Genomic DNA, 71,189 nt, shown 5'->3' on the forward strand with positions numbered 1-71,189 from the left:
GCGGAGGCCGGGCGGTGCCCTTTTGAGTCCCTTGCCTTAGGCGTCCAGTCCGCGCCGCAACAGTCGGCAAGGGTCAAAGTGGCAGCGACCCAGGGTCCTTAGCGACCGAATCCGAGCCTCAGAATGGACCCCAGGGGACAGGGAGGCGGGGTGGGGGGGAAGATGGGGGATGGGGAGGGCCAGCGGGAGGGCGGGGAGGGGAGCGGGAGGGGGACAGGGCGGGGCCTCTGGGCTGAGGCTAGCACCTCTGGGCTGAATGCCCAGGCCACCTCCTGTCCAAGCCACCCTGGGACTGCTGGCCGTGTCCTGAGGGACAGCCTTTATCTGGCCTTTTCTGAGGTGAGAAGGAAATTTCTCACTCGGCTTCCTGTTGCCCCTGGGACCTGGCATGTCCCAAACAAAGCCAACTTCCCCTTCAGAGCAGTTTCCTGTCCTCTTCCTCCCAGTGGGGGGGGCGGGGGCGGGGCCTCAGCCCACTCAGTGCCGCCCACCTGGCTCTGCTCCTCCTGGCTTTGCTTACCCGAAGCCCGCTCTCCCTCCCATTTCCTTGGTGACCCAGTCCTGTGTCCCTGCCTCCCAAGTGCCTGATGAGAATAAATGCTCCTCTTTCTGTCCCCACTGCTACTGGCTGACTTCAGGCCTCATGACCTAGGCCCGGTGCTGTCACCTGAGTCTCCCCACCGGCCGGGACGCCTCCTGTCTCTCCTCCCCCAGTGGGTGCCCCACAGGCCATCGGTTCCGTGTCACACCGCACATCTGTCCTCGTCAACCCCGGACTGAAAACCCTGCCAAGCACTCTCCTGGTTAAGCCCCAACACCTCCTTGGTGCCCTGGGAGGGCCTTCGAGTGGCCCCAGCTCTCCGTCCTTGTCGCCCAACATCCTGGGTGCCTGTGCTGTCCCTGCACGCTGCGCGCACGCGCTCTGCGGGTCTCTACCCTTCGGCACGCGCGGTTCCCGCTCCTGGACCCCTGGTTCCTCTTGTCCTGGCAAGCTCCTGTCCTCCTCCCAGGCACAAGTGTAACGTCCCCTTCTCCACCTGCCGCGAGCGTCAGGAGCTCCCGTCCGGGGTTCTGGCAGCGCCCTGTGCCTTCCTGCTGCCTTCCTTCGCTGGGCTCTTCTTCCTGCGCTGGAGCTGCTCTCCAGGAGTCCTGGGAAGACAAGGACAGGCTCTTACTCGTTCCTGGAAGCCCGGCGCCTGACACAGCTGCTGCTGAGGGGACGTTGGCTCGACAGCGCACTGCTTTCTCTTGCAGCGAGCTGGCCTCCTGTCTCCTTGCAGAAGCCCGAGGAAACAGGACTGCCGGCCCCGAGGTGAGGAGCGGAGGGTGCCTTCGTGGATTTGAGGCCTCGGGCCTGCGGGGGACCTGAGCGATCAGCAGATCCAGCTCCCTCCATGCCCCTCCTCCCCTCCTCGGCTCCTCGCCCTAAGAGTGGTTACCAGCTGCGTCCAGACACCCCAGAACCTCGTTGGAGTGGTTTCAAATCATGAGGGAGGGTCCCGTGAATGGTGGGTGGGCTGCTGGTGTTCCAGAACTAGAAGAACTAGAACTTGCCTGGTGAGCTAGAGGCACGTGATAGGTGGCTGCTGGTTGGGGGACAGCTGTGATGGCCCTCCCTAAGGACTCCCTTCTCTGACCCTCCCCTGAGTGCTGAGAGGCGGGGAGCCCCAGGGCCCCCGGGGCGGGGGAGGTCTGGGGTAGTGGCTGCCAGGCCAGTTTGCTGCCGGATGGGCGGGCCCAGGAGGAATGGCCTGGCCGTGTTGCAGGTGGGCATGGGACGGTGTTTGGCTGCCCCTGTGAGACGGACCCCTTTGCAACTCAGCCTTGATCTTCAGTACAGGTAAGTCAGCGCCGAGCCTTAAAACCATCTGATTTCTGACTTCCCGGTGACGGTTTCTCCACCTGCTGCTTCCCACACCCTCCAGGAGCAAGGTCCCGGCAGGAACAGGCCTTCTCTCCCTTCTGTCTGCTCATCAGGGTGTCAGCCGTGGCCTCCAGCCTGGCTGCTCCTGCCTTCCGCTGCTCGGGCTCCTGCTTCCTCCCAGCCCCTGTGACTGGGCCGCAGCCCACATCCCAGAAGGGAGTCTCCTCTTCAAGCTCCGCTTCTTCCCCAGACACGCTTCTGTCCCCGTGAGGCACCCCGTCTTCCTTCTAGGAAGTCCTCGTCGTTTGCGCCACTGCTCTTTGGGGGACGGTGCCCCGAGGACATCGCCTCCTCTCGGAGCCCAGGGCACCTGCTCTGAGTCCACTTCCCTTTCTGACCCCCTGCCCGTGGCACCAGCAGACCTCACTGTCCCTGCGACCCATCTGGGCACTTGCCTTTGCGGCTGCATCCCCTTCTGGTCCCCGGTGGCCTGGGTCCCTCCAGCCCCGCACCCCAACTGTGTCTTTGAGGCCCGGAGAGGGTTCCAGTTTGCTCCTGCTGCTCGTTTGGGGGGCACCACCGGTGTGGGACGGGCTCGACCCAGAGTCTCGGTTTCACTAGTGTCCTCCTTGGTAGGGCTGGTTTCCTCTCTGAAACGCCTTTGGCCCATCTTTCCACCGAGCTGCGTGTCTGTCCTTTTTGTGCCGAGTCGTGGGAGCTCCTTTCGGGGTCCGGGTACTAATCCCGCCCTGGTTGTTGGTGTTGCAGATGCCTCCTCTTGCCCCGTGGGGGCTGGTTTCCTCCTCTCTTTAAAGGCCAGCTTTGGACTCCGCATGCACCTACACCTTCTCCGACTTGTAAGTGCCCCACACGTCAGAGCGTGTCCCGCCGGCCCTCCAGCTGGAGGCTGCCGTCCACTCCCAGGCCCGCCCCCTGGGGCTAGTGGTCCCCGCGGAGACGGTGCCCTGGCGTCCAGCGCTCTGCCCGTGAGAAGGGGCTCCTTCTTGACTGGGTAAGTCACTCGGTCCCCGCCTGGCTTTAGTTCCGTGCCCTGGACTCACGCAGGCAGCCGTGCGGCTGCAGGAAGACGGCCGGCCTTGTTTTCTCTGCCCCAGCTCCCGGTTTACCTCCTGCCGCCTCACATCTGGCCTGTTTCTAAGACGTGCTCCCCTGCCCCCACCTTCCCCTCTGTCCCCTGGGCAGCTCCTGTTGGCCATGTCCCTCTCCACACGGCCCAGATCGAGGGGTCCAGCCTGAGAACCGCAGGTGTTTCTGATTCTGTCTTAGTGACTGGCGCTGCAGGACCTCGGGAAGAAGTTGCACACAGGGGACCCGCAGACGTGAGGAGCCACTTTGCCACCACTGCTCTGGGTGGTACCTGCGTAGGGAACGTGGCACAGCACAGGGGGACTCCTGTGCACTTCTGGCGATGCCCCCACGTGCATTCACGTTACAGACCGTTACATCACCTTTGGCTGGGGGCAGGAGACGCTCGTCTCCACGTCTGCGGCTCCTGAGCTCTTGGGGCTACGTGCTCTTGAGCGTCCTCAGTCTCTGGGCCGATCAGCAACGACCCGAGCCCCTGGCCCTCTGCAGCTGGAGGGGGCCTTCCCGACATCAGGCCGTGGCCCAGTGAATGGGTCCAGCTTACTTGTTTGAGAGATTCAGGAGTGGGGCCGGGGTGTGGGGGTGGGGGTCTGGAGCGAGTGTTGCCATCCCGTAACCGTGGTTACAGCGCTTGGATGGCAGGACTGATGTGCTCTGCATGTGGGGCCCGTTCAGCCGCCTCTTGAGTATCTGTGTGCTCTCGGTGGCGACTTTACAAAGTATGGAGAGGATGTGAAGAGGCAGGAGCGAGGGACGCCCATGAGGCGTCACCTGGAGGCAAGATGGTTCGTGGGTTCACGCCTGGGGCGTGTTTCCCCTGCTCCTTTTCTACACGTTTCTCCTTCACTCACTGCAGTGCGTGCAGGGTTACCATGGGGCCTTAACATCTTCTCACTCCCGTTAAGTGTTACCTGGGTTCTGAAGGATTCCTCGGCAGACAGCTCACTAAGCCCTGCACCTGGTTCTGGAGGATATTGGATTGCAGCCTCTCCCTGCTCAAGACCAACTGACAAATCCTCGGGAACGGCCCAGTGACAGCCTCTGCTCAGAAATCCCAGCCCAGGGGTCCTCCTGAAGCGGCTGCAGAGACAGAGTTTATTGCGTCTCCCACATCAGGGTCAAGCTGGGCCCAGTGTCCAATAGCCTCCAACTGTCTGGTTGTCCCGCTTCCCGGTGTTGGGTCACCCAGCACGGAGCCCGAGGTCCCTTTGGGAGGGGCTGGGGGGTCATTCCAGTGCCTGCTTGCCTTGGTGCTGCAGCGTCCTTCCCCCTGGGGACCCGCCAAGTCCCTGGTCTGCGGTTCCACGTCTGAGAACTGGCTCAGGGGCAGAACCTGGGCGAGGGATCATGACCTGTTCACTGGGGCGGCTGCCCTCGGCCTCCTGCCGTCTGTCCTTGCTCTTTTGAGTGTCCGTTTTAGACTGTATCTCGGTTGGTTGCCCATCCAACGAGCCCCCGGGAAGCCATGTTGTACTGATCACCTGCCCCCCTCGGTGGGTCAGGCCTCCTGGTCAGTGGCGGTCATCGTCATAGCCCCTGGTTTCTGGCTGCTCAGTGGCACCCCACGACCTCTGCTGCAGTCCCTGGGCGGCGGGGGAGGGCAGGGGCTCGTCTGTTTCCTCCCTCACCAGGCCTGGTGCGCCTGGCCTGTGTTGTGAGGTGGCTTCGCTCTGTTTGGGGGCCTGGCAGTGGGCTGCCCACCTCTCCCCATTTTTCCTGCTCTCTCCTGCTTGTAGCGCTTCAGGTCCCACAGCAAATCGTGTTGGGCAGGGGACGTGCTTCCAGGGCGCTGGCTAACTGGCCATCTGTTAGCATCGTCGGTGTCAGCGCAGCTTGATGGGAGAGGGCAGATCTGGATACCAGACATCATAAGGCAAAGCCCATTTAAGTCCACAGACGTCCGTCCTGTGAGAGGGTCCTGGCCTGTGCAGGGACACAGGTGTCCACTCACCCTTGGGTTCCTCAGGGCTGGTGGGGGTGGGGCATCTTCCAGGCAGACATGTAAGGCACAGAGTCTGAAGCGAGGCGGAAGGAGGGGAACGTGAGGAGCGGGGAACCCCTGACTCAGAGCAAGGGCTGCGGAGGGCTTCAGAGAGGAGCGCCATCTGGGCTGGGTCTTGAAGTGAGAAGGGTCTCCTTAGCTAGGAGATGGGGGACAGGCCCCCTGGAAGGGCCAGGCACATTCAGGGGACTGAGACCAGGTGTGTGGCTGGAGTAGATGAGTTTATGGAGGGCCCCAGCCTGACACCCATCAATTCAGGTCCTCTGAGCGATTGTTGGCACAGAAGTTTTAGAGATTTTGATGTGCTGTGAAGTTTCATTCATTGCCTGTAGAGGGAAGTGTGTGTGCAGAGCTACCCAGGTAGGCTGGGCAGGCTCCTGTCGTCCACAGGGAGCAGCGTGCGAGGAAGCACAAGCTCTGCTCTGCCATTACAAACCTGGGATTGATCCCCGGCACCACCACTGCTGGAGTGTGAGTCTAAGCAAATCACTTTACCTCTGTGAGTCTCGATTTCCTCGTCTGAAGGATGGGCATAATGTGCAAGTCTCCCCATAAGGACTAGCTTTTTTTATTCTGTCTGGTGGGGGTGAGGATGACACGGGATGATTCACATGAGAGCAGTCTGTAAACCCGAAAGCACCTCCTACGAATAATGTTTGAAGAGGCGTCTCTGTTTTCCCAAAAAGGATTTGCCAGGCTAGAAAGAGTATGGGAAAGCAAGCCTGTGCCTTGAAGCCTGCAGCTTGGAGACAGGCAGACACTGAGAAGCCTCCAGCTTGGAAAGGAGAAAGAGAACAGTGACACTATCGGACCCCAGTCCCAAAGGTCCTACAGGATATGGCCTGGGGACTTGGGGGCCATGGGTAGGTTTAGACCAAAGATGTATAGTGGCCCCTGGACACAATAGGAGGCAGCGTGAACTGAGTCAATCCGACAGGGTTTGAGAATTAGGGGCTGTAGCAGTGCCGGGAATCGCTGAAGCTAGGAGCTTCCCTGAACTGTGTGGGAGTTGATGTCAGCCTGCTGCCTCCGGTAATACGGGTCTGTGATCTGCTCTCCACGATTCCATCAGCCATGATGTTTTGGCAACCAAAAGTGTTTTCAGCAGCTTGACCTAAACCCGTTTGGTGGTAAAACCAAAAATGGATGATGGCACAAAGCTATTTATAGCATCCTGAATTTTTTTTATTTATCCCATTTGGTGTTAAGAGTCATGTGGTTCACTGCAGAGAAGTCAGCATGTTTGCTAGACCCTGCCAGGGTGTCACTGATACATGCTCTGTGTCCCCGTCATCTTTATGAATCCTGAAACTCACGTGGCCCCCAAGGCTTTTGGACAAAGCATTGTGCGCATGTGATATTAACACCAGTAAGAGCCAACATTTTGACAGAGGCCCAGGGTTCCTGGGTGTGTGACCTTCCTCCAGCCTTCGGCCAGCAGGGATGCCCTTCCTGGGACAGGCAGGACTGAGGCCCAAGCCCCAGGTCAACTTAGATGACTAGACACCCCACCATCTGTCAAACTGCATCAGGATGTGGAATCTCGTTTGGTACCAACCACGGTCTTCCGTGGTAGAAATGGGATGAACCTAGAGCTAAAAGGAGGAAGGGCTCTTGGAAAGCGTGAATGTCCACTGTCTATATCTCTCAAAACCTGTCCACTGTCTTGTTTCAGGAAATCCCGAGCCCTGTGCCATCTCCCAGTGCCGCCCCACAAAGCCTGGGTCCCGCACACAATTCTGCCGTGTTTTGTGATTTAGGAGTCTCTGATTTTGAGAGCTCGGTGATGACACAGGAAGCTTGGCAGCGTCAGGCTCACCCGCTTGCCTTGCTTTCATAGCACACTTCACAAGGGCCCAGTGGGAAATGCAGCTGGAGGAGATGAGCTGAATGGGCGCTGTGCTGCCACAGGTGCTAGTTGCTCTGCTGGGCAGCCCCCCTCTGTCCTTGAAGCCTGTCTGTTAACTTTGGACAGGATGGAAAGATGCCTTCAGGGAGTAGCACCGACATCTCACTTGCTCTATGCTTAGTAACTAATTATATTATTAGGATTAACCTGGACCCTAAATTGCAAAGTCCATGTTTTCCCTGAGCAAAATTGGGGTTTTCTGCCAGCCAATGATCTGGAAGCTCTCTCTTGCCTGCCCACCCCTGCTTCTGTGCCTTGGTGACTCTCCATGTACCCTGGTTGCCCATGAGGATGCATGGTGATCAGCCTCACATACAGGGCTGAGCGGCCCAGACCAGTGCCCTGGGCTGGGTTTGTCCTTGGCATTGTGGCCGTCATGGCTCAGAGGCTAGGGTTTAAGTTCCAGCTCTGCTGGCGGTGAGATCTTGAGCCAGTGCTGACCCTTCTCCAGCCTCAGTTTGCACATCTGTATGCTGGGCGTAGTAACTGTGCACAGTTCCTGGGGCAGCAGGGAGGATTCCGTGAGTTGAAAGGCTGGAATGAATTTGGTGCACAAAGATGTTATGGGGAAGAGAAGCAGGAAAATTATGTTGGGGTCTTTTGCCTGCCTTTGGGCCCCACCACCGGCTGACAATTGCAGAAAAAGTGCTCAATGCTACCTTGCCTCCAGCCTGTTGTCGTGTGCCTCTGGGGTTCTGAGGACTGGTTCTTTAAGCAGCTTGTTGACGTAGAAGACAAGTTACACTGGAAATGCGAAACCAGAGTCGCTCTGCTCATAGTGCCAGGAACAAGGCACCAGGAAGATGCCCCATTGCTCCCTGGAGCCTGTCAGGCAAGTGGGTGGGCATCACCTGAGTAAGGCTGAAGTCCCCTGTGCCACAGGCTGCGGCTTCAGAACTGGAAGCATTTCACTGGCCCAGCTGGCATTACTCTGAAGTTCATGAGCCATGGTGTGGGACTCAGGAGAGCCAGCAATCGCTGAGGCTATGCGCCAGTGAGGCTAGAGCTGGGGCAGGCCAGGTAGGGCAGGATCTGGAACTCCATTGGCAGGACCTGCTACCCACAGCCCCAGATTATTGAGTACCTGCTGGACACTGGGAACAGACCCCTAGGTAGTCTCGTTGTGGGAATTCACATTTCCTGATGCGGCCAAGGGAGGTTTAGCAGTGGGTCAGGACCACCCTGTGGAGCTAAGATTGAAAGTGCATCTGTCTGAAGGCAGAGCCCATGCTCATTGAATTGCCCCATCATGTGACCACTCCACGTGCCATCACTCAGAGAGGTGGGGGCCACATGGCCAGCTGGAGGCCAGCAAGCTGTTGGGGGCAGTGACATTGGGCAGCTGGTGGTTTCTGCCGGGGTACAAGGTGAAGGCTAGGACTGGGAGTTTCAAGCTTTTGCTCCTACCCGGGGTTCAAAGGCAGCACTTGGGCTCCAAAATTCAATGGAGAGAAATCCCAGCTTTAAGGACTTTTGCAAGCTGTGTTTTGCCTGTGAACACATGTCGTTTAGCAAGAATCCCCTCTGGTATGCCTTCCACCCAAGTGTTTTTATTGGTCCCTTAGAGACTCTTACAAAAGTTTCCCATATTGATAGACTTTTAAATGATGTTACAGAAATATCACATCACACTGATTACGTAAAGGGTGACGTCCACTGCTTCCCAAATGCCACATTTCTTCAAGTAAAACGCAGATGACAGCCTGCAGTATATAAGGAAATCACATCCTAGTAAAGACAGAATTGAAATTCTCATCCCTTTTACTTATTTTAAAATTATTAGTGCCATATAAAATGAGGGCTTCCTTTTCCTCACCAAGCCCGTGCTCCCCTTGCTACCTTTCTGGCGTAAACTACTAACTGCATGAAGACATCTGTCTGATGAGGCACATGCTAATTCACCGTACCACCGAAGATTCCTTCCACACTTCTGTTCCTCCCCGCCCCTGAAAAGGGCCCCGTTTCGGGCTGTCTTTAGCTATTCCTTCTGTAGATGGACCCATTCGCGCCTGAGGTGTGTTTCATGGCACAAGTATGAGAGGGGCCCCAGAGGAATGTCACCCAAGCCTCACGCTGTCTCCCAGCTCCACTTGTCCCCTGGCTTTGACTGCAGAAGTGCAGAGGAAGAGGGGGTTGCCCTGGCCATCCAGCTGTGGGCTCCCATTCGCAAGAAACACCCAATTGTCAAGAGTCTAAGAGCACAGGTGTGCAATGCCAGACAGGCCTGGGGCTGGCTCGCAGCCCATCCCCTCACACAGGAAGCCCCCCAACTGTGAGAGTCCTCCTTGAGGTCTCATTATTCCCCTTCCCTGAGGCTCTTAAATCTGGGGGAGTAAGCCGAAATCCTCCCTAGATGGAAGAGGAACGGGAAAACCAGGAGGAAGGGGGTGACCAAATGTAACCTCCTCAATTCGGGTGCATGCAGCGCAAATGGGAAAAAAAAAGATCTGACTAGGCATTTGTAGTTTGTTTTAAGTGTGTGCTTCGTCTCTATATTATTTTAAGGACATGAATCACTAATGAAGTAGTGCCAGCGAACACCAGCGCTTGGGCGGCCCCTGCTGGAGGCTTTTAGAAATTCTCCACTTCCTGGCTCTGACAGCCCTAGAGTTGCCTGCTCCAAGCTAGAGGCCTGTCATCCCACCCAGAGCCATGCTCGGGGAATCAATGAATGGCAGGATGGAAAAGTCTGGGCTTGAAGAGAAAATGAAGGAAAAAGAGAGTAGAGAGAAGGGAAAGGAAAGATTGTTCACAGAATGATGCAAGATGTCCAGAGACAAATGGGCCTGGGACCAACCTCTTCCACAATGAGAGAATCATCTCACCTTACAAAGTCCTTGACTTAGGGCCAGAGCTCAGCAAACGTCAATGCTGCAGTGATGCCCAGTCCCTCTTCTGCCCCCTCATGTTCCATAACGCTTTACTTCAACAGAATCAGATTCTGGTTGTGATCCAATTCACCTTCACTCCCCCGGGAGTTCCCAGCTAGACACCAGGCTATCCCTGCTGTATCATCAACCTTGGGGCAGCCCAGACCCAGCTCCATCCACCTGGCACTCCCCAGGCAGTTAGAGAACAATCCAGCACATCTTGAGACAGCCATTTCCGGGAACAGGGCCCTCGGTATCCGGCACATGTGGTGGCAATCGCAGCCCACATCAGGTTCCTTCTCAGATTCAGTTCACATGCCCACAGACACAAGGGCGCTGCCTGCCTCTCTGTGCAGAGTGAGCTCTGCCTTCTCATCCAAGTAATTCTGGTCATGCTTGTCATCCCAGTGATCCCTCGAAACCCAACAAATAGTGCCAGCCCTGCGGATACAGCAGTGAATGGAAGGAGCAGAGCCTGCCCTCGAGGAGTGCCCGTCCGAGGATGCCAGATCTGGAATGAAACAAGCCTTGAATTCTCCCCCGAGTCCTCATCCTTCTGCTGCGGCAGGGGATTGTGGAATATTGACCAATACACCAATATATTCTGCCCTCGCCCCCTGAGAGTGCCTGTGAGAGGGCCATCTGGCAAGGAACTGCAAATGGTCTCTAGGAGCTGAGAGCGGCCCTGGCTGATGGCCAGCAAGAAAATGGGGACCTCAGCCTACAGCCACAAGAAACTGAATTCTGCCAACAACCTGAATAAGTTGGAAGAAGACACAGAGCCTCAGATGAGAACATAGCCCTGGCTAACATCGATTGCAGCTTTGTGAAACCCTGAGCAGAAGACCCAGTTAAGCTGCACGCAGACTTCTGACCCAAGGAAACTATGAGGTGATAAATGAGTGCTGCTTACAGCCACTAAGATTGTGGTTACACAGCACTGATTGGTCCCTCTCCCTCACTCATTGAAGACTCGGGCACCTGACTCACTGGTTTCCTTGGCATCCTAAGTCCTGCCATCATCCTGGGTGACTTCAGTGTCTACCTGGACAGCTTGTGCTACTCACAGCCCCTTGACTTCTTCCTTGCCTTTGACAATCTCTCTTCCTCTCCACCTCAGCACCCCCATCTTCAAGACCACATCCTAGACCTTTTCATCATCAGGATCTGCTCCACCTCAAACATCTTAAACTTCAGGATCCCACTCACTGACTGAAACCAGTTCTCTCACACCCTCCCTCTTAACCACTGTCACCCAAACTGCTCCCTCACGGGCCCTCTCCATTCACTCTCACTCTTGTCCTGCTGTTGCTACTGCCCAGCAAAAGAATAATAATAACAAAAACAATATAATTATGCCAACTGCTACATGTAATTTTCTATCTCAGCTTACATTCTGCACAGCCCAGCAATCTCATTACATTTTGAAATGTTTTTAAGTTGTATTTCTCTGCTAGGGCTGATGTGACGTACCACAAACTGGGTGGCTTAGAACAACAAAAATTTATTCTCTTACAATTCTGGAAGCAGCAAGTCCGAAATGAAGGTATTAGCAGAGGTATGTTCCCTCTGAAACCAGTACCAGAAGGATCCTTCCTTGCCTCTTCCAGCTTCTGGTGGTTTACTGGCAATTTTTGCCATTCGTTGGCTTGTAGATGCATCACGCCAATCTTCCATCTTCACGTGGGCATCTTCCTTCTGTGTGTGTGTGTGCCTTCTGTGTCCAAATTTCCCCTTTTTATAAGGACATCAGTCACATTAGATTAGGTCCCATCTTAATGACCTGATATTTTTAAAGGTATTTTTAAAAATTTATTTATTTTATTTATTTATTTTTTGGCTGCGTTGGGTGTTTGTTGTTGTGCGCGGGCTTTCTCTAGTTGCGGTGAGCAGGCTTCTCATTGCGGTGGCTTCTCTTGTTGCAGAGCACAGGCTCTAGGTGCCCGGGCTTCAGAAGTTGTGGCTCGCGGGCTCTGGAGCGCAGGCCCGGTAGTTGTGGCGCATGGGCTTAGTCGCTTCGCGGCATGTGGGATCTTCCCGGACCAGGGCTCGAACCCATGTCCCCTGCATTGGCAGGTGGATTCTTAACCACTGCGCCACCAGGGAAGCCCTAATGACCTGATTTCAACTTAATTACCACTGTAAAGACCCTATTTCCAAATAAGGTCACATGCTGAGGTACTGGGGGTTAGGACTCCAACGAATCTTTTTCTTTTTCTGGGGGGTGGGGTGGGCAGACACAATTCAACCCATAACGGAAGTCAAAGAGAACAAAAGGCATATAATACAAAGCAAAGGTCCTGTGCTCTGCCCCTCAGCACCCCATTCTCATTTTAAATGTTTCTAGTTTCAGTTCGTCTGATAGTTTGCCTCTACCTTTGTAACTACTATGCTTATATCTATATCAACTTTTTTACGTTGTCAATTTTAGACATTATCTGCTGACTTCCTGCTATGCTAGATGAGATTATAGTTCAGTCATCCTTTCATCTTTTTGCCTATATTTTTAACTTTTGATTATGGTAATTGATCAAACATATACAAAAGTACAGAAAATAGTATAATAAAACTCACATGCTCATCACTGAAGTTCATCAACTCATGACCAATTTCCTTTCATCTCTCCCTACCATTATCCCTTTTCCTCATAATATATAGATATATCACTATTTTCAGGTCTTCTATTGGCTACTTTTATACCTTTAAATAATATCCCTATACCTCTATTTCTCTTTCCCTCAACTAGGGACAATAACTATTGATTTTCTACTTTGTAATGATATTAATGTGCCTCCATTTCCCTCCACTTCTCTTCCTCCCTTCCTCTTCCCAACTTTCTGTCAATTGTTGTTGCAGGTTGGATTCCCACAGAAGCAGGCTCTAAGGTGAGATTAATATGCAGGAGTTTCTTTGGGAGTTCTCTCAGGATCAACACCTGTGGAAGGTAAGGAAGGGAAGAGAAAGGAAGGGAAGGAATCAGGATTGGGTAGATGGAGAAGGTGGGCTGTAATGCAGTCTCAAAAAAGGCTTCAGCCAAGCCTACAGGGATTTCTGAAGCTGGGACGGTCTTTCAGAGATAATTTGGTTTTATATTATATTAATTATATTAATAGATATAATTTCCTAATATATATGAATATATTATATAAGTTATGGTGGGGATAGCAATGGTGGTGTTCTTCCATACTTCCTTTGGTTGCTAGAGTACATCCTTAAGTAACCTCCTAAGAAAGGGTCGAACAGGAAGTAAGTTTTTGAATTCTTGCATGTCTGAAAAAGTCTTTATTCTATTCTCATAGTTATTTGACAGTTTGGCTATGTATAAAACTTCACTCTGAAATTTTGTATAATTTTTTAATCTCTGCAAGCTTTTAGAATCTTTCCTTATCCTTGGCGTTCTGAACTTTCACAAAACTATGCATAAGCTTGGGTATGTGTTCATTCATTGTGCTAGGTACTCAATAAACCTTTTCAGTATGAACTATTTTTTCTTTAGCTCTAAAGTTATTTTTCTAATATACCTTTAATTTCCTCCCCTCCATGTTTTCTCTTCCATTTCTATAACTTAGGAAGGTGTTAGTCTTCCTAATTGTCTCATATTTTGTTTCATACTGCCGAAATTTTGTTTGCCTATGTTATTGAGTAATAACTTACATACACTAAAGTGCACAAATCTTAAGTGTAGAGCTTCATTTTTTTTCATATATACTCACTCATATAATCACTAATCAGATAAAATACTAGAACATTTCCAGCACCCGTGAAGACTTCCTCATGCCCCACTCCTGTTCCATACCTTCCCCCAAAGGTAACCACTATTCTGATCTTACCACCACAGATCTCTTTTGCTGTTCTAGAACTTCCTATAAACGTCATCGCACACTATGTACTCTTTGATGTCTGGCTTCTTGCAATTAACGTTATGTTTTTTTGAATTTAACTATGTTGTTGCATGTATCAGTAGTTTGTTCTTTTTACTGCTGCATTGTATTCCATTCTGTGATTATATCACAGTTTATCTATCCAACTTATTGGATACAATTGAAGGACCTTTGGGTTGCTTCCAGTTGGGGGCTATTACGAATAATACCATATGAACGTTCTTGTCCATGTCTTTTGGTGGCTAGAAGCCTCACATCTGTTGGGCATATGCCTTGGAGTAGAGTTGCCAGTTCTTGGGGTAGGCACGTGTTTAACTTTAGCTTTGGCAAATTCTCCCACAGAGTTTTCCAAAATGGCTGTATCAATGAATGCTCCTACAAGCAATGTGAGAGAGTTTGAATCGTTCCACATTCTTGCCAGCCCTTGGTGGTGTTCTTTGCTATATTTCTGTTCAACATTTTAAAAGTTTCTCTCAACTTGACTTTTCAATTCTTTTATTGAATGTTGAACTTTACAACCATAGTTTTAATTTCCAAGTGGTCTTTAATGTTCTGTTGGAATATTTCCATAGCAATCTATTCTTGTTTCATATATTCAATCGCTTCTCAAGTCTTTCTGATGATCTTAATAAAGGGTATTTTTGTTTGTCCTTTAAAAATTATTCTTTTCGGTGCCTTAGTCATCTCTTTCCTTTAGGGCCAGCTTTGCTATTTGTTTTTCTTGATATTTCTCTGTCATCTTGTATGCCACCTTCAAATGTTTGGCCTTTCTTTGTTGTCCGATTACACTTAAGAACGAGGCTGACTGGCAGCTCTGAGTACATGGGCGGGAGTTATTGATATGCAGACTTTGTTTTAAGATGAAGAGGCAGTGTGCTGATAGTTTTTTGGGGGGTCCTCAAAAATGCCATAATATGGAGAAATTTTTTTGGTGGTGGTGGTTTCAATATTGACTCCAGTTTTCCTAGCCCTCCCCCAGACAAATTATTCAATTTCTTTAGAGAAGAACCCTTCTTTTTTTCATTCTTGTGTTAAAGACTGGCTTTGGGGCCTTCTGGGGGACGTTAACAGCCATATAGAAACCTTCAGTTAATCTGTCTGGGTTAAGTCCCATGTCTTACTCTGCCCACTGTCATACCTGCTGTCTCAGAATTGGGAGACTGTCTAAGCTAAGTTTGTCCCCTCCTTAGCTGAAGTCCCTTTGTAGGTATTCTAGGCTGTGGCTTCATCAGTCTTCACTGTGGCAGCTTCCAGGAATTTGGGGACGTTTTTAAGCCATTGTAGGTCCCCCTCCCCTTTTTTTTTTACTTTTTAAAAATTGTGATAAAATTCACATAATGTAAAATTAACCATTTTAAAGTAAGTAATTCAGTGGCATTTAGTGCATTCACAGTGTTGTTCAACCACCACCTCTATCTAGTTCCAAAACATTTTTATCATCCCCAAAGGAAACCCCATACACATTAAGCAGTTGCTCCCCATCCCCTCTCCCCCAACCCCTGGCAGCCACCAAGTAGTGTTCTGTCTCTACAGATTTATCTCCTGTGACTATTTCAGATAAATGGAATCATACAATATGTGACCCTTTGTATCTGGATTCTTTCAATTAGCAGGATGCTTTCAAATTCATCCATGGTGTAGCATCATCCATGGTGTAGCATGCATCAGTACTCCATTCCTTTTATATGGCTGTGTGATATTCCATTGTATGTATCTACCACGATTCATTTATCCAGTCACCTGTTGATGGACATTTCAGCTTGTTCTACTCTTGGCTATTGTGACGTGCTGCTATGAACATGCATGTACATATATTTGTTTGGGTACCAATTTTCAAATCTTCAAATCTTCTACCTAAGAGTAGAACCACTGAGTCAAATGGTCATTCTATGTTTAATTTTTGAGGAACTGAAAACTGTTTTCCACAGTAACTGAATCATTTTACATTCCTAAGAGTAAGGTATAAGGGTTCCGATTTCTCCACATCCTCACCCATGCTTGTTATTTTTAGTTTTTTTTTTTTTGTTGTTGTTGTTGTTTTTGCTGTACGCGGGCCTCTCACTGCTGTGGCCTCTCCCGCTGCGGAGCACAGGCTCCGGACACACAGGCTCCGCGGCCATGGCCCGCGGGCCCAGCCGCTCCGCGGCATGCGGGATCCTCCGGGACCGGGGCACGAACCCGTGTCCCCTGCACCGGCAGGCGGACTCTCAACCACTGCGCCACCAGGGAAGCCCTATTTTTAGTTTTTTGATATTAATCAGTCTAGTGGATGTAAAGTGCTACTTCACTGTGGTTTTGATGTACAGTTCCCTAATAACAATTGAATTTGAGCATCTTCTCCCATCCTATCTTGCTGTCAGGTTATATTACTTTTGTTCCTTCATGATGATTTCAAAGGGCAGAAGAGATGTGAACACAGAGATGGGCCACTTAAGCCCCCTCTCAATGAAGGCCTTCTTGCCCCAGTGGCTGAGAGGGCAGCCCTTTAGGGCCACCTACCGCTTCAGGGCTTGCCTCAGCTTCAGAGAGCCACTTTGCCCAAGATCACAGCCCTCCAAGGGTAGCCACATTCAGTGACTTATCCAGGTGATGTACAAATACCTGGCCATCTCGGCCTAACTCGAGACAACTCTGAAGGCCTATTCTAGCTCTACACTGCCCTGTGGGGTTAGCCAAGGCCTGTAGCACTGCTCGACTGCTCTTTCTGTCCATTCTTACGCCCTTCCCACCCTTTCCACAGGTATTTCTCCTAAAGGCACTCCCTAATAAACATCCTGCACACTTAACTCTGTTTTAGAGTCAGCTTTCTGATGAACCCAACCCATAAGAGACAATAAATGCATGTGTTTTGTTAGTCAATTTGAGCTGGAAGTGGAACCAATTATTATTTCTTTAATATTCCAGAAGTATAGTTAAGATTGGCTTGTATAAACTACTTTATATTGAAAGATTGGGACTCTGTGCTCTGGATACCCCTATTAAATCTCACGCAGGCATTGAGCTACAAAGTGGTGACAGTCTTGAGACATCCAAGGCCTGATTTTATGATGTTTCCAGCTAAATATTTTATTTTTTAGTGAAACTAGGTTACTCCCTTAACTGCTCAATGAATTGGAGCCACTGTATGAACGCAGCTGATATTGAAGAGGGCATTCACATTCTGGTCTGTTGGGATGTTTAAGTACTTTTTTAAAACTCAGCTTTGAAATTTCAATCGTGGGAGTCATTAAAGTCCAGGGTATCTAGAGCAATCAGGGCTGCTTTGTGTTCCTGAAATTGGACTATGTGTCCAACAAAGTCAGTCTTCAGTGTTTGTTTTCACTTCTCCTCCACCATGATCTCCCTCTACTTCTGCATTTCATCTTTCAAGCCTCGCCAGTTGCCCTCCAAGTTCAATCTCAGCTGTGCCTGTGGCCTCTTGGCCTTTGTTGGAACATTGAAGGCCTCCCCTCTTCCCTCAGTCTTTTTTTAAATTAATTAATTAATCTATTTATTAATCTGTTTGTTTGTTTATGGCTGTGTTGGGTCTTCATTGCTGCACACGGGCTTTCTCTAGTTGCGGCGAGGGGGGGCTACTCTTCATTGTGGTGCATGGGCTTCTCATTGTGGTGGCTTCTCTTGTTGTGCAGCATGGGCTCTAGAGCGCAGGCTCAGTAGTTGTGGTGCATGGGCTTAGTTGCTCCGCGGCATGTGGGATCTTCCCGGACCAGGGATCAAACCCGTGTCCCCTGCATTGGCAGGCAGATTCTTAACCACTGTGCCACTAGGGAAGTCCCCCCTCAGTCTTTTCTTTGATGATGGCCATAGCAAGGTTGAGGACAGAGAGGCCATGTTTTCTGTCCAGAATTGTGTTGCCTTCACACACCCTGGCGGAGCTGGTGGATTGGTGTTAATCGGCACGGTTTCTGTGGAACCATTCCAACCTGCTCTCATGGACTCTTATGGCATCAATGCTTTCATAACCATAAGAACACTCCCTAGGAAGGGATCTGACCTTGCAGTCAATGGTCTATTCATTTTGTGAATGAGCAATGTTGTATTCACCTTGTATTGCTTCATAATAAGTTACCACAAATTTAGTGGCTTAAAAAAACACATTTGTTAGTTCACAGTTTCTGTGGGTCAGGAGTCCAGGCACAGCTTAGCTGGATCCTCTGCTCAGGGTCTCACAAGGCTGTGTTCCCTTGTGGAGTTCAGAGTCCTCTATCAGGCTCTTGTAGTTGTTGGCCAAATCCATTTCTTTGTGGTTCTAGGACTCAGTTCTCTTGGCTTCTCAATGACTGTTGGCTGGAGGCCACTCTCAGGTCCTAAAAACCGCCCACAGTTCCCTGCCATGTGGCTCTCTCTAGGGGCAGTTACAATACGGTTTTTCCAAGACCAGCAGGATATCTCTCTGTGCTAGCAAGATGGACCCTTATACACATCATAATGTAGTCACAGGTGTGACATCCTGTCTCGCCTTTGCCAGATTCTATTGGCTAGAAGCACAGGTTACACTCACACCCAATGGGAGGGGATTATACACGGGCATGACACATTGATGCTCACCTTAGGGGTGTGTACACCACGTCTGTCAATGGATGCTAGCTGTGCACCTTTATTCAAATTTAAACTCTTCCAGAAAGATGCAGCTGAGACTGCATGCTCAAATGCTCATAGGCCTCATGTCTGGTCTCTCATATCTGTCATTAGAGGCCCGGCTGTTGTCTAGACAGGCTCTCCAGCTGCTCCTTCTTGGTGTACCCCAACACCTTGGCAACAAGTCAGAGGCTGCTTAGATCAGTGTTGGACAGGGTGAATTTGTCTTCACATCTGATTGCTTCCTCTGGAGAAACTCTCTTTTTGACAAATCAGAAGGCTACCTCTGTGATGGTGATCAGGTCGTGCTGCTGTCCCTCCTCCCCACAGGTTGTACGTGCCTGGGGGGCTGCAGGCAAGGACCCGTCTGCCTCCTGATTCCTCATGCATCCTTCTCACCTCCCACCCCAGGGCCTGGACGGGATGATGCTCCGGAAACGTTTGCTGACTTGAACCGAGTCCACAAGAGAACTACAGACATTTTTAGAGGTGGGAACTGTGTGTGACTTTTGCCTCATTCCCCTCCTTGGCCAACCCTGGGGTTTACTGAATGATTTTTTGTTAATGGCTTTTTGATAATGACAAGTATGATATCATTTGCTCCTTAGTTCACAAGCTCTCAGGAGACACCTGTTGCTATGAGACAGTATCACAGATGCCAAGGAAAGAGGAAGTAAGGATGAGAGTAATTTTCTAAATAGACACTGGAGTCCTTGTTGAGGTTGGGCTCAGAGTTTCCTGAAACATTAGGGGCCATACTTTTGGGAGGGAAAAGGCAGCCACCAATACAAGGGAAGTGTCAGGATGAGGAGGGACAGCTGAGGTGCCTCCTGAAGCCTGGCAGCTTGGGCACTTGGCTGGGGCTGGCCCACCCTGAGGGACTCGTCCTATGCTCTGGTCTGGGGAGTGCAGGTGGAAGGTGGCCCTTCCTAGGGAAGGGGGCGTTACCAGCCAGGCTGCAGTGTGAACAGCCAACCTGCTGGGACCCCAGGATACAGCAAATGAGGTGCAGCGGCAATGGCAGCAAGCCTCCTGTGGTGACTGCGCTCTGGCTACCAACCGAGGAGGTTCCCTCTCACAGAAAGCCACCCTGCACCTCCACTTCCTGGCTGTGTGCCAGGTCAAGCGATTTGGCCTCTTTGAGATTTAATTTCTGGATCTGTAAAATGGGAATGTTAGTAGCATCTAGCTCACAGTGTTGGTGTGAGGAGAAAATTAGCATGTTGCCTGGGTATAGGAAACCCTCAATAACTATACTAATATTTATGTATTCCTGTATGCAAAAAAAGATCTCCAATCTGCCTGGCATTGTGTTAGGTTATTTCGCTAGGAGTTGGAAGTGAGTCAGAGACAGAGAGAGGATTGTGATGTCCTGCCTAAGCCTCAGCCCCAGGCACGCAGTGAATGATTCTTGCCACTGAAGAGTTATGACCCTCACTCCTCCCATCTCCTACCTGCTCCCCATCTCCTGTTTCCCCGCCAGCCCCACTAGCCTCTGTGCCATCAGCTAACACTGTCAAGCATGCTCTCCACAATGCCTGCTCCCCCACCTCCTTCAAGTTTTTATTCACATATCACTTTACTAGTGAGGCTTTGCCTGGCCACCCCATAGAAAATAACATGAAACTCCCCATGTGCCACCCACGCCCCCATATTATTTTTTTCCAGACCGCGCATGCCCACTGCTATTCAATGTTTATTTGGTCATTTATTGTCCACAAGCTCCACAGGGGAAGGGACTTAGAACTCCCAAGCCGCCAGAACTCCCAAGCTGCCAACAGTGCTCGGTATACATATCTGGTGTACTTAATAAGTATTTGTTGAACAAATGCATAGGAGAGGGGTCCCTTTAGATGGAGGAAGGCGAGTTCTCAGAGGGCCTCATGCAAGGAGAACGGCATTTGGGCTGGTCTGCAAGGAAAAGTATGACTTTTATAGAGAGAAGAGGGAAGGGAAGGGCCTCCAGGTGAAACGCATAGCACGAGCAAAGGCAAAGTGGCAGGAAACTGCTGGTTGAGGACAGTGGTTGCAACGCAAATCTTTGGAGACACCTGGAAAGACTTCCCAAGTACCTGCCCGACGGGGGAGGTGCGCCCCAACCAGTGAGTCGGCCCGGTGGGCGGGGCAGGCGCTGCGCTAGAGCCGCGGCTCCGCCCCCTGTGGCCCGGATCTCGCGCAGGCGCACTCGCGCTCGGGGGGGCCGGGGCGGGGGCCGGGGCGGGGGCCTCTGCGGCCGCGTCGGGCGGGGTCTCCGGGTTTGCGACGCGCGACAGGCGGCCCTGCCCTCCTGTCAAAACCTGTCATCATCGCCCCGGAGCGGCCGCGCCGGGGCAAGATGCTGCCGCCTGGCGGGGGCCTGCTCTGGCTTGGCCTGGTCCTGGGCTCTGTCGGATCCGCGGCGCTGGGCAACTCGGCCACAGGTGCCTCCGGCGCCCTCGTCCACATTGCGGGGCTCCCTCCTTACTTCCCTGCCTACCTCCATCCTTAACTCCCTCGCTCCCTCCCTCCTGCCATTCCTTCTTCTATCGAACCTTCCTCCCTTCCCTCCCTCCCTCTTTTTTCTCTCCCTCCCTCATCCAGGCTTGAGGCCATGGCCAAAGCCTAACCCTGCCACCCCGGACTTGGGCTTCTTCTGTGCACCCACTCCCACCCTCCCTGGCTTAGCTGGCTGGGCTGTCAAGGTGCTGGGGCCAGCCTTGGATCTCTGGGTACCCTAGCACCTACCCTGGGTGGGGTTGGGTGTCAGTGCAGGTGATCTCACTGAAGCTCCTCCTTCCTGTGCAGATGCTCTGAATGTCCTTCTAATCATCGTGGATGACCTACGCCCCTCCCTGGGTTGTTACGGGGACAAACTCATAAGGTCCCCAAACGTGGACCAGCTGGCCTCCCACAGCCTCCTCTTCCAGAATGCCTTTGCCCAGGTATGTCTGGGCACCTCTGGGTGTGGGTGTGTGCCTCATGCACTGAGGGTTGGGGGGATGGCACTCATTGTACCAGGCGTCTCTTTAGTAGAGGGGAGCACAGTTTGGAAAATGGCGGCTGAGAAAACCTGGTTGTCCGCTGGCAAGGAAGCTTGTGCCTTTCAGGGGTGCTTCTCCTTGGGTGGAGGGTGTGCCCTGGTATACTGTGTTCAGGCTGGTCCTGCCCACCTTTTTTCCCCCCACTGGAGATTTCCTGGTGCTGAGAAGGAGGGGATGCTGCCACAGTGGCCCTCCTTCCTGTGCCCCTTCATGGGGCCACTCCCTATACCTTTGCCTGCTCCGGGCACCCGTGAGACGCCATCATGCAGAATGGCACAGTCATCTGCTGGATGGAGGGCCTGGGGCCTTCCTCTCTCGGGGAAGACTTCTTGCTGGCGGCTGGGTGAGGCCCAAATCCTGCTGGTTGGCTTTGAGATCTGCATGACTCAGCCGCCAAGCTGTTAGCCGAGGACCTGGGAGGTTGCCTGGTTACCTTTTAGCTCCCAGACTTTGTTTTCCTCTGAGGACGTGTCCCTCTGCTTGTGCTCCCTACCAGCAAGCCGTGTGCGCCCCGAGCCGCGTGTCCTTGCTCACCGGGAGGAGACCAGACACTACCCGCCTATATGACTTCAACTCCTACTGGAGGGCACACTCTGGAAACTTCTCCACCATCCCCCAGTACTTCAAGGAGAATGGCTACGTGACCATGTCGGTTGGAAAAGTCTTTCATCCTGGTACTGCTTGCCCCTCCGAGTCTGGGCTCTCTCTATTCTCGTGTCTGAGGACAGGGGTCCCCTCCTGGGGCTGGGGCTCGGTGGACACCTGGTTAGTCACTGTCACATTTGTCCAGGATATTACTTCTCAGCTTGGCTTTGTGTTCTCACCAAAAGTGAAAAAGGGTAGAAGGGCTTTTTCTTCCTCTTGGAAACTAGTCATGGTGCTGTTTGGTTCCTTTGGCTGTGTGTGGCGGGGGGAGGGAAGGGCACTGGCTGGGGGGAGGGGGAGTGTTGGCTGTGAGTCCAGCTCTGCGCCTGACCCCCTGTAACCCGGGGTCCCTGGCAGTGAAGTGAGACCAGGGCAGCTCTGCTGACTTGCCCAGTGAAGAGGCTGCAATTTGGCAGGGGTTGCCTGCCCACTGCCTGTGAATTAGGTCAGAAAGAGGAGGGTAAGCTGGTACCCAGGGTCTCTAGGGTGCCAGGGGCCACCCAGTCCTGACCTTCAACACTGGCAGCTAAACTGGCTCTCTTTAATGCCAGAATGAGAATGCTGAAACAGGGAGTTTAAAACTCTTTTTTTTTTTTTTTTTTTTTGCGGTATGCGGGCCTCTCACTGTTGTGGCCTCCCCCGTCGCGGAGCACAGGCTCCGGACGCGCAGGCTCCGGACGCGCAGGCTCAGCGGCCATGGCTCACGGGCCCAGCCGCTCCGCGGCATATGGGATCCTCCCAGACCGGGGCACGAACCCGTATCCCCTGCATCGGCAGGCGGACTCTCAACCACTTGCGCCACCAGGGAGGCCCTAAAACTCTTTTGTTTTGAACTTGAAGTAAGGCATGAGTATTTGACAGAAAGTTGGGGGAGAAAAAGGGAAGTATAAACTAAAGAATATAAATTGGGAATTCCCTGGCAGTCCAGTGGTTAGGACTCAGTGCTTTCACGGCTGAGGGCCCGGGTTAAATCCCTGGTCGGGATCTAAGACCCCACAAGCTGCGCAGCGCGGCAGAAAAGAGAGAAAAAAAAAAAAGAATATAAATTGCTTGTATTTGCACCACTAAGGAGAGATTTATTGTGGTGATGTCCCCTGGTTCTGGGCATATTATTTTTCTGATTTGAGATTTTCCTGGATATACAACTTTATATTGTGGAAGGCAGCTGTGCTCACCACTCTACCACCAGCGATACACAGCTATATTGTGAGTGTTTTAGATATAAACGTTTTCCCGCGTGGTGACTCTTCGTGCCGTCATTTTTAATGGCAGCACAGTGGTCTAACAGAGACACATACTGTAGTTTAGTCCCACTTGTTTTCAGGTCTCCTCTGTGCCGCATTCCGCCGGGGTGGGCACCTCTGGAGGCGGAGTGAACCGCTGATGGGCGGTGGCATGGGGAATGCCGGCCCCTGGGTTCTAGTCCCAGTTCTGCCACTTCTTAGGTGTGCATTGGACCTGGGGCAAATCATTCAACCTCTTCGAGCCTCCGATTCCTCCTCTGGGAAGCTGGAGTGGCAGCTGCCTTGATTCCCTTCCCAGGGGAGCATCCCAGGACAGCGTGTGTGTGTGTGTGGGGGTGCCTTGAGAGCCCGAGCTCTGTCCCGAGAAGCGCTTATCACGAGGGGCCGCAAAGTTGGGCCCATTATGGAAGGCAGGTCTGTCAGGCTGTGTGGCCGAAAGGTCGCCAGCAAGTGCAAGTAGAACTTTCTGCAGTCGGTGCTCACATCTTGACACTCTGACCTGAGCACAGCTGGAGAGAGAGACAAAAGGAGCAAACACAGCAGAGGGGAGATCGTGCTTCAGGAAGGGAGGCCTGACAAGGCCCGAGGGGTGGCGCCTGGCCTCCTTACCCCTGGTAATTAGATTGTGGGGTTGTCTTAGCCGGAGAGCAAACACATGGCCTGCAGCCCTCCTGGAGACACATTTTTCAAGCGGGTCTTTGTTCTTAAGACCCTGTTGTGTCGAGGACGGGACTGCTTGAGGCTGACAGCAGCCACCATTGATTGAGCGCCAGGCGCCTGCTGGATGCTGTGCCGGCTGCTCCCGTAATCCTCTCCCCAGCAGCAGGCAAGGTGGGTTTCCTCATTGGCGTCATTTCCCGAGGAGGAAACGGAGGCTCGCAGAGCGTGCCCGAGATGGCACGGGCACGCGGGGCAGCGTGGGGGTTTGGACCAGGTCTGTCAGCCCGCTCTGCACTTCCACTGTGCCTGCGGGGTTGAGAAGCCCTCCGCCCGCTGCCCCTTGGCCTCCAGTCCTGCCTCACCAGGTGCTCATCATTGGAGTCCCCGTGTGTCCCCGTGCTGGCGACGCCCTTCTCCCGTGGCGCTGCCCACGCTACCCTCTCAGCTCCTCCCAGCTCATCTGCACAGGCAGTCCCTCCCTCCAGAGCCCTCGCTGCCAGGCCTCCCCGGACCCACGTCCCCTCTGTGCCCAGGGCTCCCTCACTCACACAGCACTTCTCCTCTCCAGATGGCTGGCAGTCCTTCCTCAGTGTCGCACGTTGTTATTTTGTCTTCCCAGGTAGACTGTAAACTACCGAGCTTAGGGGTGGGTTTCTGCATCATGACAGAGCACTGAACCTGGCGTCCAAGGCAGTGTCATGGGTTCGGACCCCAGCCCCCTCGTCTCGTGTCTGGTTGGCATCCGGCAAAGCACCCCCCCTTTGCAGAGCCTCCCCTTGCCCAGCCAGCCCTGGTTGTGCCCCAGCCTCTGCCGCCTCCTTTGTAGGGTTGGGAGAGGTGCCAGCAAGGGCTCTTTGGGGCTGGGTCAGGGGCTCAGTACTCAGATAGAAGCCCAGAGGGTCGGTTTTCGTGGGGACTTCTCATCATCTGGCCTAGGCTCCTGATTTTATAGATGAGGAAACTGAGGCCAAAAGAAGGGGATGGCCCTTTCCCGGTTGTGTACAAAGTGGACATTTTGGTGGGGGAGGGCATTGAAGGACTCGCCATGCTTTATTTAATGACTTCCCTTCTTTTTCCCCCTCAAGGAGTATCTTCCAATCATAGTGATGATTCTCCATATAGCTGGTCTATTCCACCTTATCATCCCTCCTCTGAAAAGTATGAAAACACCAAGGTAAGGCCGTGAAAGGGGTACTGGTCTGAAGAGGAACCTCTTCTTCCCTGTCTAGCAAATGAAGGTTAACTATTGTGTGTGCAGCATGCACGTCCTTTCCAGCTGGTTATATGGTGGGCTTTATGGGTTTGGGTTGTGATCATGACCTGACAGTGATGAGTGTTGGGACCTTTAGCATTAGGTCCAGTGGAGAGGTGGCTGCATTTAGAAGCCGGCAGGGATGCCTTGCTCTAGAAGCTTATGCTCTAGTGTGCAAGGCTCACTTGATGGCTCCTTCGTGCTCACTCTGGATAAGGCTCAGTGCAGAGGGTTCGTTATAGGAGATGCCGAGACATGGAAGGACAAAGAGAGACCTGTGCTCTAAGCACCTCAGCCCAGATTAGGAGAAAGCCTTTCCGTCTATCTGTCTGTCTGTCTATCTGTCTTGGCCCTAATGGATATGTTCAGGTGCTGAGACCTTTGATAGGGGCTTTAAAGCATTATGAAAAAAAGGAATCTATAAGGAAACTTAATCTCGGTTCAGAGGAGCCCCCAATGTATAAATGCAACTAAAACTTACATTTAAGAAATTCAGGAAAACAGCTGGAGTGTTGAGAAATGACATGTTTCTCAGAGGATTTTAGAGCCATTGTGTAGAGAAGGGTGTGGATTTTGGGAGGTTGGTGGGGTGCAGAAGAGTGTTCTACATTCATGACAACTTTCATTTCAGAATACAGTGAAAGCCAGCGGGCTCTGGCCTTTGGCTTGTGGCTTGAGTATTAAGAGAATGAGATCGGAAGACCCCATCTCAATCCTTCTATTCCCTGAAATCATCTTGCTACTTTTAGTAGCCTCACAAATGCCAGGTCCCTGTCCCCATCTCCCACATCATTCTCAAGATAGTGGGTCTGACTGCACCAAATCCCTGGCAGTGCTGCAGACCATGTGAACCTGAGCAGGTACTGGGAGGCAGACGGCGGCTGCCCTGCCCAGGTTGGTGTGGACAGGGCAGAGCTGTGAAAGGATGCTCCTCGGTGAAATGGAGCAGTAGCTGCCGCTGCCTCTGGGTATTTGTGAGGTAGAAGTCATGGTCAGAACTGAAATTGGCCTTGTGGCCGGCATGGCCACTTTAAGAAATGAAGCGGTAAGTTCCATCCTGTGCATGGTGTAGTTGAGGATCTGGAAATTCCATGAACTGTCACTGTATCTAGTTAACTGTGGCCCTGTCACTTAGAAGCTTTAGTCTGTCCTTGAAATTGAAAACAGATTACAGATTTTTTTTTCCTTTCCCTAATGACTGTTAAGTATCTTTATATGTGCTTATTGGCTATTTGATTATCTTCTTTGGGGAAATATCTATTCAAGTCCTTTGTCTATGTTTTTTTTATTGTTGAATTAGAGACAGATTTTTTTTTGATCGTTAGCTTACTTCGGTTTCGTTTAATTAATTATGACCTAGAGACAGAGAATGAACAACAAGAAGCTAAGTAAGTTCTGGTGGATTTCTGGCGTCTGCCTGGAAAAGAAGAAACACGTCTCTGTTTTACTTCTACTTCTATGTGCCCGTGTAGTCTACATGACTAATACTTAATGTGCTCGAAATAGAAACGTTAAATCCATTGTGTGGAACTTTCATGACTTCAATTTCTTGCATTTAAAAAGCTGACTTTGTATGTTTTGTTTTGAAAGACCTGTAGGGGACCAGACGGAGAACTCCATGCCAACCTGCTGTGCCCTGTGGATGTGGCAGATGTGCCCGAGGGCACCCTGCCTGACAAGCAGAGCACCGAGCAAGCCATACGGTTGTTGGGAAAGATGAAAACATCTGCCAGTCCTTTCTTCCTGGCTGTGGGCTATCATAAGCCGCACATCCCCTTCAGATACCCCAAGGTGAAGAGCTGGCGGAGGGCTGATCCAGCACAGCTGTGACAGCTGTGTCATAGTGAAGGTGGCCACATCCTGCCATCCCTGGTCACCAGGGACGCCTGATGGCACTAGTATACTCAGTGGTCTGAAGATGGGTTTCAGAGGTCAAGGCTAAGAAGTAGACTTAGGACACGTAAGAATCTTGTTAGAAACGCTTGGCTTCTACTTCCTCCACTGGAGGATTTTTCCCTAGAAGTCAGTGAGTAATGTTGGGTTGGCTAGTGAGTCATCACGGAGAAGGGATGCAGAGCTGGCCACTGAAGCCTGCAGTAAGTGGCAATCCTTGGTACAGAATTCCAGGAGATGTGAGGCCCTCTTCAGTAACTGCCTTTCCCCTTGAGCCCTGAAACACAGGGCACCACGTGGCTTGTTGGAAGCTCGAATCCTGCACTTGCGTGTGTATCATTTAGAGTATGTAGTCTCTTCTTTTTCAGAATATTTTTCAGTTTTTTCCTATCATGTTTTCCCCGGGCCTGAGCAGCCCACCCTTTTGACTTTGCAAAGCATGCCCGTCACTTGTGATGGCCGTGGAGACCAGAGACGTGCCCTTTGATGCTGTGAGTGTCACGCTTTGATTGGCCCAGGGGATCTCGCCTTCCTAGCAGGAGGTGTCAGCCCCCCTTGATGGAGTGAGACCAACTTCTGTCTCTCGTGCAGAAGGAGTTAACCTAGCAGGCCTGACTGTGATCCGTTGAAAGCCCTGCTCGTGAGCTTGGGCCTTGCCCTGGCCTCTGGGAACCTGGATCTCGGGAGTGTTCCCACCATTCCCAGAACTGCCAAGTGGCTCCCTAGGCCTGAACTGTTCATGGAAACCCCTCCTTTCCTGCTTTGAGTCTGGGATTTTGATCTGTGCAGGCAGAGGGTGCCTGCGTGACCAGCCCCAGTATAAATCCTGGGTGCTAAGGCTTTCACGAGCCTCTGCTTCCCGGGCAGCAGCGTTGTACACATGCTGTCACACAGCTTGTTGCTGGTGGAATTGCGCGCATCCTGTGTGATTTCACCGGGGGAAGACTCTGGCAGCCTGTGCCTGGTTTCCCCCCAGATACCCCCTGTGACAATCCCCTTTGCTGACTGTGGCTGGTATCCTTTCGCTGCAGTAATTGCAGCCGTGAGTAGGGCTTTGTGTGGACTCCTGTGTGCTCTCCCAGTGAACTTCTGAGTGAGGGGGTGATTTGGGGAACTGGCCACACCTCTGCACACCTTTTCTAGTTGGAGGGGAGGTGGCAATGGGAAGAGGAGGGCATCGGTGTCTATGAGGGAAGAGAGCTGTCGCTGCTCGGTTTGTAGGAAACTAGTTGAATGATTTCATTACCACTGGCATCTCGTGAGAGTGACTTTCAAGTGGGGGAGATACTTGTGTAAACGCATCACAGGCTTAGAGAAGAGGCAGCGTAAACACCAGTAGAGGCCCAACCTTGTGCCTTTGCCAGAAGAGTGACAGCCTGGTGGCTTTGTGTGCTTTTCCCCCAAGGAATTTCAGAAGCTGTATCCCTTGGAGAACATCACCCTGGCTCCCGATCCCCAGGTCCCTGCCGGCCTCCCTCCTGTGGCCTACAACCCCTGGATGGATGTCCGACAGCGGGAGGATGTCCAAGCCTTAAACCTCAGCGTGCCCTACGGCCCGATCCCCGCCAACTTTCAGGTATCAAGGACGGATGTGGGGGACACATAGGGCACTTACGGCATGATGTCACAAGTGACAGTGCTTTTCTCAGTGGACATGCTCTGTCCCCTGTGTCTTGCTGAGCACTTTCTCTATGTGAGGCGGCCTGTGGAGCGCCGGGGTTGGGGCGAACGTGCTGGGTGGATAGACAGTCTCCCCTTCAGCGTCTCTGCTTCCAAAGAAGGGGGCATCTGGAGATCTGGGGACTCACGGGCTGTGGACCCGGTATGGGGAGAAGCCCTGGGTGACCCTCACTAAATGTTAGGAGGTGCTATTGAATCCAGGTGACAGTCTGTCAGGTGTAGGGTGGTTGGCGACTCCCGTGCCACCCAGAACTCTCAGTTAACTGGTCCTGGCGGGTCCCCTGTGGGAAAGCCGACACGGGCATCCGTTACTCTCAGGAGGTGGCTTGGTGAGTGGGGCCTTGGCGCAGAGGGAGCTGGGGCACCAACACAGCCAGCGCCGTCCAGCTGCAGTGTCTGGGGTCCGTTTGCCATGACATGGGGGTGACTCGTCAACCCCTCTCTCCCTGGCATGCAGAGCGCACGCTGAGCAACACTCTTTCTGGAATATTCCACACACAGCCCTGCCTTTCTGTTAGCACGTGAACACTCCAGCAGCCCGTCTACAGGGGAAGGAAGAGGACAGCGTTTTCACAGTGCTTCCTGGGCCGCCTGCATCAGAACCCCCACGAGGGCTCGTTAGAAGCACGGCATCCTGGTCCCACTCAGAGTCAGGGAGTTGGAGGCTGGGAGTGGGGCCCGAGAACCTGCATTTCCAAAAACACACACCTGGTGATTCTAATGCAGGCAGAAGTTTGAGAACCATTGCCGTAGGCTACGTGTCGAGACACAACAAAACCAGACAGACTGCCCAGGTGTCTCTTGCTCTCTGGCCCCTGTGTTCGGCCGGCAAGGGTTTGGGCGAGGAGGCTGCGCGTCCCTGCGTCTCGGGTGGCAGTGGTGAGAGTTTGAGAAGCAGCGGGCCCGTCGGTCTGTTGGGTTCCTGCTTCCCCCCGCAGGGGTTCTGAGAGCGAGGTTTGCTGGAGTTGCAGATCCGAGGCTGTGCCTGGACATCACATTAGTGACAGTCACTCCCGATGACCCTGCACACCAGGAAGGGTGCTCAGCATTTTGTGTGTGCTCTTTGGTCCCCATGGGACCCTAGTGGGGGGCCTGCTGTCTCTGTTGTCCAGGTAAGGACACTAGAGACTTGCCCAGGTCATGCGGTTGCTGTGGAGGAGCGCCCCTTGGGAGGTGTGATGCCAGAGCCCCCGTGTTTGTTTCGTTGGCTCTGACCAGTCTAGGTTTGAATTCCAGTTACCCCGCACCAGCTGCATGGCTGCTGACGAGTCATCCTATTTCCCTGAGTCTCGGTGTCCTTATCTGTAAAATCGACACAAGATGGGGGAAGGTTTTCCATGATGACAGCTGCTCTGGAGGTTTTCAGCGGGGACCACAGTGAACGTGTGGGGTGTCTAGGACAGTGTCGGCCACACGGCGAGGGTGCCTTCCCGATCGTCTCAGCCCCTCCTCTCACCACGCCCACTGGCGGTGTAGCTGCCCTGTTGGGCGCACAGGTTCACAGTGTGACCCAGAGGACCTCCCTGGTGTACTCGTGTGCTGATTCCCGCCCCACATTCACCTTGCACTTGGTCCTCCTCATCATCTGCCTGTAGCTCTGGGTCTTGAGCCTCTGGGTTCTGTGCCCCCTTCAGCCATCAGCCCTCTGACTCAGTGCCACGTGCGTGAGCCTGGGGCCACGTGGGGATTGCTGGTGTGTGGCCCCCTCTCCCGTGTCCAGCTCACCTCTGGGCTTTGCTCCCTCCCTGGATAGCTGAGGCCCCGTGGCCGGTCACTTACTCTTGCCGCCAGCTACTGAGCACGCGCGTCCCTCTATCCTCGTCCTGACTGCAGTACCCTGACCACAGGACAGTCCGGCCACCCTGTCTGCTCTCAAGCCTGCGTCCTGAGGCAGGGACATGCTCGCATGCCCAGTCCTCTGCTCGGCTCCCTCTTGCCCTCTGCGGCTGCTCAGAACCCTTCCAGCCCCTCCCCCCACCCTGCCCTTCTGCCCCATCTCTCAGCAGATGACTGTACTTCCTGTTTCAGAGGCAGAGGCTGGTTACCAGTCTGAGGAAGGGGAAGGCACAGGCTGAACGTGGGTACACATCCTGGCTGTGCCCCTTGCCAGCTGTGTGTCTCTAGGCAAGTTAATCAACCTCTTGGAGCCTCAGAGTCCTCCTGTGTAAGATGGAAGTGGTAATGCTCACCTTCTGGGGTGGTTCGGAGGATCAGATGGCACCCAGCAGGTACTTGGTGAACGGAAGCTGTAAATAACCTCCCTCACTTGTAGCCAGAATTGTGTGTGCCTGTGTGCTGAGCTTGCAGCCTTCTCCCTGGTCTCAGAAGAAGAGCAGCAGGGACTCGGCCCCTCCCTACCCCGTTCCCCCTCCTTGCCGTCTCCTCCCAACTTCCGTCCAGCCTGTGCGTCCGCTGCCATCCATCCCATCTTCAGAAGTACTGCCTCCCTGGGCCGTACCTGTTTCTTCCCCTTCCTGCCCCTTCGCCCACCCTCCACAGGAGAATGAGTGTGACGTTCTCTGTTCTGCTGTGTCTGTGGCCTCACTGTCCTTTCATTCTTCGTCCACCTCGGTGCGGCCTCCTGCCTCCCCATCTCACTAAGCGTTCTCTCATCTGGGTCAGCCCTGATCCCGCTGGCAAATAAAATCCATCCTCGTGGGTCCTGACCTTCCCTGAATCCCTGCCGCCCTCTCACTGTTGAGAGAGCTGTGCCTTCTGGAAATGTCTGCTTCCTGGGCTTCCTTGCCAAGCCTCCTGGACCCCCTCCACTGCAGTCCCCAGGGCAGGCCCCTCGTTCTGTGTCTGCCACTTAGGAGGTGCGCCTCTCCGGGGTCAAGCCCAGGGCCCCCCCATGTTGTTTATGCTCTTCGCCCCCAGCCCTGCCCGCTGAGCCTGCTGTGGATGAGCCCCAGAACAACCTCTCCAGCCCCACGCTCCTGATTCCAGACGTGTCTGTCTGTCTGTCCACTGGTTGCTAGAGGCCCCGTGTGGCTGCACCACCATTCCTGCTCTTCCTTTTCTTCTCCTCCTGTGCCCCCGCCCCCTCCGTGCCATTGAATCATGCTGCCAGCCTAGTGAGAAACGTGGAGTTCCCTTTGGGGTCCTCAGCTCCTTTCCCTCCCCCTCTCCTACCCCATCTCCCTAAATTCCTCTTCGGCACCACTTTGTGGACCACCGCAGTGGTCTGGTCTTGGTTTGTCGCTTCAACGAGCGACCATGGAGGTTGCCCTGTGCGCGCAGCGCTGATCTAGTGCTGGTTCCCCTTGAGCCCCTGGCGTCTGCTCCGGGCTCTCGGTGGGGGACCCTCATTCACCTGCAGCCCAGATTGTGTCACTTCCTCTTCTCGGGTGACCTCGGTGCCTTCGTTGGCCTCCAACCCGAGACCTCCACTCCTTGGATGGACCCTCTGGGTCCGTATCATGTGGCCGTGACCTGCCTTTTCAGCATCCTGTCCTGCTCCCTGGCCTTCCCCTGTGACTCTCCAGCCACACTGGCCAGCTTGCTGGCCCAAAACGTGCCCTGGCCTGTGGTGACTCCACACTGTTCCACGCTCTGCAGCCCCTGCTTAGGGCATCCGACCCCCGCTTGTCTGACTGCCAGCTTCTCTCCTCAAATGCTAACTCCTCTGTGAAGCCTCCCCCGATTTCCCCAGGCCAACTCGAGGGCTCATTCTCCAGGGTCGTCCCTGCGCCCTGCCAGTAACGCACCTTTTCTTGTCTCCATGCCTGTCCTCACCTGACGGGTGGCTCAGTGAGGCTGACGACCACATCTGCTGCTTCTCCTGTCTCCAGGGGCCCACGTAGGAAGGAAGGCGTACCCTTGACTAGTACACAGCCATCCTGACAGGTGTCTTTGGTCCCCAGGAGGACCGAAGTTCCCCAAGTTACAGACTGGAGACTTTTATCTACCAGAAGGTAGAAGTAGCCAGGGTTCAGCATAATCCTTCTAGAAGGTTAGATGGATATCCATTGTCTTCACTATCTGGGGAGAGGGGGTGAGTCTCATGACTGTTCTCACCACGGGTCCGGCTGACAGGACCAGCTGGGACACACGGAAGCTGGGGCTGGTCTGATCGCTTGGCAGCTCCCTCGCTTCTCCCCTGTGGCAGGGGTAGGGGACTCATCTTTTTCTTTAAGATTTGTGAACAAGGCGGGGGAAGAGTCAGCCCAGCAGAGGCTGTGGCTCTTTCATGGAGCCTGTCTGCTCCGGAGGCTGCTTTGGGGTTGAGGGTCCATGGAGGGTGTGCCGCTCTCCCTCCTCCACCACCGTTGTCCTGCCCGTGGGCAGTTTGTTGGGACGGAGGCACGCGTGCCAGCCACAGGCTATGAGGGAAGCGGCTGCCATCCGCTGGGTAATGAAGAGCTTGGGGGAGAGACCCACTCACGGCTGTTGTTAGAGTTGAGTTGTGTCCCTCAGAAAGATCCGTGGAGGTCCTGACCCCAGGGTCTCAGAATGTGGCCTTGTTTGGAAATAGGGTCATTGCAGGTATGACTGGTCAGGATGGGGTCATGCTGCCGTGCAGTGGCCCCTGACCCAGTATGGCTGGGGTCCTTGTGAGAAGAAATGCCAAGGATTGTGGCCACCACTGGAAGCTAGAACGTTCCTCCCCTGGAGCCTTCAGAGAGGCTCTGCCGACACCTTGAGCTCAGACTGCTGGCTTCCAGAACTGGGAGGTGATCTGTTTCTGTTGTTTGAAGCCACCAAGTCTGTCATACTTTGTTAGAGCGGCCCAGGAAATGAATACAGCTATATGGTATCTTTGGTGTGACCCTCAGCAGACTTTGGAAGGCTGAGGGGTCAGTTTCTGTGTACATGGTTGTCTCCTGGGACCTGCAAGAGTATGTGACGGAGACAGAAAGGAATAGTAAGTGGCACATCCACGTGCTGTGATCTGTGCCCTAAAGTGAAAACTGACTTGCTTAGCAAAGAATCCTCCTTGTGGACGTGCGGGTTTCGCTGTGGCTGTACGAGGCCGGGGGCGGGGGGGGGGGATGGCGGGGAAAGGAGTGTTCCGTTTTGGCTAAGAAGGTCATCAAGGGCACCCGAGGGCTGGGGCTCGGGAGGGGTGCTCAGGCGAGCACTGTGGCTGGGTATGCCGTGCACTTTAACTTGCAGTCACTCTCATTATTATTATTCTTCTTTAAATTGCAGCGGAAAATCCGCCAGAGCTACTTTGCCTGTGTTTCGTATTTGGATACGCAGGTTGGCCACCTTTTGAGTGCTCTGGACGATCTTCAGCTGGCCAGCAGCACGATTGTGGCGCTCACCTCGGATCACGGTAAGCATTTTGAGATGCCCGGGTGAGTCGCTCAAAGCATCTGACGTTTTCTGTGAAAACTTTCCTAGACTGCCTGAAATAGGTGTGTATTCTCTTTTGTGAATCAGCAGTGCCCTGAGTCTGGAGTCTTGGGTGCTTTTATGGCCACCTTGTTAGTCCTGGGACTTCTCTCCACGGAGGCGGGCCCTCTTTTGGGTCAAAGAAGCATCTTGGGGGCTTGGATGGTGGAGCTGGGTGGGTGGGGGGACCTTGTAGTAATGGTTGTTTCTTGGTGAGCCCAGCAGGAGCCATCCATTTGTGTGGGGAGCCCCTTTAACCTATTTCTAACCTAGAGGGTTGGAAGAGTTTTAGTTTCTCTTATGAAGATCCAGAACAATCCTGGCAGAGCCCAACAAGGCCCTTAGACCCGACTTACCCCTTCCACCCCCAGCCCCACTGTCCTCTCTGCCAGGAGCCTGGGGTTCACAACTCTGTGTATCTTCTAAGGCAGTTTCTCACTTTTTCCAAAAGTGGAAACAACTTTTTTTAAAAATTCTTTTTAATTTTTGCCAGGGTGTGTTTGAGGCCAGTGAGCCCCAGTTATCCTCCCTCACCCCCAAATTGTTTTGAAGCCAGTCTCAGGTGGTTCAGTTTTCTGAACACTATTTCTAATAAATTTGGCTGTTTTGAAGTTTAACCACACTGCCATCATCCTACCTAGAAACAGGAAAACAGTTCTCTAATATCGTTGAATATGAAGTGGGACAGTGTTAGATCATCGCATGTGCTCACTCTAACAAGAAAAGAAGTATACAGAGCACATCATGTAGGGCCAGAGTACCCTGCCCTTTATCCCACCTGCCCAGAGCTAACTGGTGCTGACAGATCAGGGGTCCATCCACCTGCCTTCAGTCGTGCACATACATGGGGCTATATGTCATGAGTGTGTATGTGCGTAACGCATCGTCGTGCAACGTGGCAGAATTGATTGTGCTTGTGTCCTGTTTTGTTCCCTGGCTTGTTTTTTCCACTTAATGTCATAGACAGTTCTCCGTGTCATTTCTCACAGGCCTACCTTGCACCTTGTAAAGACCCGTATCGTTAAGCGTGGAGGGGTAATTTTTCACCGTTTGCCTAATGATCTGCCATCCGCTTCCAGACCTTCTTCTCAGTGCCCAGTTTTCTCCACCAGTGCTTCCACAGTCCACTGCACCCCCGTGAAGGCAGGGTCACTCGAAGCTCGCTTTGGCTCGGAGGGGCAGCTGTAGCTGATTACAAATGGCCCTTCTCAAAGGGCCCCTCCTGGGACTGCCTACATCTGAACCACAGAAGCCTTCTTGAACCCATGCACAGCAGCTTTTTGTAGTTTGGGTTACTTTTTAATACGAAATACTCAACATACAGTCTCTTTTATATTTTTTATATCGAAAAGGGCACTCAAACATGAAGTGATTGGAAAGTTCCATCTTGGGGTATTCAAACCATCTTTTGCTTTAAATGAGGGTTGGGGGTGGTTTTTAGTCAAGGTTAAGGGTCTGGAATCAGAAGTTATATTTTCTTGGTCTGTGGTATGTCTTAAAAATTGAAAAAGATACTATTTTTAAAAGTTGAGCGATTGTGCCACAGTTTCACAGCTCCTGTTTTGGTGGTACACGCCCTCTAGACGATCAGGTTTTGCTTCCTCTGGCTTTAACAACAGGGAATGAAACGTTGTCTAACTGAAATGAGCAAGCCACAAGATGATGATTCTTTTTCTGTCATTCTGTGTGCTTTTTATGAACCAGGGTGGGCTCTAGGCGAACACGGAGAATGGGCCAAATACAGCAATTTTGACGTCACTACTCGCGTGCCCTTGATGTTCTACGTTCCAGGAAGGACGGCTCCACTTCCGGCGGCAGGCGACAAGCTTTTCCCATACCTCGACCCCTTTGATTCCATCTCAGAATCAGTGGAGCCAGGTATGAAAATTCAGGAGTGATGCTGCTTGACCTGGCCCTCCTGCGCACGGAAGGGGAGTGGCAGGCTCAGAGCTAACGAGTATGGCTCCTGTCCACAGGGGCTTGGAGTGGGGGAGGGACAAAGGAGCAGCTGGCACCCCCAGGATGGGGAAGGCTGTCGTAGAGGTGACGGCAGTGTGCTCTGAGCTCAGAGGAGGGGGTAGCAGATTCCACTGGGGCAGGGGCTGCCTGCTTACCGGTGAGCAGAACTCCGTGACCTGCTCACTTCTGGCTGGGACTCAGCTAGGCAGCATCTCCATCTGCTGAAGCACCGGCTCTGTCAGATCAGTGCTTTTGCTTTTGCCGTCCCCCGGAGTGAAGGGCAAGTTTACTTTGACCTCCGTGTCCCAGTCCTCCCAAGCTGGTCCTCTCCAGGTAGCGACAGGTCCCTGGTTATCCTGGTCTTTGTCTTCCAAAAAGCTCCAGTTTGAGAAAGCACTTCCGGAAACATCACTTGGACAAGATGGCCATCCCCGCCATGGGGGTTGACCTGTGTGGGTTCTCTGTGAGTTGTCTCCTGACTCGATCTGCTCAGCGCAGAGATGAGTCGTGTACTTCAGGTGGCATTAGCTCTTTTTGGAGTGCTTTTGCTGTGAACTCTACTAAAGCAGGTTGCCCCCTTTCGGGACTTCTGCATTTAATCCATCTTGTTAACGTCTAAATCCTGCACTTTCTATTGATTCTTGTTAAAATTTTTCTTGGTTCTGGCCCATCATTCTGGCCTTTCTGGATCTTCCCGAGTTTGTTTTCTATGGCCCAATTTTATTTTCCATACATTTGATTTCTGTGTGCTGCCTGCACTGTCTTCTTTCATGTCATTGATAAAAATGTTAAACAGTTTCAGGCCATGATTATAGCCCTTTATTTGCTGGGAGAAATCTTCTGACAGGTTGAGAATCCTTTTTGAAACTTCAGTTGGGAGGTGTTCAGGTTGTAAATTGATGTAACTGTGCTGTCATCCTGCTCATTTCCAAATTTTATCTCTAGCCTGTATGTCTTCCCTGATCTTTGGACTTGGATTTCCAACAGCCTGTCCCCGTTGGCCAGTCTAACGTGCCCAAAGCTGAACACTTGACCTTTGACCTTAAGCCTTTCTTTTGATGCTCCTCCCCGTCTCAGGAAATGGCAGTGGTTGCCCAGGCCACAAAACCATGGGGCCATCGGCCCCTGTCTTTCTGTCATAGTCTGTACGCAATTCGTGCTGTGTCAGCAAGCCTGTCACTCTCCATTCAGAATATGTCCACACCACTTCCCCCCACCGACCGTCACCACTGTGGACCACACTGCCACCATCTCTTGCTAAGCTCTCCTTGCTTGTGACCTTGATCCCTGGAGTTTTTCCTCAGTGATCCTGATTTTAACAGCCACAGTGAGCCTGATAAAACCCAAGTCAGGTGGTGTCACAGCCCTGCTCTGGGGCCTCCTACACTCCTGTGTCAAGTCTGAGTAAAAAGTCCTTACAGTGGCCAACAAGGCCTGTCATCCTCTGGGACCCCACATCTCCCTGACCTCGTGTCTTTCAAGCATCCGGGGCGGCTGTCTCGTACAACGACCCACAGCCTGGATTTGTCTGATTGCTTCCTCGGGACTAGATGCAGGGTAAACACTTCGGACACGTGCGCACACGTGAGGTTGTGGCCCCAGCCGTATCCCATCGGGGGCACTTCATGGCGGCCTGTGCCATTATTAGTGATGCCAAGCTTGACGGCCTGGTTAAGGTGGTTGTGTCAGCCAGGTCTTGCCCTTGTAAAGGTATCTTTTAAAAAAGCTTTCTTCACCTGTTTTCTTTTTATTTTACTTACAAACCAAATGCGTCAGAAATAAAATTGAGCCGTATAGAGCAAGTGCTTAAAAGATCCAGAAAGGCTAGAATGATGGCCCAAGGTCAGAATAAATTTTAACAGGAGTCAATATAAAGTGTAGGATTTAGACTTTAAAGATAAATCACCCATAATGAGATACCATTTCACACCCATTAGAACGGCTGTTATCAAAACAAGCAGAAAACAACAGTACTGGCAAGGGTGTGGAGACATTGGAGCCCTCAGACATTGCCGGTGGGAATGTAAAATGGTACAGTCACTGTGGAAAAGAGTGGTGGTTCCTCAAAAGGTTAAACATAGAATGGTCGTGTGGCTCGGCAGTTCTACTCCTAGGTGCATAGCCCACAGAATTGAAAACAGGCATTCAAAGAAAAATGTGTAGAAGAATGTTCATAGCATTAATTAATAGCCAAAAGGTGGGAGCAACCGGAGTGTCTATTGACAGACGAACGAATAAGCAAAACGTGGCGCGTCCATACAGTGGGATATCATTCAGCCTTACAGGGAAGGAAACTCTGACACGTGCTACGACATGGGTGGACTCTCTGAAGACATGATGCTAAGTGAAAGAAGACCAGGCACAAAAGGACACATACTCTAGATGTGTCCACATACACGTGCCTAGAGTAGTCAACACATAGAGACAGAAAGTAGCAGGGTGGGTGCCAGGAGCTGGGGGGTGGCGGCGGGGAGTTGTGCAAAGTGAAGAGAGCTCTGTGATGGAAGGTGGGACTGTACTTCATGCCACCGACCTGGACACTAAAACATGGTTAAGGTGGTAAACTTTATGTCGTGTGTATTTTACAACAATAAAAGGGCGATGGATCAAGTGCAGACTTCCAAAAAGGAGTGATCCGCGGGGTGATGCTGTGAGGCTCGGGATAGCCTGTCCTCTACAGACTTCTCCCCAGCGGTCTGGGCCTCCACCGATGACCCTTGCCTGAATCACTTAAACACTGGTGGGTCCTAAATTCAAATCGTGTTTAAAAGTGCCAAGAGGCTGAGGGCACCTTCATTCTGCCCTGCTATCGGGTGAGGTGCCGAGTCGGCTTTGTTCCTAAAACTCTCGGGCTAAGAATAAATGCTGTAAAAGAACAGAAGTCGGCGTGTAGGGCCCGGGCGCGCGCTCCGCTCGTGCTGCCTGGCTGCAGCAGGCTTCTGTGCTGTAACCCCCTCTGCGGGCCTGCTTCCTCTTTCAGGCCGGCAAGTCGGGGACCTCGTGGAACTGCTCTCTCTCTTCCCCACGCTCGCGGGACTGGCAGGGCTGCGCGTCCCTCCTCACTGCCCCATCCCCTCGTTTCACGTGGAGCTGTGCCGAGAAGGCCGGAACCTTCTGAAGCATTTTCAGGTCCGTGACTCGGAAGAGGAACCATACATCCGTGGCAATCCCCGTGAGTTGGTGGCCTATAGCCAGTACCCCCGGCCTGCAGACTCTCCTCAGTGGAATTCTGACAAGCCGAGTTTAAAAGATATAAAGGTCATGGGCTATTCCATACGCACAGTAGACTATAGGTATACTGTGTGGGTTGGCTTCAATCCCCGGAAATTTCTGGCTAACTTTTCAGACGTCCATGCAGGGGAACTGTATTTTGTAGCTTCTGACCCTTGGCAGGATCACAATATGTATAATGACTCCCAAGGTGGAGCCCTTCCCCGATCGTTGATGCCTTGAGTTTTGCCAACCGCAGAGGGCATATATAACACTCTCCTGTCCAGCTGGTGAGAGAAGGAATTACACTGGTTATTTCGTGATTACCTGTAATATTGGAAGCAACCCCAGGGGTAGGAAGTCAAAACAGGCGTCAACAATTTGGCCTAAGAATATGTAACAGCCGAAACTTTTGATTTGTCTTTATAATTGGTAATTGGACTGGGCTGAACCTCTTCTTTCCTTTTTTTTGGAACAGTCATAGCTTATTTGTTGAATTAATAAGTACAGAGTGAGCAAACTAAAATTGTCATAACTTTAGCTATCAAGATCATAATAACTGAACATAACACTGTACTCAAGGAATACTTTACGTATTTGTGAAATTTAGTGCATCTCAAAACGTAACTACATGTCAAATTAGGTTTGAAACAAAGTTCCTAGTTCTTTTGTTTATAATTTAATAATATATCTTATTTAGCCCAATATATTCAAAATATATCAACATGTAATCTAGGTTTCTTTTTAAAAAGTAAAGTTAAATAATATTGCTAGATGCCAATGCCTTAAAGTCTAGCTTCAGTTTTTCTAAGATTGCAAATTTTCAAATCCAAAAATAAAATACGCATGAAGTGATTAATATGGAATTTCTACATCAAATAATAAATAATGCTCACTAAACTAGAGGCATGAGATGTATGAGAAATTTGGTTAAAATTTTTCAGAGACTTTCTGGCCCAAATAATAATTTGTTAGCAAGTAATATGACCTTTGAACCCAAAGGCATCTATTAAAAGGCATCTTTATTCACAGTGGAAAATAGTTACAGGCATAAGTGTATCCATGAATTGAGTCATTCAAAACCATTAGTGTTCTCCTTCTCTAGAGATGGCTGGTTGCAAACATCCATTTATCCAGGAGACAGGAAATAGTCTACTTGTTAAGTGCTGGTTAAAGACAACATTAATTTTATTAAATTCTAAATTATTTTGAGAACTGTGAAAACTTTTCATTAATATAATATTAGGTGATTTCTAATCCCCCAGAATGTGGTTCTATATTCCCTAAATATGAAAGTAACCAGAAAGGTAGGTGGTAGTAATAAGCTTAGCCTAGGTCATCTTTAAAATGATGGAATATTCACAGGTCATATTCACAACACGTTGAAGTTGATTAATTATCAGTAGTCACCAGAAGAGGCAAGCACTCTCTTAATAAACATCTAATGTAGTCCTGTATCAAAGTAGCTTTCAGTAATTCTTTGTTTACAAGTGCTGCTTTGGTATTTAAATATTTGTGAAACCAAGTATGGCAAATTAAGTTACTGCACTGTGTTAAATTGTAAACAAAAAGGCAAGATATTATAAGATTACTTCAAATCAGTAAAATTTCAAATACAGATTTTTTTTTTTTTTTACTGATTAGCCTACAGTGGAGGCATATATGGTAACACAGCAATCTTCTAAGCAATTAAGTGACTTAGTGTTCTGGCAACAATTTCTGCTTGAGGAGTGGAGGGCCCTATTCCTCTCTCCTGATCCCGAAGCCCGAGTCTCTTCTGGGAAGCCTCAGCTTTGTAGATGGTTTCCTTCAGCCTTTTCTTTCTCCTTCTTCATCCTATCTTCTTTATCACTCACATGACTTCCACTAAGAATTTTACAATCTGGTCAAATTCCTCATGATGTATTTTCATCGTATTTAGCTTCATCTCCTACTGCACGGTTACAACGAGAAGTTTTCACCCAGGCTTTTATTTTGCATTCATGGTTGACTATTACATGTACACTTCATCATTTTTTTCTCTCTTTATTTCTTGAAGCACAGTTTTAGTATCAAAAATCTCCAAATTCTACTCTTGCTGAAGGCGTAATTTGAACCGTGCCAAAGAGAGCAAAGTGACATGCATTCTGGCCATCACTCACCCACGTGACCGCAGCCACAGCCGGGGCTGGGTCTGCTTTGGGGGTGTTTCGCGTGTAGATCTGCCTCTGCTGGAAGTGCTTCTGTGTCCTCTTTTCTCCGTGAGGGCGTAGCCTCAGAATGCTCCTTAGGTTTTCGCTTTTCTTGGCCTCCATTTAGAAGCGTGGCTGCATTTCACGTTCAGGGGCGTGCTCTTCTAAAGGCTGCATTTCACGTTCAGGGGCGTGCTCTTCTAGATCGTCTCACGGGCGATGGTCGCTTTTTGTGTTTTTGACACTGAACCCAATTTAGAGCCACTTGTGCATGTCTGCAGCGTTCATTGGGATGAGCGGCTGCTCTCTGGCTTTCACACTTCAAAGCCAACCACATTCCTCATCTTGAATCAGCTTTGAGAAACCACATCTTCGTTGCATCACGTAACTTTTCTCTGATCCTGCTGAGCTGGACACGTTTTATTAATGGTTCTTGAGTCACTCTTTGTAGACTTGAGCCAGGGGTTCTTTTATGCAGTTTAGTTGAAACCCGGACCAGTGATCTCAGAAATTTTGAGTGGCCCTAATTCAGTGGCTCAGAAACACAAGGGTGCAGCAGGAGCTCCTGTATTTATTTGCTTCTGCTTCAGGGTGTCTGGGCTGGGGCCTGAGAATCTGCACTTCAGACACATCACGCTGCTCCTCCAAAGAGCACACTTGAGCACCACTGCCCTTAAATATGTGCTGACCAGTAGCCACTAGGCGCATGTGACTATTTAAATATCAATTAAGTAAAATGAAATAAACATTTCAAAAGCAGAATCTCTGTCACACTTGAGATATTTCATGTGCTCAAGAGCCAGTGTGCGTCGTGGCTACCGTATCGGACAGCACTGATCTACAGCCTTTCCGTTGTGCCAGAAAGTGGACTGGACGGAGCTGCCCTAGATTAACTCTGGGCTGATCCACCCGGCTGTTGGCAGGTTCCTCCTATGGGCTGATTCTCTACTCTGTTTGCCCACGAAGACTTGTCCGGTAGTGAGCCACATACGTTTGGTTTAAGCTTAGCGCAGGGAGTTCCCTCTGGCAATCGGTCTCTTCCCGTCCACTCCCACCTCCATCATCCTAGCCCTTCGCACCTCCTTCCCGCGTAGTTTACCTCCCCCTCCTCTTTCCTCCCCGGCTCCCAAAGAATCCACGTGTCTTCCTGAAATCCTTCTTCGGTCCTGCCCTTTAAGAACACCGTTAGTGCCTACTATTGGGTCTACACAGACCTCCGCTGAGCAGTCAGAGTCTTCCCTGACTCCACAAAGCCCCTTTCCTCGGCTGACCAGTTTGCGCGCTGGTCCCTGACTGTCCCTTGCCGATCCCTGCCTCCCTGCCCACCCTTAGGTTGTCCCATCCTCCCTTCACCACCCACCCACCCAACCATCCATCCATCTATCCATCCATCCATCCATCCATCCATCCATCCATCCATCCATCCATCCATGATCACTCTCCCCCGCCTGCTCCCATGCCCCCACTTCCAAGAGGCTGAGGGGCTTGAACTCTCTAGATTGCATCATGGGATGAAATGAACATCACTGAGGAATCTTGTGGGCACCTTACTTCAAAGGTATTTTTTTCTGATTGTAAAATTAACGTGTTAATTTTAGAAAAATTGGAAAATACAAATGTAGTAAAAGGTAAGAAAATGCGTCAGTGTTTTATACCGAGAGAGTCACTTCATATCTTGTCTTTTGGGGGATGTACATTTTTTACACTGTTACGATCATACCGTGTGCTGTATCGTGCAATTTTATATTCCTATTTTTTCACTGTTACATGTGGTTATTACAGGTTTTTGCAAAGATACTTTATACTGGTGGTAGTATATATTTTATTGTGTAATTTCATCATAATTTACTTAAGCTTCTTTCAGTTATTGGGAATTTAGTCAGTTTCCAAATTTTCAGTACTGTAAATAATGTTGTGATGAGCAGCTTTGTGAATAAAATAATTTTGTGTACTTCACATTACTCCCATAGGATGGGCTGTCAGTGCCAAATTGCCAAAAGCATCTCGATTTCAGTCCTTGCCCCACTCTCCTGCTTCCTTAAGGTAGTAAAACTGAAAATAAAGCAAACAAGCATACACAGTATACAAACCTTAAAAACAAACAAAAACCCTAACCCTCATAATAATAGGTGAAAGTGGCATCCTGTATGAGCTTTGAATTCTTTGCTTATTAATGACCTTGATCACTGTTCTCTGTATGATTGTTGGGCATTTGTATTTCTAGTTGTGTGAATTTGCCTTTAAATTTTAGGTTTCGCTTTTATAAGTAATCCAACAAATTGCTCTTTTCCTACGTGATTTTTTTCCTCTTTTCCTATTAAACATGGAGACCCTTGCCAATCGAGATTTAATAAATATTCATATTCCTTAGCTTTTCTTGTGGTTGTTTTTTATACTTAATTTACCCTGTCTCTCCACCCCATTATCAGAATAGTATATACTCATCTTGTAAAATTTGGAAGATGCAGGAAGTGGTGACGATGAACAGAAGCGTGCCTCCAGAACGTGGCTGCTGCTGCTGTGGGGACATCACTTTCTGCTCTCTCTCCTGCCCACATCCATGTGCACAGACACGAACACATTCACCTTGACACAGCTCACATCTACCACGTAGAATCCCTTGTCCAGCTGTTTTGGTCTAAAGTAACGTTAGCCTGCTTTTTCATGTTCTTGACAGTTCTTGGGTTGCAGTTGTCATGACTGCACCACCATTCCTATGTTAATCTTTTTTTTTGACCGAAATTCTCAAATTTTTGTATGCATTTTTTAAAAATTGTGGTAAAATACACATAACATCAAATTTACCATCTCACACGTTATTAAGTGTACAGTCCTGTGGCGTTAAGCACAGTCACATCACAGTGCTATGCCGCTGTTGCCAGCATCCATCCTCACAACTCTTCCTCTTGCAAAACCAAAACTCTGTCCCCATCCAACAGTCACTCCCCATTCTTCCTCTCTCCCAGCCCCTGGTAGCCACCATTCTACTTTCTGTCTCTCTGAATTTGACTACTTTACAAACCTCATAGAAGTGAAATCACACTTATTTGCATTTTGTGTCTGGCTTCTTTCACTTAGAATATCCACTAGGTTCACCCATGTTGTAGCAGGTGTCTGAATGTCCTTCCTTTTTAAGGCTGAATAATGTTCCATGGTGTGGATAGACTGCACTGTTTATTCATTCATCCCCGATGGGCACTTGGGGAGTTTCTGCCCTTAGGCTATCGCAAAAAATGCTGCTCTGAACATGGATGTACAAATACCTGTTCGAGTGTCTGCTTTTAATTCTTCTGGGCAGATACCCAGCCCATGCTCATCTCTAATCACTTAAAAATGGGGGGGAGGGGACTTCCTTGGTGGTGCAATGGTTAAGACCCACCTGCCAGTGCAGGGGACATGGGTTCGAGCCCTGGTACGGGAAGATCCCACATGCCACGGAGCAACAAAGCCCGTGCGCCACAACTACTGAGCCTGCGCTCTAGAGCCCATGAGCCACAACTACTGATGCCCGTGTGCCACAACTACTGAAGCCCGCGTGCCTAGAGCCCGTGCTCTGCAACAAGAGAAGCCACCGCAATGAGAAGCCCGTGCACCACAACAAAGAGTACCCCCTGCTTGCTGCAACTAGAGAAAGCCCGTGCACAGCAGCAAAGACCCAATGTGACCAAAAATAAATAATAAATTAATTTTAAAAAATGGTGGGGAGTGAGCTGAGAGATGAGCAAGGTGACTCACCCTGGCTACAGAGGGCAGGATTGCTCCGAACTCTAGTGAGGGGCCGGCCCTTCCCCCTCAGGCCAACCTCAGTGATGCCTGCCAGGCGCCCCAGCTGTCATACCTCACTGTGTGAGAATTTGGGGGTACACATTCCTAAATGAGGCTCAGCCCCTTCTTGCCCAAGTCCAACCTGCAGCTTATAGCTCCTCTGAGGAGTCTCAAGCTCTGGCCTGGGCTCGGGTGTTGGGCTAGAACCCAGCTGCCCATTTCGGCCTCCACCCAGGGTCTCTTTGGGCCTTAGGTACAGCCCGTTGTGGTTGAACCTGCTCTCAGCCTAGCCCCTTCCCACCTCGATGCACTCGGTGTCCCCTGGGCTCTTCTGGGCAGTCTCTCTCTTCTGTGAACGAGACCTTGAAGCTGAGAGGGCTGTCACTAATTGGGGCCCTCGGGTCACCCACACTGTTGCTGTGATGCTCAGAGCCCTCACTGTCGGGACTTGCCCTCCACGTGCTACTGAAGCACCTGCTGGGACAGAGGCTGCCTTCCTGTCGAGTGTCTGATGTGGTCGGGAGCCCACCTTCAAGGGCTTTTCTTTGGGACAGAGTTTCCTGCCCAAGATCCCTGGCAGCCAATGGCACCAGTCACTGGAGAATGGCCTTGTTTGGCTCTGGATTCCGGACGATGGTTTTAGGCCTCTGCTGGGGACAAGTCCAGGCTGGAGGAAACAAACGTGGCTTGGGTTGGCTCTGAATGAGGTGTCTGGGAGACCACCTGCAGGTGCCCGTACAGGATCACAGGCAGGGGGGCAGAGACCCCCTGCCGGGGGGAACAAAGCCACGAGGTCTAGTGTCCTTGGCACCTGCTAGGAAGCAAGAGTTAGGATGCGGACAAAGAGCGGGGCAAAGGCCAAGGGTTAATAAATGCTTTTGCTTTTTCCTGCCCGTGACAGGGACTGTGATTTATGCTGGTAAGGTGGTTTGCAGCAGGACCGAGGCTGACATTTACAAAACCCTTGTCCTAATTTATCGTTGTTTCGAGTGTGTTTTGGAAAGAACCCTTTGCAGGTGATTTGTATTCAAAACGCATTATTTACTTAACAGGTTTTATCAATTAATCTCTTCCACACTATTGAAAAGGTGGCCTTGTATGTGTGTTAAGTGCAGCATGAGTTATTGTATGATAAAATCATATACATTTGCCATTATCAGTGAGTGAAATTCTTGCTGCTACTTCAGGACTGCTCGCTGCTGCCTTAAAATATGAATAAATGGAGGCCTTTAGCAGATCTCAGTGCCGCAGTCCAGGTGCGCCGCCGGGTGAGGGCAGTGCAGGGGCGCCGTGGGACGGGTGCAGGAGCCGGGCTTGTGGTGGTAAGGGTGAGTTGCACTAGAGCGTAGAAGCGCCTTTCCGCGCAGTGATCCTTCTTCCGGCTTGCCCTGCAGTTAGAGACTCCCCAGAAAGGAGGAGGTAGGGTGGCCAGTCAGGTGAGCCTGTGTTTAGGGACGCCAGATACGCAATAGCGACCACTTAGAGGAGGGCTGATTTGTCTTCTCGAAGAAAATGGGTGAGTTCCTGGGATCCCAACTGGAAAAGTCACCATTCAGTAGCTTGACTTAAAAGTGCCTTGGTGAGGCTTGCCTCGTGGATGACCTTCAGTGAAGATTTGGAAGGTCTTTGGGGATGAAAGTGAGGCTACTGGAAGACACATCATCCATTTCCAAATGGGTCAGGACAGGCTGGATGGATTGGGTGACCCTAAGCAGGTGAAGTATGCCCCATGTATTTATTTGCTGGCTTGTTTACTGTGACCAGGTAATACATGTGTGCGGTACAAAGTTTAAAAGGCACAGACGTGTGCAATGAAGAGTCATTTTCTCTTCCATCCAGTCCCCAGCCCCCCCGCTGACCCTGAGGCAAACATGGTTACAGATTTCTTGTGAAATGGTGAAATTTGAAAAGGATAAACATAGTTAGTCCTAACAGAGGGGGCGGGGGCCCAGATCCAAGGTGCTGTGTTGGGGGGTGGCCCAAGAAAGCAGTCACACAGGCAAACTTTCAGCATTTTGGCCAGCAGCTTGGTATGGGGACCTAGTGTGACATAGCTGTGGGCTACATAAATGGGCGTCCAGGAAGAGGGAGGTGGTCACCCCATGGCCAGCCAGCACCTGGAGAATCGTGTTTAGCCGGGGACCTGGACCAACAAAAGACCCAGCGTGTCCTATGAGGCAAACAGCTGAAGGAGGAATGTTCAACTTGGGAGAGAAATGACTTGGGAGCAGGCGGAGGGGGGCGATGGGGACCAGTGCAGGGCACTGTCTTGAAATCTCTGCAGAAGCATCATACAAAAGTGAGACTGAACACGCTTGCTAATGGGCCCAAAGGAAGAAGCAGCACTGACGCTGGAGGGAGACAGATGGCAGCTCAGTGGAAGGCTGAACTCTCCAACAGCGACTCCTAGGTGTGGTGAGCTCTCTGTCACCTGAGGTATGTAAGCAACACCTAGGCCGGTGGTTCTCAACGGGGGCGATTCTGCCTTTGGTGACATTTGGCAATGTCTAGAGTCACCTTTGCTTGTGACAACTGGGGGCGGGGTGCTGGCATGGAGTGGGGAGAGGCCAGGGCTGATACGACGCATGCACAGGACAAAACCCAGCCGGCCCCCCACAGCAGGAGTGCCGAGGTCCAGAGACCCTGGCAGGCAATCATTTGCCGGAGCAGGACTAACTCCCAAAACCCCTTCTGTCTCTGACACTTTTATGATTTGGGGAATACACACTCAATTATTAAAATAATGTGCTGACTATATAAGGGGAGTGGCCCTTTGCAAATAACCCTGAAAATAATCTTTCAGGAGGGCAAGGAGCTTTCAAATACAGATGAAGATTTTCAAACAACAAAAAGTTTCTCTACTAGTAATTGATTGAATTTCTCCTTTCTTCCTGTCCAGAGAGATTTTTCCCCTCTCAGTTTTCTCTCTGATCGCAGAGGAGTTATATATACTAGGTAATTTCTTTAAAAAAATAAGATTGGGGCTTCCCTGGTGGTGCAGTGGTTGAGAGTCCGCCTGCCGATGCAGGAGATGCGGGTTCGTGCCCCGGTCCGGGAAGGTCCCACGTGCCGCGGAGCGGCGGCCTGTGCGTCCAGAGCCTGTGCTCCACAACGGGAGAGGCCACAGCAGTGAGAGGCCCGCGTACCGCAAAAAAAAGAAAAGAAAAAAAAAAGAAAAAAAAGATTAGATTCCTCCCCTATTGTGAAAGTATTTACATATTCATCACAGAAAAATTAGGAAAATGTACAAAGCAAAGACAATCTAACTCCACCATTAACTCGGCATAGCCCTCCCTTCCTGTGCACAATATATGCAACAATTGGACCCTGTTCTGCATCCTGTTTTTCTCCATACTGTTTTACAACTTCCTTTTCACACTGCATGATTTCTGAGGTCTTCCCCAACCCCAAGTTTCTATGTATGACACGATGTGAGCACGTGATGCTGTCTCCTGGAGGACAAAGCCGGAAACCTCGGTGTGTCTTTTGTCTCCCGTGGCACCTAATCCATGTGAATATTTCTACACAGGTTAACATCAAGGCTGCTGCTCTTCCCAGCCTTGACCTTCATACCGTCCATGCTACCATCTCCAGTCACTTGGACGTGCAGCCACTTCCTAAAGGATCTCCCCCTCCTGCTGCACTGCAATCCAGTTCACACAGTTCTGATCTTTGCAAAATGCAAATCTGATCGTGTCACTGTTTTCACCTCCCTCACCTCCAAATGTTTCAGTGGCTTCCCAAGTGAAACAAGAACACGCAGAAAACACTTCAACCTGGCCTTCGTGTAGACCCTTCGTGGTTTGGCCCCTACAGACCTGCCACGTCTCCCCCATCCTGACTCCTCTCTCCTCAAGGCCAGCTGGACCCTCCCATCCGAAGAGCATCCTTCCCTGCTGCATCATACCCACCCCACTCCCTCGTAGCCCTCAGCTCACTTGTACTTTCACACTCATTTCGGGAATGACTTCATTTGTATCTGTTTTCACGGGAAGCTCCATGGGGGCACAGAGTGTCCATTTTTGCGCCCTTATCTCCTAGTGTCTAGCACATGGTAGCACACACAACAAATGTTCGTGGGATAAATAAGCACCTGTGTAAGCATTAATGTAACACTAAAGGATTAAATTGTAGAAATGGAATTTCCAGGTCAAAGGCATACGTGGAAGACATTTGTCATAATTTTGGCCACCAGCATCGTAAACGTCTTCCTCTGCTGCGGCAATTCCCCACGCTCTTTTTTTGGGTGGGAGGCACAGCCCACTTTCCATCGGAGTAGCAGAAAATATCGGGTCCCCACCTTCCCTGTGGCTTCCTTGTGGCTAGAGAGCGGGTATACAACGTCTACCCAGCTAAGCAGACACACTTCTCCCCACTTTGCCATAGAAGGCGTGGGTGGCATGGCACAGCACACAGGCTCTGTGCCCACAGCCAGCAAGCAGCGGCCACCCGCGTCCCGCAGGGACAACGGCAGTGTCATTGCCAGACTGCTCTGTAGTGCAATTTTGGTTATGGTCATGGCAGCTGCCTGGTCACCTACGTCCCTACCTGAGCCTGAGACAGCAGTCTTCCCTGGGACTCAGTGAGTTACTCAATAACCTGGAAAAAAGAAAACAAGCCAGAATCTTTTCTGCTTAAGTTAACCAGAGCCAGTCAAGCAGCTGGGGCTCCTGACTCATGCAGTCTGTGCACGTGACAATCTGGAAGCTGGTGCCAAACTGGCCTCCAAAGACGTGGCCCAAATTTACACTCCCATCAGCAGAGCAGGGTACCCGGGTTGATACCTCTCCTCTGGTACACCTTCTGTCACTTTGCAGTGACCTTGTTCTCAGGAAGGGGGCATTTCCTATTCATTTCTCTATGCTAAGCTTCTAACCCAGTGCCTGGCACATTTTAGGCACGTACATGTTTGTGAAATGAATGAACGAAAGGAATTTCTAAAAAAGAATTTGTGGAAGACTGAAGGCGTCTTGAGGGCATTGAGAGAGACTCGGAGTTGGGAGGACGCCCAGGCAGCTCCTTATTCCACGAGGGGGCGCTGAAGCGCAGAGCCCGGAAGCTGCTGGGCCAAGGACTCGCAGGCGCCCGAGCGGGCAGGCCTCAGACCCAGGTCCACGCGTCTCTCTTCCCGCCACCTCTGATCCGGTTCTCCGTGGCCCCGCTGCAGGGGCTGCTGCGTGGGCATCGTTCGTCTCCTTGGGTATCCCCACCCAGAACGTAGATTTCAGCTGAAATAATGTGCAAACGAGCCAACTCAAAGCTGTGGAGCTGCCAGAATATCACCTTGTGAAAGGGGAAAGGCTGGTGACCCACCCGTTCGGAAAATTGCCTTTGTATGTACCTGGAAGGCGCACACGTGTGTGTGTGTGTCTGTGTGTGTGTTTAAGGATCAAGCGCCGGCCCCTCTATGGCCATATTTTTCATTTCTCTTTATTCTTTGTATTGCTTTCAAATCAAAGGGAAGCTGTGGCAGAGAACCTCTTGCCCCGAGCTGCATATATGAAAATGAACAAGGTTCTGGGAGCCGTGTGTTTTCAATAATGGATCGGCTGTGCCGCCCTTGCTCGGAAATGAAGCGAGACTGTTGCTAGGTTGGAGGTAAGAGGCAAGGGCTGGGGGTGGGAGTACTAATTCCAGTGGTTTTACCACATCTCCCCAACTATCCATTTAAGCATCACCAACTGGTAGAATAAGAATCAATTCCAAGCCCAACCTTCTATTTAAAGGATTTTTTTGACGTTTCCATCATCACGGCTTGATAAAGAAAGATATTCACAAAGCCGAGTCCGTTTTGAAGAGAACGTCTGTAAAATTGGGTCAGCAGACACGTTGCACGTTGGCACACAAGATGAAATATAACCCTGGTCTGGTCGGAGCTTCACAGCCGCAGGGAAGAGCTTTGTTTCCACGTGGCGCGCTTGGATTTGTGCCTTTCGGCTGCGATCCTCCCACCCAGCCCGGGCCCCGGGGCCGCCGGCGCCGCTCCTCCCTGCAGCCGCCGGGGCCTGGCTCGGGCTCTGGCCGGCGGTGGAGACGGCGTGCGGTTCCCAAGGCGACCACTGGAGGCCGCTGTGGCACCAAGAACACGCGGAGGGCGCCCAGCTGGCGGAGCGGGCGTCTTCTAGAAGTAATGACTGTCACACTCGCACACCGACTGTTCTCGAATTCTAGTCCAGGATTTAAAAGACACTGTTATGAATTAACGAGAAGAAAAGACTCGGCAGATGAAGCGCGGGTCTCGGATTCCCTGGGGTTGTTTTCTTACTACTCTCTAACTCATTTTCCCCCCTCTGGGACTGGGTCTCATTTGCATGCCGTGAGATGCAGGCTTTATATATGGTGAAAACGCCCTCCAAAAATGACACAAGAGGAAGAAAATCCGCGGCTGCAGCCTGTAGTATGTATCCCCCAATACTTTTGCAAAGCAGGATATTTTACTGTTTTCTCCCTCAACCAGTTTTGGCGGCAGGTGCCAGCCACCAAGTGGGCTGCAGGAATAGGGTTGCCTGATAAAATCCAGGACGCCTGGTTAAATACGAATTTCAGATGAACAATGAACACGTTGCTTACTATCAGTACGTCCCAAATATCGCATGGGTCATACTTAACTAAACAATGATTTGTTGTTTATTGGAAATTCCAACTTAACTGGGCATCCGGGATTATGATTTGCTGATTCTGGCCACCCTCCACGGGCAGGGTGACTCGGGTCGGGTAGCAGCGAGCTGCCCTGAGGGGACTCAGAGCCTGGGAGCGGTTAGGGCTGAAGCCAGGCTCCAAGAGTTCTAGTCCAAGGTGGGCGGTGATAAGTCCATGTGTTCAGACAGAGAACGAATAGGTCCTTAGACCCGCCTAGCGGGTAGGAGTCTCAGAAGCAGCAACTGCGGGGAATGCTCTACTTTTCTCTCTTTGTTTACTGCCCTCGCTCTAACACCTACACGGACACACCAGTTTCGGGGGACTTTATTCCGAGCTCCACTGAGTTCAACCATTGGTCACCGGGTTTGGGCTCTGGGAGGCCCTGTGCATACAGGATGCACTGATACAGGCCCTGCCCCTGGCATGGGCACCCAGACCCCGCAGTGGAAGGACCAGCAGTGATTTAACTCTGGGAAGCCCGAGAAGGAGGTGAAGCCTGCCAAGGGGCATTTGCCTGGTATTATAGGTGGCAACATCAGGCATTTTGAACGGGGGGCTCCTGAAATCACTGGGGTCCCAACACATTCATGTCCACATCTCCAGACTCTTCACAAGGCTCTCCCATCTGGTTGGAGGGCTCCAGGACCCAGTGGGGATGCGCAGCCATGGAATTTCTATCTCCTGGTCTTGACAACGAAACCAGATTTCCCAATGAGCCCCCCACCTCTGGTCCCCTTTTTCGGGTCAGCTTGGACCTTCAGGTGGCCAAGCAGAATTCCCAGGAGGGTCTGGAAGAGCCCACACAGATCCAGGTTGATCCTATTCTGCTGCCTGAAGGCTGGATGACCTTGTGCAAGCCATGCCCCCTCTCAGGCCTGAGAACGTGTCACGTCCGAGCAGTGTCTGGCATCTGTTCCAGAAGTATGTCCCCTCTTTTTTTCTAGGCTCCATGAGATCAGGGACCTTCTGATGAATCTGCACACTCCAAGCTGCTACTGCTGAAGTAGAAACATTAAGAGGGAAGGGGCTCTCTGGTCAGGGGATACTTCTGCTAAAAAGAAGCTACTTAATGGAATAATGACTTTGTAAGTATTAAGGTCTCTGACAGTTATTTATAACGTTTCTTCATGTTTGCCTGGAGGTTAGGAACTGTGTTCCCATCTCTGCCCTCCCAGCCCTGAGACTGAAGCCTTGACCCTGATCCTGCCCATGACCCATGGGGTGACCTGGGACAGATCTCCTTCCTGGTCTTGGGTCTCCCCATCTGGGGCCAGTCCTTCCCAGCTGCCACACTCAGGAGTCCTGCAAAAGGCCTGCTCTTCTGCGCGTGGGAGCTGTGTTCACTCTGAGCAGCAACATAATCCCCTGGGTTTATTTTCCTTCTTTCTTTATAAACTAGACTTGGATGAGTTGAACCTCAAACCAAACTCACACACACACATTTCCCGACTTCCCGGGGCATATCTTCCTCGTCATGTCTTCTTTACCACTGCCCTCTCACACTCAGCACTCAGATCAGGGCCTCACGAGTGCTTGAAGAAGTATCTGTTTTTTGATCACTCTCTGAGAGCTTGTAAGAGAAACCATGGCAGGTAAGAATGGGCCCAGATTTGAAAGTGTGAATTCTGACTCCACCGCTGACTAGCTTTGTGGCCTTAGGTAAGTGCATTAACCTCTCTGAGTCTTAGTCGCGTCATGTGTAAAATGGGATGATACACCTGCCTGTCTCCCTGGGTTGTTTTCAGGATTTGCTCAGACCAGTGAACTGTACAGACTGTCCAAACACAAAGCCTCAGAGTGGTTATGCTACCGCAGTATCACCCTGCATGTGGACGGCCCTTGACCTTGGGTGTGTCACCTTGGGGGTTGGTTGTCATGCTGACACTTGGACCCTGGTCTCCTAATCTCTGATCCACATGGCTTTTGGTTCACTATTTGTGGTCTCATCAACGTGACCTTGACAAACTATGTACCCACGTAGGAGAAAACGTAGACTGTTTTCCCACTAGGAATTGGGAGCCCCGGCTTTGCTAGTTCCCAGCATCCTCACTTTTGCAGCTGGCTTGTGCTGATCAAAGCAGGCCAAAGGTGGGGGTGGGGGCTCAGAGGCCAGGCCTTGTTTGCTAAAGCATTTCCTCTCGTGGAAGGTTCCTGCTGTCTTCGTCATCGTGTCCCACTCAACCTGCAGCCTAGAGCCCTTTCATTTTCTCCCCTTTGTCTTGATGTGCTGCAGCTGTGTGCGCTGCAGACCCGCAGCCTGGATGGGGGAGGGGCCCGCTGTTTCCACGCCTCCATCTTCCAGGAGCCGCCCAGACCAACATGGGCAGCTTTGTCTCCGGGGACAGTCGGAAGATTCCCAGCTGGGCCAGGGGTCCCTGCACCAGCCCCCTTTGCTGCTCTTAACCCACTAGGGTTTGCCATCTCTGCTGCGTTAATCTTGCGAATCCACTTTCCCAAATCTGTGGCCTTAGATTCCATAAGAAGAGAAGTTGCAGCATCTGCAAGCACTTTGGCAAATATGTGAATGAGCTCTAGGCTCGTGTGTGAGGACTCGTGAAGAACAGGATCAGCTCTGTGACACTTTTGTGTTCTTTTCTTAGCCAGCTCCCCTAAAGGCCACTGGAAGGAGAGACCGAAATAACTCCCTGTGTCTAGAGGAGTTCATTCCCTCCTGAGTTGCTTTTCTCAGCCCATCAGCAGAGAGTAGCACCTCTTCCTGGCCAGGCCCATGCTAGCCTCAGCTCTGGCTGGGCCATCAGATCTGGGCTCTGGGAGTGACACAATTCCCAGCTCAGTGCCTGAGCATGGGTGTTCGGGGGGAGGGGTGCTGTCAGGAAATGGAGCAGGCTTGAATGGGCATGGAAGTGTGTGGAGCGGCGGGCAGAGTGGGGTGTGGGTCTGCAATGCACGATTGACTCCAGCTTCAAGTTGCTGGTCGGGCGTCAGAGGTGGGGAGAACTAGTCAGATTCTGCCAGCTGCTACCAAAGTCGGAAAGTATGGCGATGTGTTTCAGAGAGGTTCTCAACGCAGTCCAGAGCAGGGGTGGCGAACGGGTCTCTTCTTGTACACCAGGCTCTACTGACTGCAAAAGGCTGCCCAGAGTGAGGCTTGAGAAAGTTTCTGAGGATGCGACTGGGTCCAGAGGAAAAGATCAACTCACCATGTCTGCGTGGACATGGGAAGAGGAGGGTGAAGCAAGTGTTTGCCAAATCATGTGCCAGTGAGGAGATGGGGCTTCTCGTCTGAACTCTGTGGCGAAGACATTTTGTGACTTCAGTAAGTCACTTAGCTCTATGTATCTATCCAAATATATACATGCAAAGGTATATATACACATACACGTATGTTCTACATATAATGCATATATGTATATATTTGTGTATGTATTTGTTTATGTATGCATTTTTATATGTATATTTGCATGTATATATTTGCATAGATATAGCTATAGATTTGGGGGGCTGGCAAGCCTGAAATCTGCAGGGCAGGCCAGCAGGCTGGAGATGCAGGGAAGAATTGACGTTGCAGCTCAAGTCTGAAGGCCATCCAGAGCAGAACTGCTTCCTCTTTGGGGGAACCTCAGTCTTTTTCTTTTAACACCTTCAGCTGATTGGATGAGGCCCACCCACACAATGGAGGGCAACCTGCTTTACTCAAAGTCTACTGATTTCAGTGTTAATTACATCTAAACAATACCTTCACAGAAAATGTAGAGCGGTGTTTGACCAAACAGCTGAGCACCATGGCCTAGCCAAGTTGACATATAAAATTAACCATTAGAGAGGTGATCTCAGGAAATACCTATAGAGGAATACAGAAATGTTACAAGCCAGGAAAGCGACCACCAAAGTGTGTGTTATGAAGTCAGTTACTACTGTGGACAATGGCAGCTTAATCCCTCTGGAGATCTCTAGGTACCAAAGTAGAATACCTGACTCCCAGTTGTCCTGCCTAAGGGATGAAGGCCTAGGTCGTTCATATACTGACTCCCACCAGTCGTTGGTTCAGAGCTGCTTCCAGCACAGGGTTAGTTCCTCATCCTTCAGGCCTGCCACGTGGGCAGGGGAAGCAGACACTAGTGTTCAGAGATAGTGCTCAGGCAAAGAGACACAGATACTGGCAGCAGGAAGCAGGGCCAGCATGCATGGAAATGCTAAGGGCTGAGGGACATGGATGGGACACAGAAAATATCTACAAGACCAGAGAGAATGATAGTCTCAATCTCCCTCATTGAGGGTTTATAACAGTAAAATGAGAAAATAGGAATGAAAGGACTGGAATTTTAGTCTTTATAAATGAGGTATAATTAATTATTTAATTAATAAGCTAGAACTTTCAATTAACCTAAATACCGTATTTCTTGAATATTCCATTTAACCAAGATCCTACTGACAGGTGCCATGTCAGGGTAATTCCTATTCATCTTTCTGGTCTCAGAGAGAATGTCATATTTTCTCTGTCCCCTCTGGCTAGGTCAGGTCCCATGTTATACACTCTCAAAGCACCCTGTTCTTTTCCTTCAGAACACTTCCCAGCTCCCTGAAGGAAGGAACCATATCTTTCTTTTTTTTTTTTTTTTTTTTTTGCGGTACGTGGGCCTCTCACTGCTGTGGCCTCTCCCGTTGCGGAGCACAGGCTCCAGACGCGCAGGCTCAGTGGCCATGGCTCACGGGCCCAGCCGCTCCATGGCATGTGGGATCCTCCCGGACCGGGGCACGAACCCACGTCCCCTGCATCGGCAGGCGGACTCTCAACCGCTGCGCCACAAGGGAAGCCCCATATCTTTCTTTTTTACTATTGATACCCCGTCACCTAGCAGAGTGCCTGAAACATAGTAGGTGCTCAATAAATATTTGACCAAAAAAATGAAGGGGATATAGCAGAAAGACTTTCTTGGAATCCATTACACATTGGCAAATGCTGTAAAATAAATTCATATGGTGACTCGAACCGGGATCAAAAGGTATCTTTGAGAACCCGCTTTAATGAAGAGACAATAATGGGGCTTCCCTGGTGGCACAGTGGTTAAGAATCCGCCTACTAAGGCAGGGGACACAGGTTCGAGCACTGCCCTGAGAGAATCCCACATGCCACGGAGCACCTAAGCCCATGCGCCACAACTACTGAGCCTGCGCTCTAGAGCCCACGAGCCACAACTACTGAGGCCATGTACCACAACTGCTGAAGCCCATGCGCCTAGAGCCCGTGCTCCACAACAAGAGAAGCCACCGCAGTAAGAAGCCGGTACTCCACAATGAAGAGTAGCCCCCACTCGCCACAACTAGAGAAGACCCAACACAGCCAAAAATAAAGAAATAAATTTTAAAAATAAATAAATTTATAAAATAAAAACAAGAGAGACAATAATGACTTCTTCTCAACATGGCAATTCTTGGTTAGTACTTGAGTGAAGTCCAAAGCTTAGAATTCTTAATTCTAAAGAATTAAAGTCCAAAATTTCTTCTCTCTAATTTCTTAGTCCGCTCAGTCTCAGCCACAGGTATCCTCCATGTCTGGGTAGAGTAGGGCTTTCTTCAGCAGCTGCCACCTGGGCTGCCTTCGCCTGGAATGGATATGGTTCCTTGGAAGTTGAATTAGCCTCTTGTGTGCTCTGCCTTTAGGAGTCCCGTCACTGCGGCCATGCTGGTCTTCTCAGCACACATTTAATCGGCCACACCATGGTAAGGAGTTGGTCTTTATCCCAAGTGTGCAATGGATCCACCAAAATATTTTAAGAAGGAGGCCGTCACGATGATTGGATATGAATTTTAAATAGATTCTTTTGACTGCGGAGTGGAGTGTAATTGGAAGGGGAGTTGAGATAGGTGGAAGAAAGACCAGTTATGAGACTTGAAGAGGCCAGGCTAGAGTGCATGACAAGATGGTGGCAGCGGCGATAGAGGAAGTGGAGGAATGGCTTTAAAGATGTTGGGAAGTAAAATCAGCAGTACTGATTTGATGTGGAGGATGAGAGAAAGTTCTTTTTTTTCATGCAATGACTATGTAGTGCTTTTTTTTTCTTCTTCCTTCCTTCCTCCCTCCTTCCCTCCCTCCCTCCCTTCCTCCCTTCATCTCTTCCTCCCTTCCTTCCTTCCTTTCTTCCTTCCATTCAGTCATTGAAAAACATTTACTGAATGCTGCCTACATTGACTCTATCTTTCAGAAACTGTGCTCTGTACAGCAGGGAGATAACAAGAGGCATCTGCTCTCAAGGAACTCAGTCCAGTTGGAGAAGCTGGGAACAGTTTCAAACAACTATGTGATCATAACAATTTCTTCCATGTGCTGACTCCTCTATGCCGTGCCAGGCACTTGACAAATTGAGGAGTCTTTTGACCTCTGGGTGTGTATTTATTTTATGTGGTTTCAGTGATTGTTTCAGAACATGTAGCCATTTGTAACTCTGATGGAGGCACTGGGAGGTTGGTACACAGGAAGAAGTCTAGCCCAGCATCTAGCATCTGCAGATTCACATGGTTTTACCCTTCTCTACCCATTCCTGCCCACAGAAAAGCTCTAATTAAGGATTTGAAAGTGTCCATGAAATTTCCCAGTGATACATCTTTTTTGTGGGAGCCCTATGTGGTACAGTCTTCTTTGAACCCCAATTCTATAACGGCGAGTATTCTGGGAATCATAGGTGTCCATCATCACCTCTGACTTTCTACTCGTCCCGAGTGGGAGACCAGGATCCTGAAAAAACTCTTGAGCAGAGCGTGACTATGATTCACTGGGCAGGAGGAGAGGACCTGTTCCCCTTCTTTATCCCAAGAACATCCTGCAGATATTTCAACAGTGGAAAAAAAGCTCCCGCAAGCTCCGCGTGGACTCGAGACCACTCTTCTGGGCTCCCTAGCAATAATGCACCCCTTCTTTGGAGTCTGCACCCCAGTTGGCCCAGCCGCTGAGAGTTCCAGTGCCCCCATCTTTCCCCCAGCTTCATCTCAGCCCCCCTTTCTCCCGTCATCTCTCAATGCCCTGAAACCTTGATATTTAGAACTTAAGTCTGAGTAATGAACTTTGGTAACAACCAGTCGAGGGTGGAATCGACCCAGTGACCTCAAGGGGAAAGAAGTTTTTCTAAGTGACTTTTTTCTTTTCGGTTTTCAGAGGAACGGGTACTGGACTTTTCATTTCACACGTCACAAATTTGCATCTTCAAAAGCTGGGAAACGTCAACACCTTGGGAAAGTAGAGTGGAAACTCTGTGGACATCTGCTCTCATGGAGCAGCAGTGATCACAGAACTATAATCTCCTGCACCAGGCCATCGCTAGGCTTTAGGGCCCACAACCCGACTTAGGGCCACCTTCAACCTTCTTAGCTTCGCATAACACACAAGGCCAGGCAGCACATTCCCTGAATTAGGCTGCTAGTAAAACCAGAACCTTGTTTCCACAGAAAGTCAACAATGAAGCTGTTGTGTTTTACTGGAGCGAGACAGGCTTGGAGGAGCTTGGCTTCCCACGGTGGGCTAACACCTTCGCTGGGGCCTTCGTCTCCAGCCCAGGCCCACAGAGATGGGCGTCAGCATTCCTCAGGTATTTCCTGAGGGCCCCTCTCACAGTTCCCTCTCAACGTGTGCATTCATGGCCAGGTCATTTATCCTGCCTGCCACCTTGGGCTGATGAAAATGTTGCTTTGACTTATGGCTTGAGCACTTCCTCAGAAAGTTGGGGACCCCAAGTGAGTTCCACTCCTAACTTTCTTCATGGAAAGGTTTTCATTGTTTATAGTCTGTGAATTTTGGCTGGCAGCCAATGCCGAAGCCAAGAGGAAGGCTTCCTCTGTGGGATTCTGCTTGCGTCCACCACCATGATAAATATGTGATGTTATTATCAGTATATTTGACTTTCTATAAATCCTTTCTTTGTCTGAGAGAACATCTGTGTGGTTTGCAACTTCATACATTGTCCTATGCTGTTCATTGGCAATCATGGATTCATTTAATTATTAGGAGATTAATGCCACCTCTTTTTTTTTTTTTTTTTGCGGTATGCGGGCCTCTCACTGTTGTGGCCTCCCCCGTTGCGGAGCACAGGCTCCGGACGCGCAGGCTCCGGACGCGCAGGCTCAGCGGCCATGGCTCACGGGCCCAGCCGCTCCGCGGCATATGGGATCCTCCCAGACCGGGGCACGAACCCGTATCCCCTGCATCGGCAGGCGGACTCTCAACCACTTGCGCCACCAGGGAGGCCCAATGCCACCTCTTTTTGAGGTGGCATTACGTGGTAAATACAATACATCATGTGGTAAAGAAAGCCCGGGCCTTTTTGGATTAAGAAGAACTACCCTTCCAACCAGACCTCCCTTATAATTACTGGAGAAGATGAGTCAATTATACTAAGACTTAGAAGTAAAGAAAAGACAAACTTTCTGTGGGGTGAGGCTTGGTAGCAAATAATAGAATTATTGTTTTACTTTGAGGACAGTTGTCTTTTGGATTATAACTGAGAGGCGTTGTAAAATCTTTTCTGACAATCTTTAGAAATAATAGAAATGGTCATGCCTGGTATGGTTTAGGCATTGCACTGTTGCAATTTAAGGGGATGCAGTGATGCTGTCTAGATACCTAGGTGCCATCTAAGGGTGATGGTTAGTGGTGGGCAGGGCTTCCCAAGAGCAGCTTCTTGGTTGGGTCGCCACATTCTAGAGAAGTGATTAAAAACAGAAACTTACTATTACTGGTTTATTATAAAGGGCACAACTCAGGAACAGCCAAATGAAAGAGATGCATAGGGCAGGGTATTGTGGGTGGATAGGGGGTGGCACGGAGCTTCTGTGACTTCTCCGGGCATGCCACCCTCCCAGCACCTATGTGTGTTCACCAACCAGGAAGCTAGAGAAGTGGTTTTTAACCTTTTTTGAGTCATGGGCCACTTTGGGGATGTGATTTTTTTTTTTACTTCATATCCCCACATGGTCATACACACCAGGGCACACATTTATACATATAACTTCGTGGAATTCCTTGAACTCCTAAAGACCTATCCTAAAAGGCCATGAACCCCCGGTGAAGAACTCCACTTCTGCAGGCTGGTTCTCAGTCTTAAGCTATGTCATGTCAGGGTGCCAGAAGTGAGGACAGACTCATGCCAACTGAAATACTAGGCAGTGGCATAGAAAGCGAGAAGTCAAAGAATCTATAACAGTACTTCCCTCTTTCCAGTAGCCAGAATGTTTTTGTGTCTCCTTCTTGGTATCCAGAGACCTGGGAAGCAGAATCCTTAAGCCAAATATTGCTTGGAGAGGTGGGTGGCCTGGGGGTGGGCATTTTTTACTCCAGCACTGAGGGAGCTCGGTGCTCTGTTCCTGTCTTGAGCAAGGATCATCTCCTTAGCAACCCCAGATCCAGGATTTCTCTCCTTCAGATGGTGTTGGATATGCATGACAACTTGCACGTCACTGAACTTGGTTTTCCAGGCTGGTCAGCCCCCTTGATGGACTCACTCTTTCTTTAGACAGCACCTGTGCTCTGGAAACCTGGAGCCATGTCTGACTGTGAAAGGGTGCTCACACTCTTAGCTTAAAACTCACAGGTATGGAGGGTTCGTGAGAGCAGGGGATGGAGCCAATCCCTGGTGTTCACAGCCTCTAGCTGTCCTAGGAGCTTGCAAGAAAACTGGAAGGAACTCCTGACAGTTTGATGTGGTTTGTGGCCTTCATGTTTCCTTTGTGTCTACCTCAGCCCTGCAATAGAGTTGCACTTGAGACAGGAGAGGATGTCAGTCTTGTGTAGTCAGAGAGGCTGTGATCCACCGTGTCCCTCAAATGACTGATTCAGAGCGTATATATGCATATTCTAATGCAGTGTGTTTGTACTGCAGACCATAGTTCCAGCCACTTTGCCAAAAATCCATTTGTACAGTGTGCCCCATTGGCTTCCATATTTGAAAATCCAAGGTAGCCTGCAGAATGAAATGGTTGAGTGCCAACTTGGGGGTTGGGGTTCCATGGTGTCTTGAAACATTGCTATTTGGGTATTCTCTGATATCCAAAAACATCTTCATTGACTAATGTAACCTAAGATGGTAGAAGTATACCATCCTAAGCCAACATGAAGACTCCGTTGGCCTTTTCTGAACCCTAATGGGGCAATGTTATTTTGGCACGCAGGGAAACCTGAGGCAATTGGTATAGTAACGATGCCTGAGAAGGGAACCTGCAGCCCAGGCTTTTATTCACCAGTAGGTGAACTGGACATCTGGAAAGATGAGTATCTCAGAGCAGTTATTACCTCCCTGTCAAAAGTTTGATAGTTGAGCTGAGGACTAATATTTCTAACAATAAGAGCAAAATGTTGCAAACTAATGACTGACTGGTCCTGGAGAAAAAGGAGTGTCTGTGCCACAGAGCACTCGTCCCTGGGGCACTGCCTTGTATTTTCATTCTTTAGACTAGCCTTACACCTCATAAATCTGTCAGTCATTTCAAATAAAATTTCTGTTTGTGTCGGGCAAACCATTTCCAGCATTTTATCAGAACGATCTGGCAAACTGGTAAGGCAATGAAGACTGTATTCCACATTGAAATAAGGAGAGAAAGTGAGTTTTTATCTTAGCTGATCATTTCTTTGCTACGTCTAATGCTGCACACCTATTAAAAAGCTAGTGTCACAGTTCCTTCAGTTTGGAGAATTTAAGTTGAATCTTCTCATTTGGGTTGCCATCTGGTGTACTACTAACAGTCTCAGAGAGTAAGAGGCCATCTGTTAATACTTTTTCTAGGAAGCTTTTTATAGAGCAGTGAAGTGGCAACTCTCAAAAACACATTGTAATGACTTACAAGATCTTGGGTATCTGTACAAGTTGAGGCTGATATTTTATTTCTACCAACGGTATTTTCTTCCATGGAGGAGAGACAGAGGAATCAATAAATATGGCGTATTTGCATGCAGAAAAATGCTTATCCCTAATATGTGGAGAGCCATGAGGCTACCAAGTTATTCGTCTTATGGTATTTCAAAAGGAGGATTGTAAATATATACTGAGAAGTAATAACAATGATGATGGTGTTGGTTGTCATTGACTGAACAGTCACCATCTTCCGCCCACTGGGCCAAGTACTTTATATTCATTATCTTATTTTCTCAACTGTGTTTAAAATGTTTGCTCTTAGAAGATTCCCAGTATATTCAAAATAGACTTTCTTTTTTGCATTTGAGGTAAGCCAATGGTGGAGATATCAACGTCATGACAAAGTTTAAAAAATGACGTGAAGAGCAGTTGGGACAAGGCTCAGGTGTCCCTTTGTGTTCATCAGGCCACGGGAGGAGATGTACACAGGGACACATTTTAGGCAAGTCAGCTTGTCCTTGTTAGACAGTATGATTTTTGGAGGATTGGCTAAAGTAAGCAGTAATATTTAAAATATCTGTTTTATTTTTGTTATGTTTTCTTTTACATTTACTCTTTATGTCTTTTAAAAAAACACTTCATTGGGGTCAGATTGACATACAAAAAGCTGTACATACTTAATATAAACAACTTGATGAGTTTGGAGACAAGTATACACCCATGAAACCATCACCACAATCTATGTCATAAACACACCCATTACCTCCAAAAATTTTCTACCACCATCTTTATTTACTATTATTTTTTATGATAAGAGCACTTAACAAAAGATCTATCTTCTTAGCAGATTTTTAAGTATACAATACAGTACCATTAGCTTTGGAACTGGAGAAATCAATGTTTGTTGTTTAAGCCATCCAGTTTATGGTACTTTGTCATAGCATCCCAAACTAAGACAACAACCTTTTCTTTGTCCATTCATCCGATAATGAACATTTAGGTTGCTTCCATGTCCTGCCTATTGTAAATAATGTTGCAATGAACATGGGATTACAGATATCTCTTTGAGATCCTGATTTCAATTCCTTTGGATATATACCTAGCAGTAGGATAGCTGGATCCTATGGTAGCTCTATTTAATTTATTGAGGAACTTTGGGACTTCCCTGGTGGTGCAGTGGTTAAGAATTTGCCTGCCAATCCAGGGGACACGGGTTCGAGCCCTGGTCCGGGAAGATCTCACATGCCTTGGACCAATTAAGCCCATGAGCCACAACTACTGAGCCCGCGTGCCACAACTACTGAAACCGTGCGCCTAGAGCCTGTGCTCCACAACAAGAGAAGCCACTGCAATGAGAAGCCCGTGCACTGCAATGAAGAGTAGCCCCCGCTCGCCACAACTAGAGAAAGCCCACATGCAGCAATGAAGACCCAACGCAGCCGAAAAATAAAATAAGTAAATAAGTTTATTTAAAAAATAATTTATTGAGGAACCTCAAAACTGGTTTCTATAGTGGCTGCACCAAATTACACTCCCTCTGAAAGTATGTAAGGGTTCCCTTTTGTCCACATCCTTGAAAACACTTGCTATCTTTTTTCTTTTTTTTTTTTAATAATAGCCATCCTAACAGGTGTGAGGTGATATATCATTGTGGTTTTGATTTGCTTTTCCCTGGTGATTAGTGATGTTGAGCACCTATTCATGTCCCTGTTGACCATTTGTATGTCTTCTTTGGAGAAATGTCTATTTAAGTCCTTGGCCCAGTTTTTAATTGAATTATTTCTGGTTTTATTGCTGTTGAGTTTTAAGAGGTCCTTATATATTTTGGGTATTAACTCTTTATCATATACATGGTTTGCAAACATTTACTCCCATTTTGTCGGTTGTCTTTTCATTTTGATTGTTTCCTTTGCTGTGCAAAGGCTTTCTAGTTTGATGTAATCTTCCTTGTTTGTTTTTGCTTTTGTTGCATGTGCTTTTGATGTCATATCCAAGAAATCATTGCCAAAACCAATGTCAAGAAGCTCTTTTAGGAGTTTTACAGTGTCAGGTCTTACATTTAAGTTTTTAATCCATTTTGACTTTACTTCTGTGTATGGTGCAAGATAAGGTTCTAATTTCATTCTTTTGCATGCAGATATCCAGTTTCCCCAGCATTATTTATTAAAGACACTATCCTTTCTCCATTGTGTATTCTTGGCATCCTTTGGAAGATCGGTTGACTGTATATGTGTGGGTTTATTTCTGGGCTCTCTATTCTGTTCCATTGGTTTATATATCTGTTTTTATGCCAGTATCATACTGTTTTGATTACTGTAGCTTGTAATATATTATGAAATCAGGAAGTGTGATGCCTCTAGCTTTGTTCTTGCTCAAAATTGTTTTGGCTATGTGGAGTCTTTTGTGGTTCCATATGAATTTTAGGGTTGTTTTTTCTATCTCTGTAAAAAATGCCACAGGGATTTTGATAGGGATTGCACTGAATCTGTATATTGCTTTGGGTAGTATGGACATTTTAACAATATTGATTCTCCTAATCCATGAACACGACATATCTTTCCATTTACTTGTGTCTGCTTTAATTTCCATCATCAGTATTTTATAGTTTTCAGTGTACAAGCCTTTCACCTCCTTGGGTAAGTGTACTCCTAAGTATTTTCTTCTCTTTTGATTGTAAAAATAATACCGGTTCATTGCTGAAATTTAGGGAAATATAACAAAAGTTATAAAAAGGAAAAATCACTAATGATTACTAATGGTCCTATTAAAATCATCATCACTTTTAACGTTTGAAAAACAACTTTTAGTTCTTTTTCTATGCTCTTCACACCACGCCCACCCTCCTAACAAATGAGTCCCCCTTTATGTGCCATAGTAGTAACCTGTAATATTTCTTCAAGACACTTACTGAAATCTGTAGTTATATATTTATTTGTGTATTTGTATGCTGAATACATGTGCTGTACCGGAGTGTAAATGCCACAGGTCAAGTTTGTGTTCTTGTTCATGATTGTATCCCGAGAACCTACTAGAGTGCTTGCTACATAATCAGTGCCTGATAAATATTTATTGAATAAATGAACTTATATATATGTGATTTAAAATCATATAATTAAATTTTCTTTTATTAAAATATCACAGTTTCAATTTCAATTATGTTTTAAATTTTTATACTCTTAGTGGCTTCCCAATACATTCAAAACAGACTTTCTTGTTATATTTGAAGTAAGCCAAATGGTGGAGGTACTTATATATTTAAAATATATAATATAAATATATATATTTAAATTGAGATTATACTTTAATACTATTTTATAACATGTTTTTATTACTTTACCCTGTATTGTATTTTACTTGACAATATACTGTATTTTGTAACTATTTTTATAATTCTGATTTTTTTTTTTTTTTTTTTTTTTTTTTGCGGTACACGGGCCTCTCACTGTTGCGGCCTCTCCCGTTGCGGAGCACAGGCTCCGGACGCGCAGGCTCAGTGGCCATGGCTCACGGGCCCAGCCGCTCTGAGGCATGTGGGATCTTCCCGGACCGGGACACGAACCCTCATCGGCAGGGGAGAAGGCCACTCCCCTGCATTGGCAGGCAGACTCTCAACCACTGCGCCACCAGGGAAGCCCAATTCTGATATTTTTGTCAGATAATTTTTGATGTGTGGCATTTTATCTTATAAGATAAACAGACCAGGATTTTTTATACTGTTTTTTTTTTTTTGTTTTTGCGGTATGCAGGCCTCTCACTGTTGTGGCCTCTCCCGTTGCGGAGCACAGGCTCCGGACGCACAGGCTCAGTGGCCATGGCTCACGGGCCTAGCCGCTCTGCGGCATGTGGGATCTTCCTGGACTGGGGCACGAACCCATGTCCCCTGCATTGGCAGGCGGACTCTCAACCACTGTGCCACCAGGGAAGCCCTATACTGTTTTTAATATTTTGTTCCTGTAAGTGCTGTTGTATGTTTTTTTTCACTTTTTGAAAATTGAAGTATAGTTGGCTTATAGTATTGTGTTAGTTTCAGGTGTACAGCATAATGATTCAGTATTTTTGCATATTATATTCCATTACAGGTTATTACAAGATAATGGGTATAATTCCCTGTGCTATACAGTATAGCTTATCTGTTTTATATATGATAGCTTGTATCTGTTAATCCCATACCCCTAATCTGTCCCTCCCCTTTTCCCTCTCCCATTTGGTAACAACAAGGTTTTTTTCTCTGTCTGTGAGTCTGTTTCTGTTTTGTGTACACATTAGCTTGTTTTATTTTTTAGATTCCACACATAAGTGATATAATATAATATTTGTCTTTGTCTGACTTTTTTCACTAAGCATAATACTCTCTAGGTTCATCCATGTTGCTGCAAATGGCAGTATTTCATTCTTTTTGGTGTCTGAGTAATGTTCCATTGTGTTCCAATTTTATACCATATCTTCTTAATCCAACTGTCTCATTTTTGGTTTCATTTTTTAGTCTATTTTTATTGAAGTATAGTTGATTTACAATGTTTCAGGTGTACAGCAAAGTGATTCAGTTATACATATATATATATTATTTTTCAGATTCTTTTCCATTATAAGTTATTACAAGATATTGAATATGGTTCCCTGTGTTATATAGTAGGTCCTTGTTTTTTACCTATTTTGTATATAATAGTGTGTATCTGTTAATCCCCAATTTCCAATTTATCCCTCTCCCCCTTCCCCTTTGGTAACTATAAGTTTGTTTTCTATGTCTGTGAGTCTGTTTCTGTTTTGTAAATAAGTTCATTTGTATCATATTTTTAGGTTCCACATATAGGTGATATCATATGATATGTGTCTTTCTCTGTCTGATTTACTTCACTTAGTGTGATAATCTCTAGTTTCATCCATATTGCTGCAAATGGCATTATTTCATTCTTCTTTATGGCTGTGTAGTATTCCATTGTATATATATATATATATATATATATATATATATATATATATACACCACATCTTCTTTATCCATTCACCTGTCAATGGACAGTTAGGTGGCTTCCATGTCTTGGCTATTGTAAATAGTGCTGCTATGAACATTGCAGTGCATGTATCTTTTTGAATTAGAGTTTTTGTGTTTTCTGGATATATGCCCAGGAGTGGGATTGCTGGATCATATGGTGGCTCTGTTTTTGGTTTTTTAAGGAACCTCCATACTGTTCTCCATAGTGGCTGAACCAATTTACATTCCCACCATCAGTGTAAGAGGGTTCCCTTTTCTCCACACCCTCTCCAGCATTTATTCCTTGTAGACTTTTTGATAATGGTCATTCTGACCAGTGTGAGGTGGTATCTCATTGTAATTTTGATTTGCATTTCTCTAATAATTAGCGACATTGAGCATCTTTTCATGTGCCTGTTGGCCACCTGTATGTCTTCTTTGGAGAAGTGCCTGTTTAGGTCTTCTGCCCGTTTTTTGATTGGGTTTTTTTGTTTTTTGATATTGAGCTGTGTAAGCTGTTTGTATATTTTGAAAATCCCTTGTTGGTCTCATAGTTTGCAAATATTTTCTCCCATTCCTTAGGTTGTCTTTTCATTTTGCTTATGGTTTTCTTTGCTGTGAAAAAGCTTTTAAGTTTAATTAGGTCCCCTTTGTTTATTTTGCTTTTGTTTCCATTACTGTAGGAGAAGGATCCAAAAAGATACTGCTGTGATTTATGTCAAAGAATGTTTTCCTGCCAATGTGTTCTTCTAGGGGTTTTATTGTATCTGGTCTAACATTTAGGTCGTTAATCCATTTTGAATTTATTTTTGTATATGGTGTGAGGGACTGTTGTAATTTTGCTCTTTTACATGTAGCTGTCCAGTTTTCCTGGCACCACTTATTGAAGGACTGTCTTTTCTCCATTGCATATTCTTGCCTTGTTTGTTAATGGACCATAGATGTGTGGGTTTATTTCTGGGCTCTCTATTCTGTTCCATTGATCTATGTGTCTATTTTTGTGCCAATACCATGCTGGGTTTTTTTTGTTCATTTGTTTTTGTTTTTGTGGTACATGGGCCTCTCACTGCTGTGGCCTCTCCCGTTGAGGAGCACAAGCTCCGGAAGTGCAGGCTCAGTGGCCATTGGGTCACGGGCCCAGCCACTCCATGGCATGTGGGATCCTCCCGGACCGTGGCACGAACCCATGTCCCCTGCATCGGCAAGTGGACTCTCAACCACTGCACCACCAGGGAAGCCCCTACCATGCTGTTTTGATTACTGTAGCTTTGTAGTATAATCTGAAGTCTGGGAGGGTTAAACTTCCAACTTTGTTCTTTTTTCTCAGGATTGCTTTGGCAATTTGGGGTATTTTGTGGGTCCATATACATTTTAGGATTATTTGTTCTAGTTCTGTGAAAAATGTCATGGATATTCTGATAAAGATTGTATCAAATCTGTGGATATCTTTGGGTAGTATGGCCATTTTAAGAATATTGATTCTTCCAATCCAAGAACATGGGATATCTTTCCATTTCTTTGAATTATCTTCAATTTCCTTCATCAATGCTTTATAGTTTTAAGTGTATAATTCTTTCACCTCCACGGTTAGGTTTATTACTAGGTATTTTACTTTATTTTTTGATGTGATTTTAAATGGGATTTTTTTTTTACTTTCTCTTTCTGATATTTCATTATAAATGTATAAAAAATGCAACAGGTTTCTGCATATTATGCTTGTATCCTGCAGTCTTTGCTGAATTTATTTATTAGTTCTAATAGTTTTGGGGTGGAGACTCTAGGATTCTCTTTTTTTTCTGTTCGAGTTTTTTTTTCTTGCTTATTTGTAAGTACTCTTTGCATATTGAGGTTACTGACCCTTGTCGGTCAAATATATTACATTTTTTTCCCAAATTTGTTATTTCTCTTATTCTTATTTATGGTCTTGTTGAAGTAAATAAATTTAAAACTTTTATGTAGTCAAAACTAGCAGTCTTTTCCTTTATATCTTCTACCTACTTATGCTTAAAGAATTATTCCTTCCCCTGGGATTAAATATTCACCTCAATGATGTCTAGCTTATTTTCCCCCAATGATTAAACATTTCACATTTAACTATTTATTTCATAGGGTATTTATAATGGTGTAGAGGAGGAAAAATAATTTTGCCTCTACCCTTCTAGATTCTTGGATGAGACCCTCCTGTAATAAGAAACAGATTAAAAGGAGAAAATGATTTTAATTATGTATACACATATGTACAAACAGGAGCCCCACAAAGATATGAGTCTCAAAAAGGCAGCCAGGCAATTCAGGCTTATATACCATCCTGGGCTAAGGAAAGGGACAGGGCTCTGGGGTTTCAAAGGGGAAGAAAGCCACTCACAGGAAGGTGAGAAGAGGAAATATATGGTAAACAGAATTTTCCCTGCCATGTAGGTAAGTGTCTCAGATGAAAAAAATGATCTCTAGTAATAGCTCTCTTCCTGGTACAGACCCCTTTCTAATGTAAATGTCTCTTACAAAAGGGTAGCTTCTACTCTGTTTTTAGAGCTTCTCCTGTGTCTGCAGTTTCTCAAAATAATCAGCTCAAAATAATCCTTAACAAAGAGTCATATTTTGGGGTGGCATATTCTGCTACTCTTCAATGGCATGTAGTGCAAGAATACTGATTCACTTTATTTTTCCCCATATTTAACCAATTCTACCAGCTCTATCGAAACTCTTTACTAGCTTAGATTTCAAATCCCTCTTGCTAAAATCTTAGTTTACCCTTAATATTCTAAAGGTTTTATTTGTGAATGGGATTTTCTTTTAAAATTGTATTTTCCAACTTGTTGTTGCCGGCATACAGAATACTCTAAATCCTGTACATTTATTTTATAACCACCTAATTGAATCATCTTAAGAGTTCTTATAGTTGATTCTCTTGCATTTCTAAGTAGAAGTGGAGTGTGATAACATTTGAAAATATGATCATTTTGTCCTCTCCTTCACAGTATTACCTTCGTTTTTCTTGCTTTGCTATGTGTATATCTATGAATAATTATATGGAATTCGGATCATATAGAACATAAAATTTACATACAAAGTATATCTTCATTTAATATAGTGTGAGCATTTCCTCATTGGTACCTTATTACTTTAAGAAAACCCTAAATTTAATATTTGCATACAATTCCATTGTATGATATGCACTAGAATTTTAAAAATTTGAGAGGTGCTTCTTTAAATTTAACTTTTGATTGTGAAATAATTTCAGATTGACAAAAATTTGCAAAATAGTACAAAGGAGTCTCATATTCCCTTCATCCAGTTTCCTCAAAAGTTAACATCTTACATAACCATAGTACAAGTATCAAAACCAGAAAATTAACATTGATAGAATATTATTAACCAATCTACAGATGTTACACAGATTTTAACAATTGTTCCACTGATATCTGTTCTTTTTTGGTCCAGGATCCAATCCAGGATCATGCATGGCATGTAGTTGTCATGTCCCCTGCATCTTTTACGATCTGGGATGGTCCTTTAGTCTTTATTTTTACCGATTCTGAAATTTTGAAGAGAACTGGCCACTTATTTTGTAGAATGTCATTCAAGCTGGGTTTGTCTGACATTTCCTTGATTAAATTCATATTTTGCATTTGGGGCAAGAATGCCTCAGAAGTGATTCTGTGTGCTTCTTAGGGCATCATATCAGGAGGTGCGTGACGGTGATACGTCACATGCCGATCATGTTAACTTTGATCA

At 48.8% G+C, this 71,189-nt stretch overlaps 1 protein-coding gene across 1 annotated transcript; it reads left to right on the plus strand.

Annotated features, from left to right (window-relative positions):
• The first annotated feature begins 20,436 nt into the window (after nucleotides 1–20,436).
• On the plus strand, nucleotides 20,437–43,652 carry IDS (iduronate 2-sulfatase). Its single transcript, XM_060087365.1, has 9 exons — nucleotides 20,437–20,631; nucleotides 20,996–21,132; nucleotides 21,728–21,905; nucleotides 24,866–24,954; nucleotides 26,623–26,823; nucleotides 28,331–28,501; nucleotides 33,757–33,883; nucleotides 35,647–35,820; nucleotides 38,882–43,652. The coding sequence occupies exons 1-9, from the start codon at nucleotides 20,547–20,549 to the stop codon at nucleotides 39,352–39,354; spliced, it is 1,635 nt and encodes a 544-aa protein (XP_059943348.1). The 5' UTR covers nucleotides 20,437–20,546; the 3' UTR covers nucleotides 39,355–43,652.
• Nucleotides 43,653–71,189: the final 27,537 nt, after the last annotated feature.

This window comes from Mesoplodon densirostris, chromosome X (assembly GCF_025265405.1).
Source record: "Mesoplodon densirostris isolate mMesDen1 chromosome X, mMesDen1 primary haplotype, whole genome shotgun sequence".
NCBI lineage: Eukaryota > Metazoa > Chordata > Mammalia > Artiodactyla > Ziphiidae > Mesoplodon > Mesoplodon densirostris.

Bases quoted from the DNA above. Each gene is read 5' to 3' on its own strand.
- IDS (XM_060087365.1), top strand. From the start codon at position 20,547: ATGCTGCCGCCTGGCGGGGGCCTGCTCTGGCTTGGCCTGGTCCTGGGC. The intron at 28,502-33,756 runs GTATCAAGGACG...TTTAAATTGCAG, and splicing joins CGATCCCCGCCAACTTTCAG to CGGAAAATCCGCCAGAGCTA. The intron at 35,821-38,881 runs GTATGAAAATTC...TTCCTCTTTCAG, and splicing joins CTCAGAATCAGTGGAGCCAG to GCCGGCAAGTCGGGGACCTC.